The 72,089-nt window shown below is 39.8% G+C and overlaps 5 protein-coding genes and 1 pseudogene across 5 annotated transcripts; all 6 read left to right on the top strand.

Moving 5' to 3' along the window:
• The first annotated feature begins 10,910 nt into the window (after nucleotides 1-10,910).
• On the top strand, nucleotides 10,911-11,852 carry LOC115457068 (olfactory receptor 1019-like). Its single transcript, XM_030186492.1, has one exon. It carries the CDS (start codon nucleotides 10,911-10,913, stop codon nucleotides 11,850-11,852), a length of 942 nt encoding a protein of 313 aa, XP_030042352.1.
• A 13,779-nt stretch (nucleotides 11,853-25,631) lies between these two features.
• LOC115457067 (olfactory receptor 1019-like) lies at nucleotides 25,632-26,573 on the top strand. The gene has a single exon (XM_030186491.1). It carries the CDS (start codon nucleotides 25,632-25,634, stop codon nucleotides 26,571-26,573), a length of 942 nt encoding a protein of 313 aa, XP_030042351.1.
• Nucleotides 26,574-38,183: 11,610 nt separating this feature from the next.
• LOC115457066 (olfactory receptor 1019-like) lies at nucleotides 38,184-39,125 on the top strand. The gene has a single exon (XM_030186490.1). It carries the CDS (start codon nucleotides 38,184-38,186, stop codon nucleotides 39,123-39,125), a length of 942 nt encoding a protein of 313 aa, XP_030042350.1.
• Nucleotides 39,126-50,629: 11,504 nt separating this feature from the next.
• LOC115457639 (olfactory receptor 1019-like) lies at nucleotides 50,630-51,214 on the top strand. Its single transcript, XM_030187151.1, has one exon. It carries the CDS (start codon nucleotides 50,639-50,641, stop codon nucleotides 51,212-51,214), a length of 576 nt encoding a protein of 191 aa, XP_030043011.1. The 5' UTR covers nucleotides 50,630-50,638.
• A 9,621-nt stretch (nucleotides 51,215-60,835) lies between these two features.
• LOC115457743 (olfactory receptor 472-like) lies at nucleotides 60,836-61,459 on the top strand. Its single transcript, XM_030187319.1, has one exon. The coding sequence runs from the start codon at nucleotides 60,884-60,886 to the stop codon at nucleotides 61,457-61,459; it is 576 nt and encodes a 191-aa protein (XP_030043179.1). The 5' UTR covers nucleotides 60,836-60,883.
• Nucleotides 61,460-71,296: 9,837 nt separating this feature from the next.
• LOC115457736 lies at nucleotides 71,297-71,871 on the top strand (annotated as a pseudogene).
• Nucleotides 71,872-72,089: the final 218 nt, after the last annotated feature.

Genomic DNA, 72,089 nt, shown 5'->3' with positions numbered 1-72,089 from the left:
TTAAACGAATTTTGAACATGCGCTTTGTCTGACCAATATATCTATAGCCACAAGGGCATGTAATCATATATATCACTCCTTTTGAGGTGCAGTCTGTAAAGTTCTTCAACGGAATCCAACAATTACCAGTAGGATCCCAAAATTGATCAACTTCCTCCATGACGTCACACATAACACACTTTTTACATTTAAAGTGACCCACAAGATCAGGCTTTCTATTAGTCCAAATATCTGAATGGCATAAAATATCAGCCAAATTGGCCTTTCTCGAATAAGTCACCATGCATTTTTGTTCAGCAAACATGTTATGTGTAGTTAAGATGTTCCAATGTTTATAGATAATATTTGAAATTTTCGGGGACAAAGATGTATATTGTATAATACAAGGAGTGTTGCGTTTTTCTACTTTTTGTTGTTTCGATTCCAACAAATATTCTCTATGATTAAATAGAGTAGTATACCATGCCATACTTTGTATTGTTACTTGAATATTTTTACTGCTGTAATTGCCTATTGCTCATGTTTGATCTATTCTTACTGTACACCGTCTTGACTGAATTCCTTCAAAAGGCGGTAAATAAATCCTAATAAATAAATAAATTGGTTGCTAGCACTCAGTTATTGAAGGTTCAGAGTTCATTATCCAATTTATTTTTGTGTGCATCTTGGAATCGCACCCAAACTATGGTGTACTAAGTTGGGCACCATATATAGAATCCAGGAATTTGCACATTGTTTACACTTCTTAATAAAAATGTGCCCTCATTAAATGTCGTGCCCTATTATTACGAAACAACATTTCATCGCAAATGATAGCCATCCCTACCATTTGATTTATTTATTTAGACATTTATACCCCACATTATCCTAAACATACTTGAGTTCAATATGGCTTACCATATGACCATTTCTGTCCCCGCCCGGGATTTCCTTTTTCCGGGCGGTGGTAAAAGAAGGGCCTCGGTCCACAGCAAATCCATGTGTCGATACTACCACAGGGCTCCTTCTACCCCTACTTGGTAAAATGGGCGCTTTATATGCTAAAATTAACCAGGCAGCAGTGTGAATATCGGCCAGTGTCCGGTTAGCCTCCAGGTGATTGCTGATACTTACTCAATGTGGGGATTTGCCAAGTTCCAGAACTGAATATCCAGGGACATTTCAGCCCATGGCTGTGAGAAGCTCAGAAGCCACTTACCACTTTGAGCCGAATATTGGGTGGACCATGTATTACCCATGGAAATGCTTTTAAAATGTTCTCTCCATCTATAAAAATGCTCTCTTCATAAAACCTGATCTACATGAAGAAATGAGCTTTTATAAAAGTATCCCCGGGATTCTATATATGGTACATTGAGGCACATGTATGGATTTGTGTGTGCTTCTAATCTACGCATGCCCTTCAATTGTTTAATGTGCCAGTTAATCATGATAATTGGCCAGTAATGACAAATTATCAAACTAATTGGCCATAATTGTCATTTACGCGTGTGCTTTATTAAGCGTATTCTGTAAAGCGGCACATGTAAATTCCAACACGTGCAGCCAAATAGGGGGCATAGTCATGGGAGGAATGTGGGTGTGCCGGGCCTATCAATCACATCTACTTGTGCAGTGACAGAATTTGGGCCAATGTGCATAGATTAAAAAGCACGTATTTACACCAGCTTTTCACTGGCATCAATGGATGCACCTAAATTTAAGTGTGTCCACTCGGCTCTAGCGTATTCTATATACCTCATCTGAATTTAGGCACGTCTTAGAAAATACGCCTTGGCGCCTCTATCTAGGCACCATAGGCAGTTGGTAGCCCAACTGTTTGGGGAGGCTAAATGGGGTGGGGCCAGGGGCGGAGTTTACATTGTCTGACAACACACAGGAAAAAAAAGTAAAAATAAAATAGTCACAATACCTTTTATTAAATTTAGATATTAGATATGTATCATATTTCAAAGAATAAAGTGGTTGGTCAAAGCATATACTAACCACAATCGCTCAACTGCAAAACATCAAGGTCAGGTATACATATAAAGTAGCGCATATAAATTTATCTTGTTGGGCAGACTGGATGAATCGTACAAAGTGTATAAAACTAACGTTCTGATTTTGCAGTGGTCATATTAATCCAGAAACAAGCTGTATTTAGAACAAAATTAATTTGTATGTCACCCTTATAACTGCTGTGAAATTGTAAGATCCAGATGTACTGAGCCCAGTATGGATATGAAATCACTGAAACACAAGACAATACATTCATTATTTGATTATTAATGAATTGCATCACAATTAGTTAATGTTCCCATATCTTTGATAGGTACGAAGTAAAATGATTCCATTGTCTTCCGCCAGGGTCGCTTTACTCATACTACCCCTATCCTCAAGTCGCTTCACTGGCCCCCTATCTGTTTTCGCATCCTGTTCAAACTTCTTCTACTAACCTATAAATGTACTCACTCTGCTGCTCCCCAGTATCTCTCCAAACTCATCCTTCCCTACACCCCTTCCCGTGCACTCCGCTCCATGGATAAATCCTTCTTATCTGTTCCCTTCTCCACTACTGCCAACTCTAGACTTCGTGCCTTCTGTCTCGCTGCACCCTACGCCTGGAATAAACTTCCTGAGCCCCCTACGTCTTGCCCCATCCTTGGCCACCTTTAAATCTAGACTGAAAGCCCACCTCTTTAGCATTGCTTTTGACTCGTAACCACTTGTATCCACTCGCCTCCACCTACCCTCCTCTCCTCTTTCCTCTACACATTAATTGATTTGTTTGCTTTATATTTTGTCTACTAGATTGTAAGCTCTTTGAGCAGGGACTGTCTTTCTTCTATGTTTGTGCAGCGCTGCGTATGCCTTGTAACGCTATAGAAATGCTAAATAGTAGTAGTAGTAGCAAAAATGTATGGGATAAAAATAGGTTTTATAGTATTCAAACCCACCTTACATCTGGTCTGTCGCAGACTCAAAATTCTTTTTCTGTGCCAGTTTTATACTGAATTTTATGCACATCTACTTTTTTTCTGTTGATGAATGATGCTCTGTTATGGACATTTCATTCCACTGACAGCCCTCCTCTCTCCGTTCCCGTGCCCCTGCCCCCTCCCCCGGCGCGTGTTTAACTGTTTTACTTACTGGCAGCGAGTAGCGACGGCAGTGATGAAGAAGAAAACACTGCGGGCTCCTCCAGCTTCTCCCTTCCCTTCCCTCACACAGTGTCCCGCCCTCGCGGAAACGGTAAATACGTCATCGCAGAAGGCGGGACACGTGTGAGGGAAGGGAAGGGAGAAGCTGGAGGAGCCCGCAGTGTTTTCTTCTTCATCACTGCCGTCGCTACTCGCTGCCAGTAAGTAAAGCAGTTAAACACGCGCCGGGGGTGGGGGGGAGAACGGAGAGAGGAGGGCTGTCATCGGGAAGCTCAGCTGAGGGTGGGAAGGATCGGAGGAAACTTCCGAGAGCTGCTTGGCTGCAGTGCCAGGCAGCCCCGCGGTTTGGGGGGTGGGTGGGGTAGCAGCAAGGGGAAGGTTACAGTTGGGCTAGGGAGGCTTAGCCTGCCCAAGCCTCTTATACAGGGCGCCTATGCTAGGCACCATGTAAAAAATCTAGCCCTATGTACCCAGGCCTTCTCCCTCCCTTTCTGCTCTGTTCTTCTGCTTTCAATTCTGTCTGCTATGTTTTTAGGCCTGTTTGGTTTCTAAGGGTAGGATTCCTCTTTCCTGTCATATGATTTATTTATTGCATTTGTATCCCACATTTTCCCACCTATTTGCAGGCTCAATGTGGCTTACAATGTTCTTTCATGGCATTCGCCATTCCAGATTAAAAGATACAATTGGTATTACATAAAGAACATGGATAACATAATAGAATTAAGCTATCAGGTATATAAAGAAAACATTCAGAATATCAGGAAAGTATTTTCTAGCTCCTTTCCCCTCTTTGCCGATTTTAGATTGCAAACTGCTTTGATCTGCAAGCTAGCAAAAGTGGTATAGAAAATGTAAATAAATAAACAAACATACCCGATCTACATGCAGGAGGTCTAGACATATATTTTATAAATTTTTAGGTACACACCCATTTACACCTTTTTTTCCCCGACCAGGCATAAATTTATGCTACAGCATTGTGGGCAATGATTCTGGGAAACTATTATCTAAAAGACCACAGGCACTTCTGTTGACTTTATAAACTAGACTTAAACAGTTCTCTTTTGTTATTTCTTCTTATAAAATCAAGCTCATACCATCTTCAACTTTTTTTTACCTGATCAAATGCAAAAGGTCATCAAAACCTCATTAGCAAGAAAAACAAATTAGACAAACTTTTAACAATGAAAATATTCTTTGAATTCTTCATTCCCAAACCATCATGTCCCAGAAGCTTTGACTATATTTATAATCTAGTTTATTCCAAATCCAGACATTATTAATGAAGAAGCAACTGTGTGCCATAACTGAACATCGCAAGTCAGTTCACACTTTTTCTTTGCTTATTTTTCTGTTCTTAAAGCCATGCACTTGGATTTTATTTAGTTCCACAGCTCAAGCTAAGATGAAATTCACTACCGTGCTTGTCTCATTGATGATGAATGGAACATGCAGTAGATGGACAACGGAGGAGTAGCCTAATGGTTAGTACAATAGGCTTTGAGTCTAACAACCTGGATTCAATTCCCCCTGTAGCTCCTTGTAATCTTGGACAATTTCCTTAACCCTCCATTACCCTGGTTACAAAAGCTCAGATTTTAAGCTCTCTGGGGGCAGAGAAAGTACCTGTATAGAACTCGTACAACACTGTGTAAATCTAGTAGCACTATAGAAATGGTTATTAGTAGTAGTAGTTTTTCACCCAATCTGTGCCTACTCAGCTTCAATATACTTTGATTTTTTCTTTTTTTATCAAAGACCTCAGCATGGGCAGAAGCGACCTGTTTGTTTTCAGTGTCACTTAAACATGCGCCATATCGTCACCGGTCTTTCTATTTATTTATTTTTTCTTTTTTTTTATTTGCGTAAGTTTCATACGCTTTTTTCTTTTCTTCTATCTTATACTTTAAATTGCAACCTTCAAGTTAATATTTTACAGAGATGTATTAACTTGTCCATGATGTTTTTGGCTATAGGAGGGTTTTTTTCATCCGACATAGCACATGTTTCGCCGTCGTGCAGCTTTCTCATGGATAACCCCCTCTTTGATTGCTCTTACTGACTCGCCGACTGTTCTAACTTTACTCCGATCCAAAATTAGAACAGTCGGCAAGTCACAAAGATCTGAAATTATAAACATGCTTTATCTCAGACCAGTATTGGGTGGATTATAATCATTACAGGATTTGCTCAGTATGAAATGCAACGGTTTATATTTCTTGACCAAATCCATGATTCTGATTTCAAAATTATTCTTTAACCATAACATAAAATACATTTCCCCTATCTAAGAGTACTTTGTTCTTTGTCAGAAAGCAAAATGAAGATCGAAATAAGCGATTGAAATTCTGGAACCGTTTGGTAAAGCAGATTTAAAATGTAGTCATCTAGAACATGGTTTTTCAAATGTGATTCTCTCTGCCCATCTTCATGTCAGAAGAATCATCCCTTCAAGCTATTGTCTACTTAACTGAGTCATTTCAACATGTGTTAAGTTAACATCAAAATCTGACATGTTGAATATTTGACAAGATCTATCTCAGGTTTTTCTAACTCTGCATACGTTAAAATCTAGAAATTTTCTTTTTATTTCAGAAATCAGACCACCTGATCATTAATTTATACAGCAACGATACAGGAATCAGTCTAAAGAGAACTTCCAGCTCATGAGTAAGTACTGTGAATGTTGTGAAATGAACTTAAAATGGGAATTTCAGCTGATGATTTTGAGTGAGATTTCCTGTGCTTAGTTTCTTATTTTTTTATTTATGCAATTAAAAGTAATAAATCAAGCAATTGTACTTATATATAAAATAGAAGTCCAGATATTTACACATATACCCAAAAAGAAAATAAAAGAGCTGAATTACTATGTAGTCCACAATATAGGGTTAATTTTTCTGGACTGATTTACAGACCATTTGAGTTAGCATGTAGGCATAGAACTGGAAGTTGAGAACCAAGGAACCCCGAATTTAAATCCTACTATGCTCCTTGCGATCTGGGGCAAGTCACTTAGGAGGGAAGTTATCAACATGGGCTACAGTTATGATGTGTAATGTTACTCTTAAGTAGGAATCATTGCCTATGTTGATAACTTCAACATTTTGGGGTTTTTTGCCTTGGGTTTCATCTTAGATGGCAAGCCTGCTTATTTTCAAAGGAGATGGCTGGCCTTCTCTTAAACCCAGTCACATTGGTATAATCGAAATCCAATTTTGGCCGGCTTCAACTGCTTTCCATTGCAGGGCCGGCCAAAGTTAAAGGGGGTATGTCGGCAGGGTACAGAAGGCGGTGTGGGGGCGTGGTTAAGAGATGGCCGGCTTCGGCCGATAATGGAAAAAAGAAGGCTGGCTCTGATGAGCACTTCGCCGGCTTTACTTGGTCCATTTATTTTTAAGACCAAGCCTAAAAAGTGCCTCAACTGACCAGATGACCACCAGAGGAAATCGGGGATCAACTCCCCTTACTCCCCCAGTGGTCAACAAAGCCCTCCCACCCCAAAAAATATTTTAAACATTTTTGTGCCAGCCTCTATGCCAGCCTCAAATGTCATACCCAGCTCCCTGACAGCACTATGCAGGTCCCTGGAGCTGTTTTTAGTGGGTGCAGTGTACTTTAGGCAGGCAGACCCAGGCCAATCCCCCCCTACCGGTTCCACTTGTGGTGGTAAATGGGAGCCCTCCAAAACCCACCACAAACTCACTGTACCCACAACTAGGCGCCCCCTTTCACCCATAAGGGCTATGGTAGTGGTGCACAATTGTGGGGAGTGGGTTGGGGGGGGGGTTGAGGGGTTCAGCACACAAGGTAAAGGAGCTATGCACCTGAGACTTTTTTATGAAGTCCAGTGCAGTGCCTCTTAGGGTGCCTGGTTGGTGTCCTGACATGTCAGGGGGACCAGTGCACTAGGAATGCTGGCTCCTCCCATGACCAAAGGGCTTGGATTTGGTCATTTTTGAGGTGGACATCCTCGGTTTCTATTATCGGCGATAACCGAGGCCAGCCATCTCTAAGGTCGGCGATCTCAACATTTAGGTTGACCTAAATGTTGAGATTTGGGCGGCCCCGACCATATTATCTAAACGAAAGATGGATGCCCATCTTGTTTCGATAATATGGGATGCCCCGCCCCTTCGCCGGGACGTCCTTAGAGATGGGCGCCCAGTTCGATTATGCCCTCTATATGATTTATTTTAAAATTTTCCTACATAAATGGTGCTTTATTCCACTTTTTAAACGTTTTTTTCTTTCAAAAAAAGGGTACCATTGCCTGCCACACTTAGGGGCGTCCACTCTCATCTATCACTGACATAAGCAGGCATGCATAAATTTAGGCATACCAATGCTGACTTCTGCTATCATTCCATAACAGACTCTTGATGCCAAGGTTTCGTTATAGAATTGGCAATGAGCATGCGGCGTTAACCTGCTTGCTTATTTATTGCATTTGTATCCCACATTTTCCCACCTTTTTGCGGGTTTAGTGTGGCTTACAATATATTATGAATTATGGAAATACAATTTGTTACAACTCGGTTATGGATTACATTGTGATGAGTTATGCGAGACATAGTCAAAGTATCGTTAAGGAATATAGTAATGGAAAAGAGCATTGAAACAATGGAAGGAAATAACGGAAACAAAAGGGGCAATATATAATAACTAGCCGTTGAGCCCTTAAAAACGGGCTGGTATTGAGGTTTTCCTCCCCCCGCGGTCACCACCGCTCCCCTTCCCCCCCGCGAGGTCGTCGTCGCCGCCGCCGCCACCCCTCCACCCGGCCCGGGCCCTCTCTTCCCTTCTGAACTTACACATCCATTCGCCGAACGCAGCAACGCACATCAGCTGAGCTGCCCCTTCCTTCTCTGCCTGTGTGTGTCCCACCCTCGCTGACGTTATGTCACAGGAGGGCGGGACCACAGGCAAAGAAGGAAGGGCTCACTGCAGCTCAGCTGATGTGCGTTGCTGCGTTCGGCGAATGGATGTGTAAGTTCAGAAGGGAAGAGAGGGCCCGGGCCGGGTGGAGGGATGGCGGCGGCGACTCCGAGTGGGGGGGGGGGGGAGCGGTAGCAACCTCGGCGGCGCAGTTTCCCCTCTCTGTCCCGCCCCCCCCCTGTCATCACGTATTGATGCGGGGGCGGGACAGAGAGGGAAGTCTCTACTGCGCATTTGCGAGTGAGTACGGTCACTCGCCGTTTATATGTTTGATAGGAAAACCTTTGGTATACATTTTCTGTCAGTAAAGGTATGAGTGTGGTGAGATTACGGGGGATGAGAATTTAGAAGTGGCTGTATTGATGCATTACTGAACAGTGAGTGTGGGCTTTATGTGTTTTGGTTCTTTCCGTAAATTTTCTCAAAAAGATGGGTCTTCAATAGTTTGCGGAAGGTGGCTTGCTCGTAGATCGTTTTCAGGTTGCGCGGCAGTGTATTCTAGAACTGCGTGCTCATGTAAGAAATGGTTGACGCGTGTAGCACCTTGTATTTCAAGCCCTTGCAATTAGGGAAGTGTAGGTTGAGGAAAGTTCGGGATGATCTTTTAGCGTTTCTGGGTGGTAAGTCTATTAAATCAGACATGTAGGCTGGGGCTTCACCGTGAATGATTTTGTGGACTAATGTGCAGACTTTAAAAGTAATGCATTCCTTGAGTGGGAGCCAGTGTAGCTTCTCTCGTAAGGGTTTTGCACTTTCATATTTTGGTTTTCCGAAGATGAGTCTGGCTGCTGTATTCTGGGCTGTTTGAAGTTTCTTCAGTATTTGCTCTTTGCAACCTGCGTATAGTGAGTTGCAGTAGTCCAGATGGCTGAGTACGAGGGATTGCACTAAGCTGTGAAAGACGGATCTTGGGAAGAATGGTCTTATTCTTTTCAGTTTCCACATGCAGTAGAACATCTTTTTGGTTGTGTTGTTTGCATGAGTTTCGAGTGTTAGGTGGCGGTCGATAGTGACTCCAAGGATTTTTAAAGTTTCTGAGATTGGAAGGTTTAGTTTTGGTGTGTTTATAGCGGTGAATTCATTCGTGTTGTTCTGGGAAGTGAGTATCAGGCATTGAGTTTTTTCTGCATTTAGTTTCAAGCGAAATGCATCTGCCCAGGTGTTCATGATGTGTAGACTTTGGTTGATTTCATTGAAGATTTCTTTATTGTCTTGTTTGAAAGGGATGTATATTGTTACATCATCGGCGTATATATATGGGTTGAGGTTATGGTTTGATAAGAGTTTTGCCAGGGGGATCATCATTAGGTTGAAAATAGTTGGTGAGAGGGGTGATCCTTGTGGTACTCCACATTCAGGTGACCATGCAGCTGACGTGGTTGAATTCGATGTGACTTGATATGACCGCTGGGTTAGGAACCCCTTGAACCAGTTTAGGACATTTCCTCCAATGCCAAAATATTCAAGTGTGTGTAATAGGATTTTGTGGTCTATCATGTCAAAGGCACTTGACATATCAAATTGTAGGAGGAGTATATTGTTGCCAGTTGCAATCATTTGTTTAAATTTAGTCATAAGGTAATTAATACTGTTTCTGTGCTGTGATTCGACCGGAATCCTGATTGGGCATCATGCAGTATTGAGTGTTTGTTTAGATAGTTTGTGAGTTGTTTCGTTACCATTCCTTCGGTTATTTTGGTTATTAGTGGTATGGATGCTACTGGTCTGTAATTGGTTATTTTGCTTGCGCTTTTCTTTGTATCTTTGGGTATTGGGGAGAGTAAAAGTTTTCCTTTTTCTTTAGGGAAAAATCCGTTTTGTAGCATGAAGTTTACGTGGTTAGTTAGGTCTATTATGAATTGTTGAGGAGCTGATTTCATGAGGTTGTTTGGGCATATGTCTAGTTTGCAGTGGGATTTGGCAAATCTTTTAAGTGTTTCAGAGATGAGGTCTTCTGATAGTAGTTCAAATTTGGTTCAAATTCTGTCTGCTGGGTATGTTCCGTCTTCTGGGTCTAGACAATCTAGGAGTGTGGCGTATTCAATTGGGCTGGCGGGTATTTTAAGACGTAGTTGTATAATTTTCTCCTTGAAGTATTTCGCAAGGTTGTCAACATCTGGTGTGTCTTTGCTGTTGTTTGTAACTGGTGTGGTGTCTAACAGTTTGTTCACAAGGTAGAAGAGTTTATGTTTGTAGTTTGGTCCTATTATTGTTTTGTAATGTAGTCTTTTAGTCTGTTTTATGGTATATTTGTATTTCCTCCAGAGTAGTTTCCAGGCATTTAGTGTTTGTTCCAGACGCTTTCTAGTTTCCTGACTTGTGTTTTAAGTTTTTTCACCTCAAATCTCTTGCCAACTATAGTTGATATGGTTAAGAAGAGGTAGAAACACAGGTACAAATTAAATGGATGTTAGAAAGTAGATGATTTTAAACCAATTGCCACTACACCAATAGACTTTGAAGTAAACTAGATGAGTGTTTTCCTTTGTTTAAACCTCTGATAGCTACATGTACCTTATAAGAACATAAGAATAGCCATACTGGTTCGGACCAATGGTCCATCTAGCCCAGTATCCTGCTTCCAACAGTGGTCAATCCAGGTAACAAGAATCTGGCAGAATCCCAAATAGTAGGAACATTCTAACCTCAAAGAGTAACAACATTCCAGAATCCCAAAGAATAGCAAGATTCCATGCAGAATCTCAAAGAGTAGCAAGATTGTACCTGGCAGAAACTCAAAGAATAGCATCATGGGATCCCATGTATATTGCAATATAGGTATTATTCATTCAGCTGCAAATTTTCTCTATTTTTATAAAACAGATCATGAACACGGAAACCAGAAAGGGAGAGAATAAGACATCAGCCACAGGATTCATCATTCTGGGATTCTTTAACCAAACTCAACACCGTGTCTTCATTTACACAATAGTTGTACCAGCCTACGTCATCTCTATGCTGGGAAATATTGGCTTCTTAATATTAATGTTCTCTGACCACCATCTCCACAAACCCATGTACTTCTTCCTCAGCAACTTGTCCTTTCTAGATATTTGGAACACCACAGTCACGGTCTCTACGTTGCTACAAAGCCTTTTAAAAGGGAAGACCTTTATTTCATTTCCTTCATGTATGACACAGCTTTACCTGTTCATAACTGCTTTAAGTACAGAATTCTGGCTTCTCACAGTCATGGCCTATGATCGTTTTGCAGCAATATGTAAACCTCTACATTACCCACTCCTCATGAACAAAAAGAATTGTGTTTTACTTGCAGCTTCTTCCTGGATAATCAGCATTGTTGATACGATTGCTGCAGTAGATGTTATATCCCATTACTCTTTCTGTGGCTCCAATGAGATTAACCATTTTTTCTGTGACCCTAATGCACTGCTAAAACTCTCCTGCAGTGATACTCAGAACTTTGAAATACTAGCACTTTCTGAAGGGGTTTTTTTGGCCATTGCCCCGTTTCTATTAACCCTGTTATCCTACGTATTTATCATTGTAGCCATCCTGAACATCTGTTCTTCTGAAGGGAAAAACAAAGCCTTCTCTACCTGCTCCTCCCACTTAACCATTGTTCTTATTTTCTATGGCACTGTAACAGTCGTCTACATGAGCCCAAGCTCAATGTTTTCACCTGAAGAAGAAAAAATGTTTGCCCTTCTGTACACGGTGTTCATTCCCATGCTAAACCCCTTAATTTATAGCATGAGAAATAAAGAAGTAAAAAATGCCCTGAGAAATCTCATCTTTAGAAAATAACATTAAAGGAAAGAAGATATTATCACTGTCGTCTGAAAATTCAACAGCAATTAAGTATTTTTTCTTTTCATGGCTATTCCTGTTACTCAGTAAAAACAGTTACAAAGTTTATAAAATTCTAGGTTTTCTTTGTATCATTTCTTGTTTCTCTGTCTGTTAGTTTGTTTGGTGGTTGTTTTTGTTATTTTAATCATTGAGCAAGATGAGGGCAGATCAATACTAGGGATGGACAGCCAGAACATTTTCAGGTCATTCATTTGTTTTTAGGTCCAGAATGTGAGTGTGAAGTCTTCTTAAAGAGTGCATACTATGTACGAGTATACACTCATTCCTGGTAGCACGTGCATGAGTGAATCATCATGTCAGTGCAAATCATCTTGCAGGTGTGCGCCATTGGGAAAGAGCTTACATGCTTTGGAGGGAATTCAATAAACGGTTCTGAAAATTGGCGCCAAAAAGTTCAGCGTTAAGTGCTATAGTGTAATAGACACACACTTTATATAGAATAGTGTTTAACATGGATCCTGCTCCAAGATCTGGGTGTCAGACTTACACCTGCTGAAATCTGGTGTAACTATCAGCGCCAATGTTAGGCATAGTTAGGCAGTATTCTGTAATTCCGCATGCAACTTTTCAGAATGTCCCCAACATACCCATGGTCATGCCCCCTTTTGAGATACGTACCATGGGAGTTAGACAACATACCTTATAGAATAGTGTACTTCCAGATGTGCATGCAAATTTTATTGTGTGCCAAGGTATATCAAATCAGTCACCTTACTTTCAAATTCTTCCTACTTTCTTACTCATCTATGTTACAACTTTGCCTTACCCTTCACTACCAATTATAATGTTCTATTACGTATTGTGTTGTCATTGCAAGTAGTATACCATATTCTATAACAACCTATTCCCAAGGACTATCGTATCTGGTGAATCAGACCTCCAATGCTGAAGTGTATTTATATATCAAAATGACCTCAATACCTCCACCCCTGGTCTAACACCAATTGGTGAAACAGAACCTTTATGTAAAGGATACCAGGGATTCTGTGGGGTTATTTCTTATCATAGGTCATAATTTTAATTAAAGTTAAAATACTTAATTTATTACTTAATCAAAAAACTTGTTTGTTTGCATTGGCTGACCTGAATCAGCACATACTCTTACATCTTACATAAAAGTATCTTAATCACAATGTTTACACGGAGTCTCATTATCTCTATACCTTCAATTTTTGTTATTCCTATCTATCCACCTTTTCCTTCTGTCTCATGAAAGGTTACACTTAACTGAATTGTGTTTAATCTTCTCCAGCCGGCTGGTGCCTATTCATGAGTCCTTGAAGTTTGTGGTAGTGCTTTCTCCGGTATGCAGATCCTTCGTCGCTCCGTTCTTATTTATCTTTCATTGTGTCTTTCATCTTAATTTTCCAACTCTGTTGACAAGAACGTCTTGTTTCGCGATAATAATCGCTGCTTCAGGAACTTCTTTACTTGTATTTTTTACTTTCAATTCTGATGTTACCGTGCACAAAATGGCCGCGGTTTTTTATATGACGCCCATTGAGTCCTCCTCCAATCCCTTTGTTTCATTCATTTAAAGGGGCCGCTAGTAGAATTCCTTCCATTCTACATTCTTATTTAGTCCTCTGGGCATATGACAGTATGCATCCTAAACATCTGATAGGGAGTTTACCTTTTTCGCAATTCATACGATATAGAAGAATATGTGATTCCACTCAGAAATATGTGGAAAAATCAGAGATTTTGAAGAGTAAATTTCAAGAAAGAGGTTACCCCAACAAAGAAATAAAACGGGCTCAAAAAAGAGCAAGGTTTAATGACAGAGAATGGTTATTACAACCTAGAGAAAAGACAGAGGAGCCACAAATTAATTGTATATTGAAATATACAAAAGAATCAGATAAGATAACAAAAATATTAAAAAAACATTGGGGCATACTGCAAACACAGAATGAATTTAAAGACAAAAGATTGATGGTTTCATACAAGAGGAACACGAATCTGCAAGACACTCTTTGTAGATCAGACGTATGGACAAAAGGACAGACTATTACAGGCATCCAAAAGAAATGTGATAGATGTAGTATTTGTCCAAATATTTTAGAAGGATCCATTCTAGAATGGGAACATGGACAACAAATGATCACAGTGAGAGGCCAAGCGACTTGTGAGACAGAGAATGTAGTATACGCAAGTAGATGTCCATGCAGTAAGATCTATATAGGACATACTTCAAGAAAATTCAAAACACGCATAATAGAACATAAACATGGAATAGTGCATAAGAAATTAGAAGCACCTATGGCACAGCACTGTGCAGAGAAGGGTCATTCTTTTGAGCAAATGCAATTTATTGTGTTGGAAGTGATCAGTAAGGGTAAGAGAGGGGGGGATATTAAACAACAACTTTGGCAGCGGGAACAACGGCTGATTTATCAGTTTAAAACAACTATGCCCAGAGGACTAAATAAGAATGTAGAATGGAAGGCATTCTACTAGCGGCCCCTTTAAATGAATGAAACAAAGGGATTGGAGGAGGACTCAATGGGCGTCATATAAAAAACCGCGGCCATTTTGTGCACGGTAACATCAGAATTGAAAGTAAAAAATACAAGTAAAGAAGTTCCTGAAGCAGCGATTATTATCGCGAAACAAGACGTTCTTGTCAACAGAGTTGGAAAATTAAGATGAAAGACACAATGAAAGATAAATAAGAACGGAGCGACGAAGGATCTGCATACCGGAGAAAGCACTACCACAAACTTCAAGGACTCATGAATAGGCACCAGCCGGCTGGAGAAGATTAAACACAATTCAGTTAAGTGTAACCTTTCATGAGACAGAAGGAAAAGGTGGATAGATAGGAATAACAAAAATTGAAGGTATAGAGATAATGAGACTCCGTGTAAACATTGTGATTAAGATACTTTTATGTAAGATGTAAGAGTATGTGCTGATTCAGGTCAGCCAATGCAAACAAACAAGTTTTTTGATTAAGTAATAAATTAAGTATTTTAACTTTAATTAAAATTATGACCTATGATAAGAAATAACCCCACAGAATCCCTGGTATCCTTTACATAAAGGTTCTGTTTCACCAATTGGTGTTAGACCAGGGGTGGAGGTATTGAGGTCATTTTGATATATAAATACACTTCAGCATTGGAGGTCTGATTCACCAGATACGATAGTCCTTGGGAATAGGTTGTTATAGAATATAGTAAACCAAGGTACCCAATTATAGGAAAAATAGAGAAGTAGTATACCATGCCATACTTTGTATTGTTACTTGAATATTTTTACTGCTGTAATTGCCTATTGCTCATGTTTTATCTATTCTTACTGTACACCGCCTTGAGTGAATTCCTTCAAAAAGGCGGTAAATAAATCCTAATAAATAAATAAATTGGTTGCTAGCACTCAGTTATTGAAGGTTCAGCGTTCATTATCCAATTTAGTTCTATGTGCATCTTGGAATCGCACCCAAACTATGGTGTACTAAGTTGGGCACCATATGTAGAATCCAGGAATTTGCACATTGTTTACACTTCTTAATAAAAATGTGCCCTCATTACATGCCATGCCCTATTATTAGGAAACAACATTTCATCGCAAATGATAGCCATCCCTACCATTTGATTTATTTATTTTGATATTTATACCCCACATTATCCTAAACATACTTGAGTTCAATATGGCTTACCATATGACCAATTCTGTCCCCGCCCGGGATTTTCTTTTTTCGGGCGGTGGTAAAAGAAGGGCCTCGGTCCACAGCAAACCCATGTGTTGATACTACCACAGGGCTCCTTCTACCCCTACTTGGTAAAATGGTGCTTTATATGCTAAAATTAACCAGGCAGCAGTGTGAATATCGTTCAGTGTCCGGTTAGCCTCCAGGTGATTGCTGATACTTACTCAATGCGGGGATCTGCCAAGCTCCAGAACTGAATTTCCAGGGACATTTCAGCCCGTGGCTGTGAGAAGCTCAGAAGCCACTTACCACTTTGAGCCGAATATTGGGCGGACCATGTATTACCCATGGAAATGCTTTTAAAATGTTCTCTCCATCTATAAAAATGCTCTCTTCATAAAGCCTGATCTAAATGAAGAAATGAGCTTTTATAAAAGTATCCCCGGGATTCTATATATGGTACATTGAGGCACATGTATGGATTTGTGTGTGCTTCTAATCTACACATACCCTTCAATTGTTTAACGTACCAGTTAATCATGATAATTGGCCAGTAATGACAAATTATCAAAACTAATTGGCCATAATTGTCATTTACGCGTGTGCTTTACTAAGCGTATTCTGTAAAGCGGCACATGCAAATTCTAATATGTGCAGCCAAATAGGGAGCATAGTCATGGGAGGACTGTGGTTGTGCTGGGCCTATCAATCACATCTACGTGTGCGGTGACAGAATTTGGGCCAGTGTGCATAGATTAAAAAGCACGTATTTACACCAGCTTTTCACTTGCATAAATGGATGCACCTAAATTTAAGTGTGTCCACTCGGCTCTAGCGTATTCTATATACCTCATCTGAATTTAGGCACGTGTTAGAGAATACTCCTTGGCGTCTCTATCAGGCACGCCTTGATTCTAGGCACCATAGGCGGTCGGTAGTCCAACTGTTTGGGGAGGCTAAATGGGGTGGGGCCAGGGGCGGAGCTTACATTGTCTGACAACACACAGAAAAAAAAGTAAAAATAAAATAGTCACAATTAATACCTTTTATTAAATTTAGATATTAGATATGTATCATATTTCAAAGAATAAAGTGGTTGCTCAAAGCATATACTAACCACAATCATTCAACTGCAAAACATCAAGATCAGGTATACATATAAAGTAGCACACATGAGTTTATCTTGTTGGGCAGACTGGATGAATCGTACAAAGTGTATAAAACTAACGTTCTGATTTTGCAGTGGTCATATTAATCCAGAAACAAGCTGTATTTAGAACAAAATTAATTTGTATGTCACCCTTAGAACTTTAATTTTAGTGGATCCTGCTGTGAAATTGTAAGATCCAGATGTACTGAGCCCAGTATGGATATGAAATCACTGAAACACAAGACAATACATTCATTATTTGATTATTAATGAATTGTATCACAATTAGTTAATGTTCCCATATCTTTGATAGGTACGAAGTAAAATGATTCCATTGTCTTCCGCCAGGGTCGCTTTACTCATACTACCCCTGTCCTCAAGTCGCTTCACTGGCCCCCTATCTGTTTTCGCATCCTGTTCAAACTTCTTCTACTAACCTATAAATGTACTCACTCTGCTGCTCCCCAGTATCTCTCCAAACTCATCCTTCCCTACACCCCTTCCCGTGCGCTCCGCTCCATGGATAAATCCTTCTTATCTGTTCCCTTCTCCACTACTGCCAACTCTAGACTTCGTGCCTTCTGTCTCGCTGCACCCTATGCCTGGAATAAACTTCCTGAGCCACTACGTCTTGCCCCATCCTTGGCCACCTTTAAATCTAGACTGAAAGCCCACCTCTTTAACATTGCTTTTGACTCGTAAGCACTTGTATCCACACGCCTCCACCTACCCTCCTCTCCTCTTTCTTCTACACATTAATTGATTTGTTTGCTTTATTTTTTGTCTACTAGATTGTAAGCTCTTTGAGCAGGGACTGTCTTTTTTCTATGTTTGTGCAGCGCTGCGTACGCCTTGTAACGCTATAGAAATGCTAAATAGTAGTAGTAGTAGCAAAAATGTATGGGATAAAAATAGGTTTTATAGTATTCAAACCCACTTTACATCTGGTCTCTCGCAGACTCAAAATTCTTTTTCTGTGCCAGTTTTATACTGAATTTTATGCACATCTACCTTTTTTCTGTTGATGAATGATGCTCTGTTATGGACATTTCATTCCACTGACAGCCCTCCTCTCTCCGTTCCCGTGCCCCTGCCCCCCCCTCCCCCGGCGCGTGTTTAACTGTTTTACTTACTGGCAGCAAGTGGTGATGGCAGTGATGAAGAAGAAAGCACTGCGGGCTCCTCCAGCTTCTCCCTTCTCTTCCCTCACACAGTGTCCCGCCCTCGCGGAAACGGGAAATACGTCATCGCAGAAGGCGAGGCACGTGTGAGGGAAGGGAGAAGCTGGAGGAGCCCGCAGTGTTTTCTTCTTCATCACTGCCGTCGCCACTCGCTGCCAGTAAGTAAAGCAGTTAAACACGCGCCGGGGGGGGGGGGGGAATGGAGAGAGGAGGGCTGTCATCGGGAACCTCAGCTGAGGGTGGGAAGGATCGGAGGAGACTTCCGAGAGCTGCTTGGCTGCAGTGCCAGGCAGCCCAGCGTTTGGGGGGCAGGCGGGGTAGCAGCAAGGGGAAGGTTGGGCTAGGGAGGCTTAGCCTGCCCAAGTCTCTTATACAGGGCGCCTATGCTAGGCACCATGTAAAAAATCTAGCCCTATGTACCCAGGCCTTCTCCCTCCCTTTCTGCTCTGTTCTTCTGCTTTCAATTCTGTCTGCTATGTTTTTAGGCCTGTTTGGTTTCTAAGGGTAGGATTCCTCTTTCCTGTCATATGATTTATTTATTGCATTTGTATCCCATATTTTCCCACCTATTTGCAGGCTCAATGTGGCTTACAATGTTCCGTCATGGTATTCGCCATTCCAGATTAAAAGATACAATTGGTATTACATAAAGAACATGGATAACATAATAGAATTAAGCAATCAGGTTTATAAAGAAAACATTCAGAATATCAGGTAAGTATTATCTAGCTCCTTTCCCCTCTTTGCCGATTTTAGATTGCAAACTGCTTTGATCTGCAAGCTAGCAAAAGTGGTATAGAAAATGTAAATAAATAAATAAATAAACATACCCGATCTACATGGAGGAGGTCTAGACATATATTTTATAAATTTTTCGGTACACACCCATTTACACCTTTTTTTCCCCGACCAGGCATAAATTTATGCTACAACATTTTGTGCCGTGGGCAATGATTCTAGGCTACCATTATCTAAAAGACCACAGGCACTTCTGTTGACTTTATAAACTAGACTTAAACAGTTCTCTTTTGTTATTTCTTCTTATAAAATCAAGCTCATACCATCTTCAACTTTTTTTTTACCTGATCAAATGCAAAGGGTCATCAAAACCTCATTAGCAAGAAAAACAAATTAGACAAACTTTTAAGCAAACAATGAAAATATTCATTGAATTCTTCATTCCCAAACCATCATGTCCCAGAAGCTTTGACTATATTTATAATCTAGTTTATTCCAAATCCAGACATTATTAATGAAGAAGCAACTGTGTGCCATAACTGAACATCGCAAGTCAGTTCACACTTTTTCTTTGCTTATTTTTCTGTTCTTAAAGCCATGCACTTGGATTTTATTTAGTTCCACAGCTCAAGCTAAGATGAAATTCACTACCGTGCTTGTCTCATTGATGATGAATGGAACATGCAGTAGATGGACAACGGAGGAGTAGCCTAATGGTTAGTACAATAGGCTTTGAGTCTAACAACCTGGATTCAATTCCCCCTGTAGCTCCTTGTAATCTTGGACAATTTCCTTAACCCTCCATTACCCTGGTTACAAAAGCTCAGATTTTAAGCTCTCTGGGGGCAGAGAAAGTACCTGTATAGAACTCGTACAACACTGTGTAAATCTAGTAGCACTATAGAAATGGTTATTAGTAGTAGTAGTTTTTCACCCAATCTGTGCCTACTCAGCTTCAATATACTTTGATTTTTTCTTTTTTATCAAAGACCTCAGCATGGGCAGAAGCGACCTGTTTGTTTTCAGTGTCACTTAAACATGCGCCATATCGTCACCGGTCTTTCTATTTATTTATTTTTTCTTTTTTTTATTTGCGTAAGTTTCATACGCTTTTTTCTTTTCTTCTATCTTATACTTTAAATTGCAACCTTCAAGTTAATATTTTACAGAGATGTATTAACTTGTCCATGATGTTTTTGGCTATAGGAGGGTTTTTTCATCCGACATAGCACATGTTTCGCCGTCGTGCAGCTTTCTCATGGATAACCCCCTCTTTGATTGCTCTTACTGACTCGCCGACTGTTCTAACTTTACTCCGATCCAAAATTAGAACAGTCGGCAAGTCACAAAGATCTGAAATTATAAACATGCTTTATCTCAGACCAGTATTGGGTGGATTATAATCATTACAGGATTTGCTCAGTATGAAATGCAACGGTTTATATTTCTTGACCAAATCCATGATTCTGATTTCAAAATTATTCTTTAACCATAACATAAAATACATTTCCCCTATCTAAGAGTACTTTGTTCTTTGTCAGAAAGCAAAATGAAGATCGAAATAAGCGATTGAAATTCTGGAACCTTTTGGTAAAACAGATTTAAAATGTAGTCATCTAGAACATGGTTTTTCAAATGTGATTCTCTCTGCCCATCTTCATGTCAGAAGAATCATCCCTTCAAGCTATTGTCTACTTAACTGAGTCATTTCAACATGTGTTAAGTTAACATCAAAATCTGACATGTTGAATATTTGACAAGATCTATCTCAGGTTTTTCTAACTCTGCATACGTTAAAATCTAGAAATTTTCTTTTTATTTCAGAAATCAGACCACCTGATCATAACTTTCTACAGCAACGATACAGGAATCAGTCTAAAGAGAACTTCCAGCTCATGAGTAAGTACTGTGAATGTTGTGAAATGAACTTAAAATGGGAATTTCAGCTGATGATTTTGAGTGAGATTTCCTGTGCAAAGTTTCTTATTTTTTTATTTATGCAATTAAAAGTAATAAATCAAGCAATTGTACTTATATATAAAATAGAAGTCCAGATATTTACACATATACCCAAAAAGAAAATAAAAGAGCTGAATTACTATGTAGTCCACAATATAGGGTTAATTTTTCTGGACTGATTTACAGACCATTTGAGTTAGCATGTAGGCATAGAACTGGAAGTTGAGAACCAAGGAACCCCGAATTTAAATCCTACTATGCTCCTTGCGATCTGGGGCAAGTCACTTAGGAGGGAAGTTATCAACATGGGCTACAGTTATGATGTGTAATGTTACTCTTAAGTAGGAATCATTGCCTATGTTGATAACTTCAACATTTTGGGGTTTTTTGCCTTGGGTTTCATCTTAGATGGCAAGCCTGCTTATTTTCAAAGGAGATGGCCGGCCTTCTCTTAAACCCAGTCACATTGGTATAATCGAAATCCAATTTTGGCCGGCTTCAACTGCTTTCCATTGCAGGGCCGGCCAAAGTTAAAGGGGGTATGTCGGCAGGGTACAGAAGGCGGTGTGGGGGCGTGGTTAAGAGATGGCCGGCTTCGGCCGATAATGGAAAAAAGAAGGCTGGCTCTGATGAGCACTTCGCCGGCTTTACTTGGTCCATTTATTTTTAGGACCAAGCCTAAAAAGTGCCTCAACTGACCAGATGACCACCAGAGGGAATCGGGGATCACCTCCCCTTACTCCCCCAGTGGTCAACAAAGCCCTCCCACCCCAAAAAATATTTTAAACATTTTTGTGCCAGCCTCTATGCCAGCCTCAAATGTCATACCCAGCTCCCTGACAGCACTATGCAGGTCCCTGGAACTGTTTTTAGTGGGTGCAGTGTACTTTAGGCAGGCAGACCCAGGCCAATCCCCCCCTACCGGTTCCACTTGTGGTGGTAAATGGGAGCCCTCCAAAACCCACCACAAACTCACTGTACCCACAACTAGGCGCCCCCTTTCACCCATAAGGGCTATGGTAGTGGTGCACAATTGTGGGGAGTGGGTTGGGGGGGGGTTGAGGGGTTCAGCACACAAGGTAAAGGAGCTATGCACCTGAGACTTTTTTATGAAGTCCAGTGCAGTGCCTCTTAGGGTGCCTGGTTGGTGTCCTGACATGTCAGGGGGACCAGTGCACTAGGAATGCTGGCTCCTCCCATGACCAAAGGGCTTGGATTTGGTCATTTTTGAGGTGGACATCCTCGGTTTCTATTATCGGCGATAACCGAGGCCAGCCATCTCTAAGGTCGGCGATCTCAACATTTAGGTTGACCTAAATGTTGAGATTTGGGCGGCCCCGACCATATTATCTAAACGAAAGATGGATGCCCATCTTGTTTCGATAATATGGGATGCCCCGCCCCTTCGCCGGGACGTCCTTAGAGATGGGCGCCCAGTTCGATTATGCCCTCTATATGATTTATTTTAAAATTTTCCTACATAAATGGTGCTTTATTCCACTTTTTAAACGTTTTTTTCTTTCAAAAAAAGGGTACCATTGCCTGCCACACTTAGGGGCGTCCACTCTCATCTATCACTGACATAAGCAGGCATGCATAAATTTAGGCATACCAATGCTGACTTCTGCTATCATTCCATAACAGACTCTTGATGCCAAGGTTTCGTTATAGAATTGGCAATGAGCATGCGGCGTTAACCTGCTTGCTTATTTATTGCATTTGTATCCCACATTTTCCCACCTTTTTGCGGGTTTAGTGTGGCTTACAATATATTATGAATTATGGAAATACAATTTGTTACAACTCGGTTATGGATTACATTGTGATGAGTTATGCGAGACATAGTCAAAGTATCGTTAAGGAATATAGTAATGGAAAAGAGCATTGAAACAATGGAAGGAAATAACGGAAACAAAAGGGGCAATATATAATAACTAGCCGTTGAGCCCTTAAAAACGGGCTGGTATTGAGGTTTTCCTCCCCCCGCGGTCACCACCGCTCCCCTTCCCCCCCGCGAGGTCGTCGTCGCCGCCGCCGCCACCCCTCCACCCGGCCCGGGCCCTCTCTTCCCTTCTGAACTTACACATCCATTCGCCGAACGCAGCAATGCACATCAGCTGAGCTGCCCCTTCCTTCTCTGCCTGTGTGTGTCCCACCCTCGCTGACGTTATGTCACAGGAGGGCGGGACCACAGGCAAAGAAGGAAGGGCTCACTGCAGCTCAGCTGATGTGCGTTGCTGCGTTCGGCGAATGGATGTGTAAGTTCAGAAGGGAAGAGAGGGCCCGGGCCGGGTGGAGGGGTGGCGGCGGCGACTCCGAGTGGGGGGGGGGGAGCGGTAGCAACCTCGGCGGCGCAGTTTCCCCTCTCTGTCCCGCCCCCCCCTGTCATCACGTATTGATGCGGGGGCGGGACAGAGAGGGAAGTCTCTACTGCGCATTTGCGAGTGAGTACGGTCACTCGCCGTTTATATGTTTGATAGGAAAACCTTTGGTATACATTTTCTGTCAGTAAAGGTATGAGTGTGGTGAGATTACGGGGGATGAGAATTTAGAAGTGGCTGTATTGATGCATTACTGAACAGTGAGTGTGGGCTTTATGTGTTTTGGTTCTTTCCGTAAATTTTCTCAAAAAGATGGGTCTTCAATAGTTTGCGGAAGGTGGCTTGCTCGTAGATCGTTTTCAGGTTGCGCGGCAGTGTATTCTAGAACTGCGTGCTCATGTAAGAAAAGGTTGACGCGTGTAGCACCTTGTATTTCAAGCCCTTGCAATTAGGGAAGTGGAGGTTGAGGAAAGTTCGGGATGATCTTTTAGCGTTTCTGGGTGGTAAGTCTATTAAATCAGACATGTAGGCTGGGGCTTCACCGTGAATGATTTTGTGGACTAATGTGCAGACTTTAAAAGTAATGCATTCCTTGAGTGGGAGCCAGTGTAGCTTCTCTCGTAAGGGTTTTGCACTTTCATATTTTGGTTTTCCGAAGATGAGTCTGGCTGCTGTATTCTGGGCTGTTTGAAGTTTCTTCAGTATTTGCTCTTTGCAACCTGCGTATAGTGAGTTGCAGTAGTCCAGATGGCTGAGTACGAGGGATTGCACTAAGCTGTGAAAGACGGATCTTGGGAAGAATGGTCTTATTCTTTTCAGTTTCCACATGCAGTAGAACATCTTTTTGGTTGTGTTGTTTGCATGAGTTTCGAGTGTTAGGTGGCGGTCGATAGTGACTCCAAGGATTTTTAAAGTTTCTGAGATTGGAAGGTTTAGTTTTGGTGTGTTTATAGCGGTGAATTCATTCGTGTTGTTCTGGGAAGTGAGTATCAGGCATTGAGTTTTTTCTGCATTTAGTTTCAAGCGAAATGCATCTGCCCAGGTGTTCATGATGTGTAGACTTTGGTTGATTTCATTGAAGATTTCTTTATTGTCTTGTTTGAAAGGGATGTATATTGTTACATCATCGGCGTATATATATGGGTTGAGGTTATGGTTTGATAAGAGTTTTGCCAGGGGGATCATCATTAGGTTGAAAATAGTTGGTGAGAGGGGTGATCCTTGTGGTACTCCACATTCAGGTGACCATGCAGCTGACGTGGTTGAATTCGATGTGACTTGATATGACCGCTGGGTTAGGAACCCCTTGAACCAGTTTAGGACATTTCCTCCAATGCCAAAATATTCAAGTGTGTGTAATAGGATTTTGTGGTCTATCATGTCAAAGGCACTTGACATATCAAATTGTAGGAGGAGTATATTGTTGCCAGTTGCAATCATTTGTTTAAATTTAGTCATAAGGTAATTAATACTGTTTCTGTGCTGTGATTCGACCGGAATCCTGATTGGGCATCATGCAGTATTGAGTGTTTGTTTAGATAGTTTGTGAGTTGTTTCGTTACCATTCCTTCGGTTATTTTGGTTATTAGTGGTATGGATGCTACTGGTCTGTAATTGGTTATTTTGCTTGCGCTTTTCTTTGTATCTTTGGGTATTGGGGAGAGTAAAAGTTTTCCTTTTTCTTTAGGGAAAAATCCGTTTTGTAGCATGAAGTTTACGTGGTTAGTTAGGTCTATTATGAATTGTTGAGGAGCTGATTTCATGAGGTTGTTTGGGCATATGTCTAGTTTGCAGTGGGATTTGGCAAATCTTTTAAGTGTTTCAGAGATGAGGTCTTCTGATAGTAGTTCAAATTTGGTTCAAATTCTGTCTGCTGGGTATGTTCCGTCTTCTGGGTCTAGACAATCTAGGAGTGTGGCGTATTCAATTGGGCTGGCGGGTATTTTAAGACGTAGTTGTATAATTTTCTCCTTGAAGTATTTCGCAAGGTTGTCAACATCTGGTGTGTCTTTGCTGTTGTTTGTAACTGGTGTGGTGTCTAACAGTTTGTTCACAAGGTAGAAGAGTTTATGTTTGTAGTTTGGTCCTATTATTGTTTTGTAATGTAGTCTTTTAGTCTGTTTTATGGTATATTTGTATTTCCTCCAGAGTAGTTTCCAGGCATTTAGTGTTTGTTCCAGACGCTTTCTAGTTTCCTGACTTGTGTTTTAAGTTTTTTCACCTCAAATCTCTTGCCAACTATAGTTGATATGGTTAAGAAGAGGTAGAAACACAGGTACAAATTAAATGGATGTTAGAAAGTAGATGATTTTAAACCAATTGCCACTACACCAATAGACTTTGAAGTAAACTAGATGAGTGTTTTCCTTTGTTTAAACCTCTGATAGCTACATGTACCTTATAAGAACATAAGAATAGCCATACTGGTTCGGACCAATGGTCCATCTAGCCCAGTATCCTGCTTCCAACAGTGGTCAATCCAGGTAACAAGAATCTGGCAGAATCCCAAATAGTAGGAACATTCTAACCTCAAAGAGTAACAACATTCCAGAATCCCAAAGAATAGCAAGATTCCATGCAGAATCTCAAAGAGTAGCAAGATTGTACCTGGCAGAAACTCAAAGAATAGCATCATGGGATCCCATGTATATTGCAATATAGGTATTATTCATTCAGCTGCAAATTTTCTCTATTTTTATAAAACAGATCATGAACACGGAAACCAGAAAGGGAGAGAATAAGACATCAGCCACAGGATTCATCATTCTGGGATTCTTTAACCAAACTCAACACCGTGTCTTCATTTACACAATAGTTGTACCAGCCTACGTCATCTCTATGCTGGGAAATATTGGCTTCTTAATATTAATGTTCTCTGACCACCATCTCCACAAACCCATGTACTTCTTCCTCAGCAACTTGTCCTTTCTAGATATTTGGAACACCACAGTCACGGTCTCTACGTTGCTACAAAGCCTTTTAAAAGGGAAGACCTTTATTTCATTTCCTTCATGTATGACACAGCTTTACCTGTTCATAACTGCTTTAAGTACAGAATTCTGGCTTCTCACAGTCATGGCCTATGATCGTTTTGCAGCAATATGTAAACCTCTACATTACCCACTCCTCATGAACAAAAAGAATTGTGTTTTACTTGCAGCTTCTTCCTGGATAATCAGCATTGTTGATACGATTGCTGCAGTAGATGTTATATCCCATTACTCTTTCTGTGGCTCCAATGAGATTAACCATTTTTTCTGTGACCCTAATGCACTGCTAAAACTCTCCTGCAGTGATACTCAGAACTTTGAAATACTAGCACTTTCTGAAGGGGTTTTTTTGGCCATTGCCCCGTTTCTATTAACCCTGTTATCCTACGTATTTATCATTGTAGCCATCCTGAACATCTGTTCTTCTGAAGGGAAAAACAAAGCCTTCTCTACCTGCTCCTCCCACTTAACCATTGTTCTTATTTTCTATGGCACTGTAACAGTCGTCTACATGAGCCCAAGCTCAATGTTTTCACCTGAAGAAGAAAAAATGTTTGCCCTTCTGTACACGGTGTTCATTCCCATGCTAAACCCCTTAATTTATAGCATGAGAAATAAAGAAGTAAAAAATGCCCTGAGAAATCTCATCTTTAGAAAATAACATTAAAGGAAAGAAGATATTATCACTGTCGTCTGAAAATTCAACAGCAATTAAGTATTTTTTCTTTTCATGGCTATTCCTGTTACTCAGTAAAAACAGTTACAAAGTTTATAAAATTCTAGGTTTTCTTTGTATCATTTCTTGTTTCTCTGTCTGTTAGTTTGTTTGGTGGTTGTTTTTGTTATTTTAATCATTGAGCAAGATGAGGGCAGATCAATACTAGGGATGGACAGCCAGAACATTTTCAGGTCATTCATTTGTTTTTAGGTCCAGAATGTGAGTGTGAAGTCTTCTTAAAGAGTGCATACTATGTACGAGTATACACTCATTCCTGGTAGCACGTGCATGAGTGAATCATCATGTCAGTGCAAATCATCTTGCAGGTGTGCGCCATTGGGAAAGAGCTTACATGCTTTGGAGGGAATTCAATAAACGGTTCTGAAAATTGGCGCCAAAAAGTTCAGCGTTAAGTGCTATAGTGTAATAGACACACACTTTATATAGAATAGTGTTTAACATGGATCCTGCTCCAAGATCTGGGTGTCAGACTTACACCTGCTGAAATCTGGTGTAACTATCAGCGCCAATGTTAGGCATAGTTAGGCAGTATTCTGTAATTCCGCATGCAACTTTTCAGAATGTCCCCAACATACCCATGGTCATGCCCCCTTTTGAGATACGTACCATGGGAGTTAGACAACATACCTTATAGAATAGTGTACTTCCAGATGTGCATGCAAATTTTATTGTGTGCCAAGGTATATCAAATCAGTCACCTTACTTTCAAATTCTTCCTACTTTCTTACTCATCTATGTTACAACTTTGCCTTACCCTTCACTACCAATTATAATGTTCTATTACGTATTGTGTTGTCATTGCAAGTAGTATACCATATTCTATAACAACCTATTCCCAAGGACTATCGTATCTGGTGAATCAGACCTCCAATGCTGAAGTGTATTTATATATCAAAATGACCTCAATACCTCCACCCCTGGTCTAACACCAATTGGTGAAACAGAACCTTTATGTAAAGGATACCAGGGATTCTGTGGGGTTATTTCTTATCATAGGTCATAATTTTAATTAAAGTTAAAATACTTAATTTATTACTTAATCAAAAAACTTGTTTGTTTGCATTGGCTGACCTGAATCAGCACATACTCTTACATCTTACATAAAAGTATCTTAATCACAATGTTTACACGGAGTCTCATTATCTCTATACCTTCAATTTTTGTTATTCCTATCTATCCACCTTTTCCTTCTGTCTCATGAAAGGTTACACTTAACTGAATTGTGTTTAATCTTCTCCAGCCGGCTGGTGCCTATTCATGAGTCCTTGAAGTTTGTGGTAGTGCTTTCTCCGGTATGCAGATCCTTCGTCGCTCCGTTCTTATTTATCTTTCATTGTGTCTTTCATCTTAATTTTCCAACTCTGTTGACAAGAACGTCTTGTTTCGCGATAATAATCGCTGCTTCAGGAACTTCTTTACTTGTATTTTTTACTTTCAATTCTGATGTTACCGTGCACAAAATGGCCGCGGTTTTTTATATGACGCCCATTGAGTCCTCCTCCAATCCCTTTGTTTCATTCATTTAAAGGGGCCGCTAGTAGAATTCCTTCCATTCTACATTCTTATTTAGTCCTCTGGGCATATGACAGTATGCATCCTAAACATCTGATAGGGAGTTTACCTTTTTCGCAATTCATACGATATAGAAGAATATGTGATTCCACTCAGAAATATGTGGAAAAATCAGAGATTTTGAAGAGTAAATTTCAAGAAAGAGGTTACCCCAACAAAGAAATAAAACGGGCTCAAAAAAGAGCAAGGTTTAATGACAGAGAATGGTTATTACAACCTAGAGAAAAGACAGAGGAGCCACAAATTAATTGTATATTTCAATATACAAAGAATCAGATAAGATAACAAAAATATTAAAAAAACATTGGGGCATACTGCAAACACAGAATGAATTTAAAGACAAAAGATTGATGGTTTCATACAAGAGGAACACGAATCTGCAAGACACTCTTTGTAGATCAGACGTATGGACAAAAGGACAGACAATTACAGGCATCCAAAAGAAATGTGATAGATGTAGTATTTGTCCAAATATTTTAGAAGGATCCATTCTAGAATGGGAACATGGACAACAAATGATCACAGTGAGAGGCCAAGCGACTTGTGAGACAGAGAATGTAGTATACGCAAGTAGATGTCCATGCAGTAAGATCTATATAGGACATACTTCAAGAAAATTCAAAACACGCATAATAGAACATAAACATGGAATAGTGCATAAGAAATTAGAAGCACCTATGGCACAGCACTGTGCAGAGAAGGGTCATTCTTTTGAGCAAATGCAATTTATTGTGTTGGAAGTGATCAGTAAGGGTAAGAGAGGGGGGGATATTAAACAACAACTTTGGCAGCGGGAACAACGGCTGATTTATCAGTTTAAAACAACTATGCCCAGAGGACTAAATAAGAATGTAGAATGGAAGGCATTCTACTAGCGGCCCCTTTAAATGAATGAAACAAAGGGATTGGAGAAGGACTCAATGGGCGTCATATAAAAAACCGCGGCCATTTTGTGCACGGTAACATCAGAATTGAAAGTAAAAAATACAAGTAAAGAAGTTCCTGAAGCAGCGATTATTATCGCGAAACAAGACGTTCTTGTCAACAGAGTTGGAAAATTAAGATGAAAGACACAATGAAAGATAAATAAGAACGGAGCGACGAAGGATCTGCATACCGGAGAAAGCACTACCACAAACTTCAAGGACTCATGAATAGGCACCAGCCGGCTGGAGAAGATTAAACACAATTCAGTTAAGTGTAACCTTTCATGAGACAGAAGGAAAAGGTGGATAGATAGGAATAACAAAAATTGAAGGTATAGAGATAATGAGACTCCGTGTAAACATTGTGATTAAGATACTTTTATGTAAGATGTAAGAGTATGTGCTGATTCAGGTCAGCCAATGCAAACAAACAAGTTTTTTGATTAAGTAATAAATTAAGTATTTTAACTTTAATTAAAATTATGACCTATGATAAGAAATAACCCCACAGAATCCCTGGTATCCTTTACATAAAGGTTCTGTTTCACCAATTGGTGTTAGACCAGGGGTGGAGGTATTGAGGTCATTTTGATATATAAATACACTTCAGCATTGGAGGTCTGATTCACCAGATACGATAGTCCTTGGGAATAGGTTGTTATAGAATATAGTAAACCAAGGTACCCAATTATAGGAAAAATAGAGAAGTAGTATACCATGCCATACTTTGTATTGTTACTTGAATATTTTTACTGCTGTAATTGCCTATTGCTCATGTTTTATCTATTCTTACTGTACACCGCCTTGAGTGAATTCCTTCAAAAAGGCGGTAAATAAATCCTAATAAATAAATAAATTGGTTGCTAGCACTCAGTTATTGAAGGTTCAGCGTTCATTATCCAATTTAGTTCTATGTGCATCTTGGAATCGCACCCAAACTATGGTGTACTAAGTTGGGCACCATATGTAGAATCCAGGAATTTGCACATTGTTTACACTTCTTAATAAAAATGTGCCCTCATTACATGCCATGCCCTATTATTAGGAAACAACATTTCATCGCAAATGATAGCCATCCCTACCATTTGATTTATTTATTTTGATATTTATACCCCACATTATCCTAAACATACTTGAGTTCAATATGGCTTACCATATGACCAATTCTGTCCCCGCCCGGGATTTTCTTTTTTCGGGCGGTGGTAAAAGAAGGGCCTCGGTCCACAGCAAACCCATGTGTTGATACTACCACAGGGCTCCTTCTACCCCTACTTGGTAAAATGGTGCTTTATATGCTAAAATTAACCAGGCAGCAGTGTGAATATCGTTCAGTGTCCGGTTAGCCTCCAGGTGATTGCTGATACTTACTCAATGCGGGGATCTGCCAAGCTCCAGAACTGAATTTCCAGGGACATTTCAGCCCGTGGCTGTGAGAAGCTCAGAAGCCACTTACCACTTTGAGCCGAATATTGGGCGGACCATGTATTACCCATGGAAATGCTTTTAAAATGTTCTCTCCATCTATAAAAATGCTCTCTTCATAAAGCCTGATCTAAATGAAGAAATGAGCTTTTATAAAAGTATCCCCGGGATTCTATATATGGTACATTGAGGCACATGTATGGATTTGTGTGTGCTTCTAATCTACACATACCCTTCAATTGTTTAACGTACCAGTTAATCATGATAATTGGCCAGTAATGACAAATTATCAAAACTAATTGGCCATAATTGTCATTTACGCGTGTGCTTTACTAAGCGTATTCTGTAAAGCGGCACATGCAAATTCTAATATGTGCAGCCAAATAGGGAGCATAGTCATGGGAGGACTGTGGTTGTGCTGGGCCTATCAATCACATCTACGTGTGCGGTGACAGAATTTGGGCCAGTGTGCATAGATTAAAAAGCACGTATTTACACCAGCTTTTCACTTGCATAAATGGATGCACCTAAATTTAAGTGTGTCCACTCGGCTCTAGCGTATTCTATATACCTCATCTGAATTTAGGCACGTGTTAGAGAATACTCCTTGGCGTCTCTATCAGGCACGCCTTGATTCTAGGCACCATAGGCGGTCGGTAGTCCAACTGTTTGGGGAGGCTAAATGGGGTGGGGCCAGGGGCGGAGCTTACATTGTCTGACAACACACAGAAAAAAAAGTAAAAATAAAATAGTCACAATTAATACCTTTTATTAAATTTAGATATTAGATATGTATCATATTTCAAAGAATAAAGTGGTTGCTCAAAGCATATACTAACCACAATCATTCAACTGCAAAACATCAAGATCAGGTATACATATAAAGTAGCACACATGAGTTTATCTTGTTGGGCAGACTGGATGAATCGTACAAAGTGTATAAAACTAACGTTCTGATTTTGCAGTGGTCATATTAATCCAGAAACAAGCTGTATTTAGAACAAAATTAATTTGTATGTCACCCTTAGAACTTTAATTTTAGTGGATCCTGCTGTGAAATTGTAAGATCCAGATGTACTGAGCCCAGTATGGATATGAAATCACTGAAACACAAGACAATACATTCATTATTTGATTATTAATGAATTGTATCACAATTAGTTAATGTTCCCATATCTTTGATAGGTACGAAGTAAAATGATTCCATTGTCTTCCGCCAGGGTCGCTTTACTCATACTACCCCTGTCCTCAAGTCGCTTCACTGGCCCCCTATCTGTTTTCGCATCCTGTTCAAACTTCTTCTACTAACCTATAAATGTACTCACTCTGCTGCTCCCCAGTATCTCTCCAAACTCATCCTTCCCTACACCCCTTCCCGTGCGCTCCGCTCCATGGATAAATCCTTCTTATCTGTTCCCTTCTCCACTACTGCCAACTCTAGACTTCGTGCCTTCTGTCTCGCTGCACCCTATGCCTGGAATAAACTTCCTGAGCCACTACGTCTTGCCCCATCCTTGGCCACCTTTAAATCTAGACTGAAAGCCCACCTCTTTAACATTGCTTTTGACTCGTAACCACTTGTATCCACTCGCCTCCACCTACCCTCCTCTCCTCTTTCTTCTACACATTAATTGATTTGTTTGCTTTATTTTTTGTCTACTAGATTGTAAGCTCTTTGAGCAGGGACTGTCTTTCTTCTATGTTTGTGCAGCGCTGCGTACGCCTTGTAACGCTATAGAAATGCTAAATAGTAGTAGTAGTAGCAAAAATGTATGGGATAAAAATAGGTTTTATAGTATTCAAACCCACTTTACATCTGGTCTCTCGCAGACTCAAAATTCTTTTTCTGTGCCAGTTTTATACTGAATTTTATGCACATCTACCTTTTTTCTGTTGATGAATGATGCTCTGTTATGGACATTTCATTCCACTGACAGCCCTCCTCTCTCCGTTCCCGTGCCCCTGCCCCCCCCTCCCCCGGCGCGTGTTTAACTGTTTTACTTACTGGCAGCAAGTGGTGATGGCAGTGATGAAGAAGAAAGCACTGCGGGCTCCTCCAGCTTCTCCCTTCTCTTCCCTCACACAGTGTCCCGCCCTCGCGGAAACGGGAAATACGTCATCGCAGAAGGCGAGGCACGTGTGAGGGAAGGGAGAAGCTGGAGGAGCCCGCAGTGTTTTCTTCTTCATCACTGCCGTCGCCACTCGCTGCCAGTAAGTAAAGCAGTTAAACACGCGCCGGGGGGGGGGGGGGAATGGAGAGAGGAGGGCTGTCATCAGGAACCTCAGCTGAGGGTGGGAAGGATCGGAGGAGACTTCCGAGAGCTGCTTGGCTGCAGTGCCAGGCAGCCCAGCGTTTGGGGGGCAGGCGGGGTAGCAGCAAGGGGAAGGTTGGGCTAGGGAGGCTTAGCCTGCCCAAGTCTCTTATACAGGGCGCCTATGCTAGGCACCATGTAAAAAATCTAGCCCTATGTACCCAGGCCTTCTCCCTCCCTTTCTGCTCTGTTCTTCTGCTTTCAATTCTGTCTGCTATGTTTTTAGGCCTGTTTGGTTTCTAAGGGTAGGATTCCTCTTTCCTGTCATATGATTTATTTATTGCATTTGTATCCCATATTTTCCCACCTATTTGCAGGCTCAATGTGGCTTACAATGTTCCGTCATGGTATTCGCCATTCCAGATTAAAAGATACAATTGGTATTACATAAAGAACATGGATAACATAATAGAATTAAGCAATCAGGTTTATAAAGAAAACATTCAGAATATCAGGTAAGTATTATCTAGCTCCTTTCCCCTCTTTGCCGATTTTAGATTGCAAACTGCTTTGATCTGCAAGCTAGCAAAAGTGGTATAGAAAATGTAAATAAATAAATAAATAAACATACCCGATCTACATGGAGGAGGTCTAGACATATATTTTATAAATTTTTCGGTACACACCCATTTACACCTTTTTTTCCCCGACCAGGCATAAATTTATGCTACAACATTTTGTGCCGTGGGCAATGATTCTAGGCTACCATTATCTAAAAGACCACAGGCACTTCTGTTGACTTTATAAACTAGACTTAAACAGTTCTCTTTTGTTATTTCTTCTTATAAAATCAAGCTCATACCATCTTCAACTTTTTTTTTACCTGATCAAATGCAAAGGGTCATCAAAACCTCATTAGCAAGAAAAACAAATTAGACAAACTTTTAAGCAAACAATGAAAATATTCATTGAATTCTTCATTCCCAAACCATCATGTCCCAGAAGCTTTGACTATATTTATAATCTAGTTTATTCCAAATCCAGACATTATTAATGAAGAAGCAACTGTGTGCCATAACTGAACATCGCAAGTCAGTTCACACTTTTTCTTTGCTTATTTTCTGTTCTTAAAGCCATGCACTTGGATTTTATTTAGTTCCACAGCTCAAGCTAAGATGAAATTCACTACCGTGCTTGTCTCATTGATGATGAATGGAACATGCAGTAGATGGACAACGGAGGAGTAGCCTAATGGTTAGTACAATAGGCTTTGAGTCTAACAACCTGGATTCAATTCCCCCTGTAGCTCCTTGTAATCTTGGACAATTTCCTTAACCCTCCATTACCCTGGTTACAAAAGCTCAGATTTTAAGCTCTCTGGGGGCAGAGAAAGTACCTGTATAGAACTCGTACAACACTGTGTAAATCTAGTAGCACTATAGAAATGGTTATTAGTAGTAGTAGTTTTTCACCCAATCTGTTCCTACTCAGCTTCAATATACTTTGATTTTTTCTTTTTTTATCAAAGACCTCAGCATGGGCAGAAGCGACCTGTTTGTTTTCAGTGTCACTTAAACATGCGCCATATCGTCACCGGTCTTTCTATTTATTTATTTTTTCTTTTTTTTTTATTTGCGTAAGTTTCATACGCTTTTTTCTTTTCTTCTATCTTATACTTTAAATTGCAACCTTCAAGTTAATATTTTACAGAGATGTATTAACTTGTCCATGATGTTTTTGGCTATAGGAGGGTTTTTTCATCTGACATAGCACATGTTTCGCCGTCGTGCAGCTTTCTCATGGATAACCCCCTCTTAGATTGCTCTTACTGACTCGCCGACTGTTCTAACTTTACTCCGATCCAAAATAAGAACAGTCGGCAAGTCACAAAGATCTGAAATTATAAACATGCTTTATCTCAGACCAGTATTGGGTGGATTATAATCATTACAGGATTGTGCTCAGTATGAAATGCAACGGTTTATATTTCTTGACCAAATCCATGATTCTGATTTCAAAATTATTCTTTAACCATAACATAAAATACATTTCCCCTATCTAAGAGTACTTTGTTCTTTGTCAGAAAGCAAAATGAAGATCGAAATAAGCGATTGAAATTCTGGAACCGTTTGGTAAAGCAGATTTAAAATGTAGTCATCTAGAACATGGTTTTTCAAATGTGATTCTCTCTGCCCATCTTCATGTCAGAAGAATCATCCCTTCAAGCTATTGTCTACTTAACTGAGTCATTTCAACATGTGTTAAGTTAACATCAAAATCTGACATGTTGAATATTTGACAAGATCTATCTCAGGTTTTTCTAACTCTGCAGGCATTAAAATCTAGAAATTTTCTTTTTATTTCAGAAATAAGACCACCTGATCATAACTTTCTACAGCAACGATACAGGAATCAGTCTAAAGAGAACTTCCAGCTCATGAGTAAGTACTGTTAATGTTGTGAAATGAACTGAAAATAGGAATTTCAGCTGATGATTTTGAGTGAGATTTCCTGTGCAAAGTTTCTTATTTTTTTATTTATGCAATTAAAAGTAATAAATCAAGCAATTGTACTTATATATAAAATAGAAGTCCAGATATTTACACATATACCTAAAAAGAAAATAGAAGAGCTGAATTATTATCTAGTCCACAATATAGGGTTAATTTTTCTTGACTGATTTACAGACCATTTGAGTTAGCATGTAGGCATAGAACTGGAAGTTGAGAACCAAGGAACCCCGAATTTAAATCCTACTATGCTCCTTGTGATCTGGGGCAAGTCACTTAGGAGGGAAGTTATCAACATGGGCTACAGTTATGATGTGTAATGTTACTCTTAAGTAGGAATCATTGCCCATGTTGATAACTTCAACATTTTGGGTTTTTTTGCCTTGGGTTTCATCTTAGATGGCAAGCCTGCTTATTTTCAAAGGAGATGGCCGGCCTTCTCTTAAACCCAGTCACATCAGTATAATCGAAATCCAATTTTGGCCTGCTTCAACTGCTTTCCATTGCAGGGCCGGCCAAAGTTAAAGGGGGTATGTCGGCAGGGTACAGAAGGCGGTGTGGGGACGTGGTTAAGAGATGGCCGGCTTCGGCCGATAATGGAAAAAAGAAGGCTGGCTCTGATGAGCACTTGGCCGGCTTTACTTGGTCCGTTTATTTTTAGGACCAAGCCTGAAAAAAGTGCCCCAACTGACCAGATGACCACCGGAGGGAATCGTGGATCACCTCCCCTTACTCCCCCAGTGGTCAACAAAGCCCTTACCCCAAAAAATATTTTAAACATTTTTGTGCCAGCCTATATGCCAGCCTCAAATGTCATACCCAGCTCCCTGACAGCACTATGTAGGTCCCTGGAGCTGTTTTTAGTGGGTGCAGTGTACTTCAGGCAGGCAGACCCATGCCCATCCCCCCTACCTTTTCCACCTGTGGTGGTAAATGGGAGCCCTCCAAAACCCACCACAAACTCACTGTACCAACAACTAGGCGCCCCCTTTCGCCCATAAGGGCTATGGTAGTGGTGCACAATTGTGGGGAGTGGGTTTGGGGAGGGGGTTGAGGGGTTCAGCACACAAGGTAAAGGAGCTATGCACCTGAGACTTTTTTATGAAGTCCAGTGCAGTGCCTCTTAGGGTGCCCGGTTGGTGTCCTGACATGTCAGGGGGACCAGTGCACTACGAATGCTGGTTCCTCCCATGACCAAAGGGCTTGGATATGGTCGTTTTTGAGATGGCCATCCTCGGTTTCTATTATCGGCGAAAACCGAGGCCAGCCATCTCTAAGGTCGGCGATCTCAACATTTAGGTTGACCTAAATGTTGAGATTTGGGCGGCCCCGACCATATTATCTAAACGAAAGATGGATGCCCATCTTGTTTCGATAATATGGGATGCCCCGCCCCTTCGCCGAGACGTCCTTAGAGATGGGCGCCCAGTTCGATTATGCCCTCTATATGATTTATTTAAAAATTTTTCCTACATAAATGGTGCTTTATTCCGCTTTTTAAACTTTTTTTTCTTTCAAAAAGAGGGTACCATTGCCTGCCACACTTAGGTGCGTCCACTCTCATCTGTCACTGACATAAGCGGGCATGCATAAATTTAGGCATACCAATGCTGACTTCTGCTATCATTCCATAACAGACTCTTGATGCCAAGGTTTCATTATAGAATTGGCAATGAGCATGCGGCGTTAACCTGCTCACATTTTGGTGCCCAGTTACACAACTGCCCTCAGTGTCGTTTTTGCCTAAAATGACAGGAAAGAAATCAAAATAATGCAGAATCTTTCCCTATAGGGTACACACGTGTGCTCTGTATACATATGTAAATAATGCATGCATGTGCACACTTTTGGAATACCTTCCAAAATAGCACACACTCTTTCCAAGCAGTATGCACGCTTCAGGAATACCATCCACACTCTTTCAGAGGAGTTTGCAGTCTTTCTAAAAGAGAGGGTACTGTTAGCAGTATTGTTACCAAAACAAATTTTAACAAAATCAATCTAAAAAGTCCAGTTATTTGTATGGAAACTGAACAAAATGAACATTTTTGGGTTGCACACCTCCACCATTCAGAAGACCAGAGTTCTCCTTTCCTTTCCCTGTTTCACATTTCCATGCCACATTAACTAAACAAGCACAGTTTTAAATCTTAGAAACTAAGGGCTCTGTTTATTAAGGTGTGCTAATATTTTTAGCATGCACTAACATTAGAGACACCCATATATTCCTATGGGTGTCTCTAGCACTGGCACATGCTAATTTTTAGCGTAACACCTTGGCTTGGTAAACAGGGCCCTCGGTTCAAAACTGTGTGTCTTCATTTTCTCCACACTTTCACCTCAAATCTCTTGCCTACTATAGTTGATATGGGTAAGAAGAGGTAGAAACACATGTGAAAATTAAATGGATGTTAGAAAGTAGATGATTTTAAACCAATTGCACTGCACCAATAGACTTTGAAGTAAACTAGATGAGTGTTTTCCTTTGTTTAAACCTCTGATAGCTACATGTACCTTATAAGAACATAAGAATAGCCATACTGGTTCAGACCAATGGTCCATCTAGCCCAGTATCCTGCTTCCAACAGTGGTCCATTCAGGTAACAAGAATCTGGCAGAATTCCAAATAGTAGGAAGATTCCATAACCTCAAAGAGTAACAAGATTCCAGAATCCCAAAGAATAGCAAGATTCCATGCAGAATCTCAAAGAGTAGCAAGATTGTACCTGGCAGAAACTCAAAGAATAGCATCATGGGATCCCATGTATATCCCATGTGTATTGCATGTATATTGCAATATAGGTATTTTTCATTCAGCTGCAAATTTTCTCTTTTTTTTTAAAACAGATCATGAACACGGAAACCAGAAAGGGAGACAATAAGACATCAGCCACAGGATTCATCATTCTGGGATTCTTTAACCAAACTCAACACCGTGTCTTCATTTACACAATAGTTGTACCAGCCTATGTCATCTCTATGCTGGGAAATATTGGCTTCTTAATATTAATGGTCTCTGATTATCATCTCCACAAACCCATGTACTTCTTCCTCAGCAACTTGTCCTTTCTAGATATTTGGAACACCACAGTCACGGTCTCTACGTTGCTACAAAGCCTTTTAAAGGGGAAGATCTTTATTTCATTTCCTTCATGTATGACACAGCTTTACCTATTCATAATTGCTTTAAGTACAGAATTCTGGCTTCTCACAGTCATGGCCTATGATCGTTTTGCAGCAATATGTAAACCTCTACATTACCCTCTCCTCATGAACAAAAAGAGTTGTGTTTTACTTGCAGCTTCTTCCTGGATAACCAGCATTGTTGGTACGATTGCTTTAATAGATGTTATATCCCATTACTCTTTCTGTGGCTCCAATGAGATTAACCATTTCTTCTGTGACCCCAATGCACTGCTAAAACTCTCCTGCAGTGATACTCAGAACTTTGAAATACTAGTACTTTCTGAAGGGGTTTTTATGGCCATTGCCCCGTTTCTATTAACCCTGTTATCCTACGTATTTATCATTGTAGCCATCCTGAACATCTGTTCTTCTGAAGGGAAAAACAAAGCCTTCTCTACCTGCTCCTCCCACTTAACCATTGTTTTTATTTTCTATGGCACTGTAACAGTCGTCTACATGAGCCCAAGCTCAATGTTTTCACCTGAAGAAGAAAAAATGTTTGCCCTTCTGTACACGGTGTTCATTCCCATGCTAAACCCCTTAATTTATAGCATGAGAAATAAAGAAGTAAAAAATGCCCTGAGAAATCTCATCTTTAGAAAATAACATTAAAGGAAAGAAGATATCACTGCCATCTGAAAATTCAACAGTAATTAAGTATTTTTCTTTTCTTGGTTATTCCTGTTACTCAGTAAAAACAGTTATAAAGTTCATAAAATTCTAGGTTTTCTTTGTATCATTTCCTGTTTTTCTTTTAATCATTGAGCAAGAAGGGGGCAGATAGATAGTAGGGATGGACAGCCAGAACATTTTCAGGTCATTCTTTTGTTTTTAGGTCCAGAATGTGAGTGTGAAGTCTTCTTAAAGAGTGCATACTATGTACGAGTGTGCACTCATTCCTGGTAGCACGTGCATGAGTTAATCATCATGTCAGTGCAAATCATCTTGCAGGTGTGCACCATTGGGAAAGAGCTTACACGCTTTGAAGGGAATTCAATAAACGGTTCTGAAAATTGGTGCCAAAAAGTTCAGCGCTAAGCGCTATAGTATAATAGACATACACTATATATAGATTAGCGTTTAATATGGATCCTGCTCCACGTTTTGGGTGTCAGACTTACGCCTGCTGAAATCTGTTGTAACTATCAGTGCCAATGCTAGGCATGGTTAGGCAATATTCTGTAATTCTGCATGCAACGTTTCAGAATGTCCCCAACATACCCATGGTCATGCCCCCTTTTGAGATACGCACCATGGGAGTTAGACACCATACCTTATAGAACAGTGTACTTCCAGATGTCCATGGAAATCTTATTCTGTGCCAAGGAATATCAAATCAGTCACCTTACTTTCAAATTCTTCCTACTTTCTTACTCATCTATATGTTACAACGTTGCCTTACCCTTCACTACCAATTATAATTTTCTATTACATATTGAGGGGCATTTTTGATCGGGGACACCCATCTCTAAGGGCGCCCATCTCTGAGAACGGTGCCGTGAAGGGGCGGGGCCAACCGTATTATCGAACGAGATAGGCATCCATCTTTTGTTTTGAAAATACGGTTGGGGGCGCTCAAATCTCGACCTAAGTGCTGAGATCTCCGGATTTAGAGATGAGCAACCTCGGTTTTCCCCCATAATAGAAACCGATGGCTCCCATCTGAAAAATGAATAAATCCAAGGCATTTGGACATGGGAGGAACCAGGATTCGTACTGCACTGGTCCCCTCACATGCCAGGGCACCCTAGGGGGCACTACAGTGGACTTTGCAAATTGATCCCAGGTGCATAGCTCCCTTACCTTGGGTGCTGAGCCCCCCAAACCCCACTCCCCACAACTATACACCACTACCATAGCGCTAAGGGGTGAAAGGGGACACCTACATGTGGGTACAGTGGGTTTGTGGTGGGTTTTGAAGGGCTCCCATTTTCTACCACAAGTGTAACAGGTATGGGGGGATGGGCCTGGGTCCGCCTGCCTGAAGTCCACTAAACCCACTAAAACTGCTCCAGGGACCTGTATACTGCTGTCATGGACCTGAGTATGGCATTTGATGCTGGCATAGAGGCTGGCAAAAACAGTTTTGAAAGTTGTTTTTTATTAGGGTGGGAGGGGGTTAGTGACCACTGGGGGAGTCAGGGGAGGTGATCCTCGATTCCCTCCGGTGGTCATCTGGTCAGTTCGGGCACTTTTTTGGGACTTGGACCTGAAAAAAAAGGGACCACATAAAGTGGACGCCCTTCTTTTTTCCATTATTGGGTGAGGGCACCCATAAGTACATAAGTACATAAGTAGTGCCATACTGGGAAAGACCAAAGGTCCATCTAGCCCAGCATCCTGTCACCGACAGTGGCCAATCCAGGTCAAGGGCACCTGGCACGCTCCCCAAACGTAAAAACATTCCAGACAAGTTATACCTAAAAATGCGGAATTTTTCCAAGTCCATTTAATAGCGGTCTATGGACTTGTCCTTTAGGAATCTATCTAACCCCTTTTTAAACTCCGTCAAGCTAACCGCCCGAACCACGTTCTCCGGCAACGAATTCCAGAGTCTAATTACACGTTGGGTGAAGAAAAATTTTCTCCGATTCGTTTTAAATTTACCACACTGTAGCTTCAACTCATGCCCTCTAGTCCTAGTATTTTTGGATAGCGTGAACAGTCGCTTCACATCCACCCGATCCATTCCACTCATTATTTTATACACTTCTATCATATCTCCCCTCAGCCGTCTCTTCTCCAAGCTGAAAAGCCCTAGCCTTCTCAGCCTCTCTTCGTAGGAAAGTCGTCCCATCCCCACTATCATTTTCGTCGCCCTTCGCTGTACCTTTTCCAATTCTACTATATCTTTTTTGAGATACGGAGACCAGTACTGAACACAATACTCCAGGTGCGGTCGTACCATGGAGCGATACAACGGCATTATAACATCCGCACACCTGGACTCCATACCCTTCCTAATAACACCCAACATTCTATTCGCTTTCCTAGCCGCAGCAGCACACTGAGCAGAAGGTTTCAGCGTATCATTGACGACGACACCCAGATCCCTTTCTTGATCCGTAACTCCTAACGCGGAACCTTGTAAGACGTAGCTATAATTCGGGTTCCTCTTACCCACATGCATCACTTTGCACTTGTCAACATTGAACTTCATCTGCCACTTGCACGCCCATTCTCCCAGTCTCGCAAGGTCCTCCTGTAATCGTTCACATTCCTCCTGCGACTTGACGACCCTGAATAATTTTGTGTCATCGGCGAATTTAATTACCTCACTAGTTATTCCCATCTCTAGGTCATTTATAAATACATTAAAAAGCAACGGACCCAGCACAGACCCCTGCGGGACCCCACTAACTACCCTCCTCCACTGAGAATACTGGCCACGCAATCCTACTCTCTGTTTCCTATCTTTCAACCAGTTCTTAATCCATAATAATACCCTACCTCCGATTCCATGACTCTGCAATTTCTTCAGGAGTCTTAACCACGCCCGAGCATGCCTCTGTCCCACCTTCGCTACCCTTCCGACACGCCCCTGGGAACTTTGTCCGTCCTGGTGACGGAAAGCAGTTGGGGATGCTTTGGATTATGCTGATTGGTGTCGAAAGATGGGCGCCTTTCTCTTTCAAAAATGAGCTGGATAGTGTTGTCATTGCAAGTAGTATACCATGCCATACTTTGTATTGTTACTTGAATATTTTTACTGCTCTAATTGCCTCTTGCTCATGTTTGATCTATTCTTACTGTACACCGCCTTGAGTGAATTCCTTCAAAAAGGCGGTAAATAAATAAATTGGTTGCTAGCACTCAGTTATTGAAGGTTCAGAGTTCATTATCCAATTTATTTTTGTGTTCATCTTGGAATCGCACCCAAATTTTGGTGTACAAAGTTGGCCACCATATATAGAATCCAGGAATTGGCACTTTGTTTACACTTCTTAATAAAAATGTGCCCTCATTAAATGTCGTGCCCTATTATTAGGAAACAACATTTCATCGCAAATGATAGCCATCCCTACCATTTTATTTATTTATTTTGATATTTATACCCCACATTATCCTAAACATACTTGAGTTCAATATGGTTTACCATATGACCATTTCTGTCCCCACCCGGGATTTCCTTTTTCCGGGCGGTGGTAAAAGAAGGGCCTTGGTCGCCAGCAAACCCATGTGCCGATACGACCTCAGGGCTCCTTTTACCCCTACTTGGTAAAATGGGCGCTTTATTTGCTAAAATTAACCAGTGTGAATATCGGCCAGTGTCCGGTTAGCCTCTAGGCGATTGCTGATAGTTACTCAATGTGGGGATCTGCCAAGCTCCAGAACTGAATATCCAGGGACATTTCAGCCCATGGCTGTGAGAAGCTCAGAAGCCACTTACCACTTTGAGCTGAATATTGGGCGGACCATGTATTACCATGGAAATGCTTTAAAAAAGTTCATCTATAAAAATGCTCTCTTCATAAAGCCTGATCTACATGAAGAAATGAGCTTTTATAAAAGTATCCCCGGGATTCTATATACGGTACATGAAGGCACATGTATGGATTTATGTGTGCTTCTAATCTACACACACCCTTCAATTGTTTAACATGCCAGTTAATCATGATAATTGGCCAGTCATGACAAATTATCAAAACTAATTGGCCATAATTGTCATTTACGCGTGTGCTTTACTAAGGTGGGCACCTTCGGTTTCCATTATCACTGAAAAACGATACCACCCAGCTCAAATCCGCACAAACCCGATGCATTTCCCCGGCACAAACCGTATTATCGAAAAAAAGATGGGCGCCCATTTTTTTCGAAAATACGGTATGTCCCGTCTCTTCACGTACACATTTTTGGACATAGACGCCCATGGAGATGGGCGTTCACGTTTGATTATGGTCAATCTATTAAACCTTCCGACCAGAAACATGTCAACATCTTCACGATCATACCTTAACCTGCACCTTCCCAATGGCAAAGGACTAAAGTACAAAACCTACCATGCATCTAACTTCCCCTACCTGGGATCCCAACTCTGGAATGCTCTACCCAGATACATTCAGTCAATTAGTGAATATCTTCCCTTTAGGAAACTATTGAAAACCCATCTATTCAAACAGGTTTACCCAAATGACTTGACCTACCGTAAGCAAACATAAGTAACCCATCTATTTACCAATTCAACTAATCAATAATAACTCAAAAATATCTCCAACCAACCTTCTTACCCTCCATGCTCTTCCAACCTCTCCTTTATCGCTCCACCTCCTTGCCTATCCCTATCCTTTCTCTCACACCTCTTCTATCTCATTTACTCCTTGTTCATTTGTCCTATCACACACCTCCTTTGTTGATTCTGATACTACAGATTGTATTCTCTTGTTACTATGTAAGCCGCATTGAGCCTGCGATGAGCGGGAAAGCGCGGGGTACAAATGCAATAAATAAATAATATTCCACTCAATACTTTCATTCCAGCCTTTAGGGCTAATGGTCTGTAGTGTGAAAATCCACCGTTGTTCCCAACGGGTCAAAAATGTGGCCCGATCGGTCACCGTGGGGGATTCTGGAACATGGTCTATGATGAACCACCGTAGATCTGTAAACTTATGTTTAAGTTGTAAACAGTGAGCTACTAGAGGGGCAGTAACAGTTTGCGTTGTAAATCGACTTTTATGTTCTGTTAATCGAATTTTCATTCGTCTAATAGTGCATCCTACATAGTATAAATTACAGGGACACACTATTATATACACCACAAAAGATGACAAACAAGTTGTATTGTATCTTAATTTGTAAGTCTTCTGTGTAAGCACATAGGTCTATTCTTTTAAGGTTATAGTCTGAGCACAGAACTGACATTCTCCACAAGATTGGTGTACTGCTTCTTGTTCAGAAAATTGACTAACATGAGTCACAGTGGTATGTACCAAATTATCCCTCAAGTTGCGTCCACGAGAATATGCAATACAAAGTGGCTGCGTGAAAATTAGATGAAAAGTAAGAACCTGCCACTTGAGGGGCTAAAGTTGAAAATCCCAACACACAGACCAATTTATTCATTTGTTCTTTTGGTTTGTCCAAGAGTAATAATGGTCGTGGGCATGCCATGCTCTCTTATAAGCCTGCCGAATGTAGGGTATGGAATACCCCCCGTTCTTTAAGTTTGGCCGACAGCTGGACAGACTGTTGTTTAAATGCACTGTCTGTAGAGTATATTCTACGTAAATGTAGAAATTGTCCAATGGGTAAGGACCATTTTAATCTGTGAGGATGATGACTTGTAAATAATAACAAGGTATTACGATCTGTCGATTTTTGGTATACAGAGGTGTGTAATTTACCATCTTTCTTCAAACTTCAGGTGTCTAAAAAAGCAATTTGTCTCACATTTTTTATCATTGTAAATTTTAGGCATGAATCCCTGCCGTTTATCCACCTCAAACATTGAGATAAACAATCCTCCGTGGCTATCCAAATGAAAAAAACAAACATCGTCGATGAAACGGTGCCAATGGACGATATCAGTAAACCACCGGGACTTGATGTGTCTCTTCAAAATGACTTGCATAAAAGGTTCGCCACACTGGGAGCAGCCGCTGTGCCCATTGCCACTCCTTTTATTTGGAGGAACAATTGTGAATCAAACATGAAATAATTGCTTTTTAACACTAATTGTGCCAAAGCTAACAAAAAAGCAGATGGTATCCTTTCTTCTGTAGATCTTGTACTTATTGTATGTTCCACAATGGACAGGGCTGATTCCTGGGGAATGTTTGAACATAACAATTCTATATCCAAGGTGACTAACCATGCTTCTGGAGGCACGTGATTAATCTCTGCCAATTGTCTTAAAAATGGGCAGATTGTTATGGTCTTTATGGATTTTAGGCACAGTGTAAAATGCTGGCGTTCTCACTTGCACTGGTTTCAAAAAGCGAGATTCTGCTTTTGTTAAATAGCCAACACTCAATGCTTCATCCACTATAGTCGCAGTAGAAATCTGTAATGCCTTGCATGGATCCTCGGGTAAAAGTTGATAATATTTAGTGTCCAATATCTGGCGTTGTACTTCTATGATATAGGACTCTTTATCCTGAACCACAATAAAGCCTCCCTTGTCGGTATGACGAATGATAATGCTAGAGTCCTCCGGCAATTCTTTTAATGCCTTACGTTCCAATCGAGAAAAATTAACAAATCGTCTACTATGATTCCTTCTGATTGATTCCCGACCTTCCAAATTTTCTAAATCCGTCAACCAGTGAAGTAATTTCAGGAGAGGGCTGATATGGGCATAATGACTTTGGCGAAATATTAGTTGTGCGGCAGAGTTTTGAACAGATTGAAGAGGAGCGAAATGGCTGAGTGGAAGACCTGAGAGAAGCAAGTTGCAGTAGTCTAAGCGAGAGGTGATGAGAGTCTGAATAAGGGTTCTGATAACATGTTCAGAAAGGAAAAGGTGAATTCTGGTGATGTTATAAAGGAAGAAACGACAGATTTTAGCAATCTGTTGAATATGGGCAGAGAAGGAGAGGGAGGAGTCGAAGATGACCCCAAGGTTGCGAGCAGACGAAACAGGAAGAATGAGCATGTTGTCAACAGAAATAGAGAATGGAGGAAAGGGAGAGGTTGGTTTAGGAGGGAAGATAAGGAGTTCAGTTTTGGACATGTTGAGTTTCAGGTGGCGGTGAAACATCCAGGTAGCAATGTCAGAGAGGCAGGCAGATACCTTGGACTGGATTTCTGCCGAGATTACTGGTGTGGAGAGGTAGATCTGGGAGTCATCAGCGTAAAGGTGATACTGAATCCACCTAGATTTTTGACGAAATATAGACATGTCCCCCGTGTGATCTTTTTGTGTTGAAAAATATAACTTGACTTGCAAGCTACGAATAATACGTGCCAAATCTATACATGTAGAGAAAGCATTGTGTCGTACCGTCAGTATAAATGATAATCCGCGTTCCAGTACTTGTATTTGTGTCGAAGTGAACTGTTTGTTGGAAATGTTTATAACATTTGACGTCGAAGGTGACTGGATCTGGTTACTGGTCCTTGTCCACCTAAAAATGTAGTCGCAACTGTAGGTGTGGTCATACTGTGTTGGACAGGTTGATAAGCGCCCTGAATTGTGTTAGAACTTATATGTGGAATTGAAACTGGAGCTGATGTACCCTGAAAAGATTGCACAAATGATGTTGAAGGAACATGTGCATGTTGATAATGTTGAGGATAATAATAGTATTGTTGCTGGTCGTGATTACCTCTGCGACGGCCACCCCGGCCACGATATCTTCCCCCTCTTCCTCTGCATCGGCCATGCATATACTGGCCGCTATCAGATCTATCATCGGAACTAGAAAAACCTTCTGGAATGATATTTTGTTGAACGTCCTGCGGAGGAATCTGTTTCACGTGAAACCAGTTATAAACAGGACCCATCGCATAATCTTGTTGGTCACGCTGAAATGTTTAAAGTTTGGTTTGACGCAAGGCATGGTAATATTGGTCTAAAGATGATAATTCCAAACTTATTTGTTCTTCTGGTTTAAATGTCATATCAGGTGTTGAAGATAACATTTGTAATTGGGTAATAACCCCATCTATGTTAATATGTAATTCTTTCACCATATCCTGGGTGGTTTCTACAACCAACAACATCAAATCTCTGGAGCAACGATTTAATATAGCTGCCCATCATTCCAAAAATGCTGAATTATCCTGAAATATTTTAGGTTCCTTTTGAATTCGCAATCCTCTAGGGATCATCTGATGTTTAATATATTCAATGAGTTGTTGTTCATGTAGTTCCAGTCTTATCATATTGTGTGTTTATTGAACATAAAGATAAGTGCTGTTTGATATATTTTTGAGAATCTTGCCATTGGTGAAAACTGGTGCTGGCTTATATAAACTATTACATTTAAGGCTGGTTTCCACAAAGAGGCTGGTTTAGAAGGCACTTAGAAAGTGGGGTGAATATACCAGTCGGTTAGCACTTATATGGTGTTTTAAATACACATAAAAGGAGTAACCCGATGAAAGAAGGGCTACACCACTACGCAGCAGTGCAACTGAGTGCCAAGTATAGTGGCAATACCTGAGGGTACTCCAAACAAAACAAAAAATACATATACACATAATATGGCAATATTTTTGAATACATCAGTATGATTTTGATTTAGGTATTATAGATCCTGGTTTTAGAAGTACATTATATTCTATTTATTTACCAGAGATTTGTGGATATTTTTCGTTTTGACTTTATAAACTAGGCTTAAACAGTTCTCTTTTGTTATTTCTTCTTATAAAATCAAGCTCATACCATCTTCAACTTTTTACCTGATCAAATGCAAAGGGTCATCAAAACCTCATTATACAAGAAAAACAAATTAGACAAACGTTTAAGCAATGAAAATAATCTTTGAGTTCCTGTGATGACCTTCGTTCCCAAAGCATCATGTCCCAGAAGCTTTGACTATCTTTATAACCTGATTTATTCCAAATCCAGACATTATTAATGAAGAGGTAACTGTGTGCCATAACTGAACATCACAAGTCAGTTCACAGTTTTTTGCTTATTTGTTTTTTCTTCTTAAAGCCATGCACTTGGATTTCATTTAGTTCCACAGCTCAAGCTAAGATGAAATTCACTACCGTGCTTGTCTCATTGATGAGGAAAGGAACATGCAGTATGTGGAGAATGGAGGAGTAGCCTAATGGTTAGTGCAATAGACTTTGAGCCTAAACAACCTGGGTTCAATTCCCACTGAGGCTCCTTGTAATCTTGGACAAGTCCCTTAAGCCTCCATTACCCTGGTTACAAAAGCTCAGGTTTTAAGCTCTCTGGGGGAAGAGAAAGTACCTGCATATAACTCGTACAGCACTGTGTAAATCTAGTAGAACTATAGAAATGGTTACTAGTAGTAGTATTTTTTCACCCAAACTGTGCCTTCTCAGCTTCATTATAGTTTATGTGCGGTACATTTTTTTTCTTTTTTATCAAAGACCTCAGCATGGGCAGAAACGACCTGTTTGTTTTCAGTGTCACTTAAACATACGCCATATCGTCACCGGTCTTTCTATTTATTTTTTTTTTGTTAATTTTTATTTGCATAAGTTTCATACGCTTTTTTCTTTTCTTCTATCTTATAGTTTAAATTGCAACCTTCAAGTTAATATTTTACAGAGATGTATTTAGCTTGTCCATGATGTTGTTGGCTATAGGAGGGTTTTTTCTTCCGACATGGCACATGTTACACCGTCGTGCGGCTTTCTCAAGGATAACCCCCACTTAGATTGCTCTTACTGGCTCGCTGACTGTTCTAACTTTACACCTATCCAAAATTAGAACAGTCGGCAAGTCACAAAGATCTGAAGTTATAGGCATGCTTTATCTCAGACCAGTATTGGGTGGATTACAAATCATTACAGGATTTGCTAAGTATGAAATGCAACGGTTTATATTTCTTGACCAAATCCATGATTCTGATTTCAAAATTATTCTTTAACCATAACATAAAATACATTTCCCTATCTAAGAGTACTTTGTTCTTTGTCAGAAAGCAAAATGACCATCAAAATAAGCGATTGAAATTCTGGAACCTTTTGGTAAAACAGATTAAAAATGTATCCATCTGGACCATGGTTTTTGAAATGTGATTCTTTCTGCCCATCTTCTTATCAGAGAAGAATCGTCCCTTCAAGTTATTGTCTGCTTAACTGAATCATTAACATCAAAATCTGACTTTTTGAATATATGACAAGATTTATCTCAGGTTTTTCTAACTCTGCAGACAATGAAATATGGAAAATGTCTTATTATTTCAGAAACCAGACCACCTGCTCATAACTTTCTACAGCAACGATATAGGAATCAGTCTATAGAGTTCTTCCAGCTCATGAGTAAGTACTGTTAATATTGTGAAATGAGCCAAAAATGGGAATCTCAGCTGATGATTTTGAAAGAGATTTCAGTGCAAAGTTTATTAATTTTCATTTATGCAATTCACAGTCATAAATTAAGCAAATACACTTATATATAAAGTAGAAATCCAGACATTTACACATATACCCCAAAATTACATAAAACAACTGAATTAATATCTAGTCCACAATATAGGGTTAATTTTACTAGAGGAAAATGTTTGAGTGTGGAAGTCTGATTCATGCAACATTTATTCTGTTTATATCTTAAGTGTAATAGCTCGGCTTAGTAATCAGGGCCCTTGGTTCAAAAACTGTGTGTCTTCATTTTCACCTTGAATCTCTTTCCAGCTATATTTGGTATGGATAAGAAGAGGTAGAAACACATGTGAAAATTAAAAGCATGTTGGAAAGCAGATGATTAAAAAAAAAAATTGCCACTGCACCAATAGACTTTGAAGGAAACTAGATGAGCGATTTGCTTTGCTTAAACCTCTGATAGCTGCATGTACCTTTTAAGAACTTAAGAATAGCCATACTGGGTCAGACCAATGGTCCATCTAGCGCAGTATCCTACTTTCAACAGTGGTCAATCCAGGTAGCAAGAACCTGGCAGAATCCCAAATAGCAGCAACATTCTAGAACCCCAAAAAGTAACAAGATTCTAGAATCCAGAAGAATAGCGAGATTCCGTGCAGAATCTCAAAGAGTAGCAACATTGGAGCCCATGTATATCTCATGAATATTGAATGTATATTTCAAAATAGGCATTATTCATTCATCTGCAATATTTCTTTTTTTTTTTGTATATATAACAACAGTTCATGAACACGGAAACCATAAAGGGAGAGAATAAGACATCAGCCACAGGATTCATCATTCTGGGATTCTTTAACCAAACTCAACACCGTGCCTTCATTTACGCAATAGTTGTACCAGCCTATGTCATCTCTATGCTGGGAAATATTGGGTTCTTAATATTAATGGTCTCTGACCATCATCTCCACAAACCCATGTATTTCTTCCTCAGCAACTTGTCCTTTGTAGATATTTGGAACACCACAGTCACTGTCTCTACGTTGCTACAAAGCCTATTAAAAGAGAAAACCTTTATTTCATTTTCTTCATGTATGACACAGCTGTACCTGTTCACAATTGCTGTAAGTACAGAATTCTGGCTTCTCACTGCCATGGCCTATGATCGTTTTGCAGCAATATGTAAACCCCTTCATTACCCACTCCTCATGAACAAAAAGAATTGCGTTTTACTTGCAGCTTCTTCCTGGATAACCGGCATTGTTGATACAATTGCTGTTGTAGATCTTATATCCCATTACTCTTTCTGTGGCTCCAATGAGATTAACCATTTCTTCTGTGACCCCAATGCACTGTTAAAACTGTCCTGCAGTGATATTAAGAACTTTGAAATAATAGTACTTACTGAAGGAGTTTTTATGGGTGTTGCCCCATTTCTATTAACCCTGTTATCCTACATATTTATCATTCTCGCCATCCTGAAAATCCGTTCTTCTGAAGGGAGAAACAAAGCCTTCTCTACCTGCTCCTCTCACTTAACCATTGTTCTTATTTTCTATGGCACTGCAACAGTTGTCTACATGAGCCCAAGCTCAATGTTTACACCAGAGCAAGATAAAATGTTTGCCCTTCTGTACACGGTAATTATTCCCATGCTAAATCCTTTAATTTATAGCATGAGAAATAAAGAAGTAAAAAATGCCCTGAGAAATCTCATCTTTAGAAAATAACATTAAAGGAAAGAAGACATTATCATTGTCATCTGAAAATTCAACAGCAATTAAGTATTTTTTCTTGGTTATTCCTGTTACTCAATAAAAACCATTATAAAGTTCATAAAATTCTAAGTTTTCTTTGTATCATTTCCTGCTTTTCTTTGATTCATTGAGCAAGAAGGGGGCAGATAGATACTAGAGATAGACAGCCAGAACATTTTCAGGTCATTCTTTTGTTTTTAGGTCCAGAATGAATGCTATTGTGAGTTTGAAGTCTTCTTAAAGAGTACATACTATGTATGAGTGTGCACTCATTCCTGGTAGCACGTGCATGAGTGAACCATCATGCCAGTGCAAATCATCTTGCATGTGTGCACCATTGGGAAAGAGCTTACTCGCTTTGGAGGGAATTCAATAAATGGTTCTGAACCTTGGCACCAAAAGATTCAGTGCTAAGCGCTATAGTATAATAGACATACACTTTATATAGAATAGTGTTTAACATGGATCCTGCTCCAAGTTCTGGGTGTCAGACTTACGCCTGCTGAAATCTGGAGTAACTATCAGCGCCAATGTTAGGCATGGTTAGGCAATATTCTGTAATTCTGCACGCAACTTTTCAGAATGTCCCCAACATACCCATGGTCATGCCCCCTTTTGAGATACGCACCATGGGAGTTAGACAACATACCTTATAGAACAGTGTACTTCCAGATGTGCATGCAAATTTTATTGTGTGCCAAGGAATATCAGATCAGTCACCTTACTTTCAAATTCTTCCTACTTTCTTACTCATCTATGTTACAACTTTGCCTTACCTTTCACTACCAATTATAATGTTCTGTTACGTATTGTGTTGTCATTGCAAGTAGTATACCATGCCATACTTTGTATTGTTACTTGAATATTTTTACTGCTGTAATTGCCTATTGCTCATGTTTGATCTATTCTTACTGTACACCGCCTTGACTGAATTCCTTCAAAAAGGCGCTAAATAAATCCTAATAAATAAATTGGTTGCTAGCACTCAGTTATTGAAGGTTCAGAGTTCATGATCCAATTTATTTTTGTGTGCATCTTGGAATCACACCCAAATTTTGGTGTACAAAGTTGGGCACCATATATAGAATCCAGGAATTTGCACTTTATTCACACTTCTTAACAAAAATGTGCCCTCATTGCATGTCGTGCACACTCTTTAAGAGTATGACCTATTATTAGCAAACAACATTTCATTGCAAATGATAGCCATCCCCACCATTTGATTTATTTATTTTGACATTTATACCCCACATTATACTAAACATACTTGAGTTCAATATGGCTTACCATATGACCATTTCTTTCCCTGCCCAGGATTTCCTTTTTCTGGGTGGTGGTAAAAGAAGGGCCTCCGTGCGTGGCAAACCCATGTGCCAATACTACCAGATGGCTCCTTTTACCCCTACTTGGTAGAATGGGCGCTTTATATGCTAAAATTAACTAGGCACCAGTGTGAATATCGGCCAGTGTCCGGTTAGCCTCCAGGTAATTGCTGATAGTTACTCAATGTGGGGATGTGCGCAAGCCCCAGAACTGAATATCCAGGGACATTTCAGCCCATGGCTATGAGAAGCTCAGAAGCCACTTACCACTTTGAGCCGAATATTGATCTACATGAAGATTCTATATATGACACATGGAGGCATACAACGAAATTCAAACAAACTATTGATACCGGCAAGAATATATTACTTCTACAATTCGACATGTCAAGCGCCTTCGACATGGTTGATCACGAAATCCTACTACACATCCTTGAATACTTCGGCATCGGAGGCAATGTTCTTAATTGGTTTAAAGGATTCCTAACCACACGCTCATATCAAGTGACATCAAACTCGATTACATCAGCCACATGGACACCTGAATGTGGAGTTCCACTGGGATCTCCCCTCTCACCGACTATATTCAACCTAATGATGCCACCTCTGGCCAAACTGCTATCTAACCAAAACCTCAACCCATACATTTACGCTGATGATGTAACGATCTACATCCCATTCAATCAAGACCTAAAAGAAATTTTCAAAGACATCAACCAAAGCCTACACATCAGGCACTCTTGGGCAGATGCCTTTCAGTTAAAACTCAACACAGAAAAAACCCAATGCCTAGTACTTACATCTCAACACAACACGAGCAAATTCACCACCATCAACACACCAAAATTAAACCTACCCGTCTCGGAGACCTTGAAAATTCTTGGTGTTACCATTGATCAGCACCTAACACTTGAGAATCACGCAAAAAACACAGCCAAAAAGATGTTCCAATCAATGTGGAAATTAAAAAGAGTAAGACCATTCTTCCTGAGGACCGTCTTCCGTAATTTGGTACAATCATCAGTACTCAGTCATCTAGATTACTGCAACTCACTCTACGCTGGCTGCAAAGATCAAATACTCAAAAAACTCCAAACAGCCCAGAACACAGCAGCCAGACTCATATTTGGAAAATCAAAATACAAGAGTGCAAAACCTTTACAAGAGAAGCTACACTGGCTCCCACTCAAAGAATGCATCACGTTCAAAGTATGTACCCTAGTACATAAGATCATCCATGGCGATGCCCCAGCCTATATGTCAGACTTGATAGACCTACCACCCAGGAATGATATAACATCTTCTCGCACATTCCTTAATCTTCATTTCCTCAACTGTAAAGGTCTAAAGTACAAATAAATGCACACATCAACCTTTTCTTATACGAGCGCACAGTTCTTGAACGCATTGCCACGTAACCTGAAAGCGGTCTATGAACTGACCAACTTCCAGAAACTACTAAAGACCCATCTCTTCGACAAGACCTATCACAAAGACCAAGTCATGTGAAACTCCTACATATACCCTGAATGTAAATTAATGCCTTCTGTTATCACTATTATGTATTCTATTACCATTCAACCCAAATCCTCTGTAACACCAAATGTCTACTCTCTTCTCATTTCCACTATCTATGATGTATTGTAAGCCACATTGAGCCTGCAAAGAGGTGGGAAAATGTGGGATACAAATGCAATAAATAAATAAATAAATAAAAATAAATAAATAAATGTATGGATTTGTGTGTGCTTCTAATCTACGCATGCCCTTAAATTGTTTAATGTGCCAGTTAATCATGATAATTGGCCAGTAATGACAAGTTATCAAAACTAATTGGCCATAGTTGTAATTTACGCGTGTGCTTTACTAAGCGGATTCTGTAAAGCGGCAAATGTAAATTCCAACATGTGTAGCCAAATAGGGGGCATAGTCATGGGAGGACACTTGCAACGACTGCAGGAACAGAACTTGTCGTTGCAAGCGTTTATTTGTTTCTAGTGTTAACACATTTCGAAAGGTGACAGCTTCGCATTCCAGCAGAGCTGGGGCTCCCTGTTTTCATCCGGAGTATATTATTTGACACCTGATGTAGGCGCTTGTATGCATCGAAACACGGCCCGTGTCAGGTACCTTTTTTTACTTTTACCATTAAAGACTGTTGGATTTAAGTCTCCAGTGGTGAATCGTCTTTGGTCAGCCTCTCCTTTTTCCTGCCGGGCCTATCAACCACATCTACATGTGTGGTGATAGAATTTGGGCCACGTATTTACACCAGCTTTTCACTGGCATAAATGGATGCACCTAAATTTAAGTGTCTCCACTTGGCCCTAGTGTATTCTATATACCTCATCTGAATTCAAGCACGTCTTATAGAATACGTCTTGGTGTCTCTATCAGGCACGCCTAGGTTCTAGGCACCATGTAAAAAATCTAGCCCTATGTACCCAAGCCTTCACCCTCCCTTTCTGCTCTTCTGCTTTCACTTCTGTCTGCTACGTTATTAGGCCTGTTTGTTTTCTAAGGGTAGGATTCCTCTTTCCTGTCATATTATCTAGCTCCTTTCCCCTCTTTGCCGATTTTAGATTGTAAACTGCTTTGATCTGCAGGCTAGCAAAAGTGGTACAGAAAATGTAAATAAATAAATATACTCAATCTACATGCAGGAGGTCTAGACATATATTTTATAAAATATTTAATCACCCATTAACACCTTTTTTTCTGACCAGGTATAAATTTATGCTACAGCATTGTGTGCAGTGGGCAATGATTCTGGGAAACTATTATCTAAAAGAACACAGGCACTTCTGTTGACTTTATAAACTAGACTTAAACAGTTCTCTTTTGTTATTTCTTCTTATAAAATCAAGCTCATACCATCTTAAACTTTTTACCTGATCAAATGCAAAGGGTCATGAAAACCTCATTAACAAGAAAAACAAATTAGACAAACTTTCAGGCCAACAATGAAAATATTCTTAGAGTTCTTCTGTCTGTGGTGACCCTCGTTCCCAAACCATCATGTCCCAGAAGCTTTGACTATCTTTATAATCTGGTTTATTCCAAATCCAGACATTATTAATGAAGAAGCAGCAGGTGTGTGCCATAACTGAACATCACAAGTCAGTTCACAGTTTTTTGCTTATTTGTTTTTTGTTCTTAAAGCCACGCACTTGGATTTCATTTAGTTCCACAGTTCAAGCTCTACGAATGAAATTCACTACCGTTCTTGTCTCATTGATGATGAATGCAACATGCAGTACGTGGAGAATGGAGGAGTAGCCTAATGGTTAGTACAATAGGCTTTGAACCTAAACAACCTGGGTTCAATTCCCACTGTCGCTCCTTATAATCTTGGACAATTCCCTTAACCCTCCATTACCCTGGTTACAAAAGCTCAGATTTTAAGCTCTCTGGGGGCAGAGAAAGTACCTGCATATCACTCGTACAGTACTGTGTACATCTAGTAGCACTATAGAAATGGTTATTAGTAGTAGTAGTTTTTCACCCAAAATGTTCCTACTAAGCTTCAATATACTTTATGTGCAGTACAATTTTTTCTTTTTTATCAAAGACCTCAGCATGGGCAAAATCGACCTCTTTGTTTTCAGTGTCACTTAAACATACCTCATATCGTCACTGGTCTTTCTATTTTTTAATGTATTATTTTTTTATTTGCGTAAGTTTCATACGCTTTTTTCTTTTCTTCTATCTTATAGTTTAAACTGCAACCTTCAAGTTTATATTTTACAGAGATGTACTTAGCTTGTCCATGAAGTTGTTGGCTACAGGAGGTTTTTTTTCATCCGACGTGGCACATGTTTCGCCGTCGTGTGGCTTTCTCATGGATAACCTCCTCTTTGATTGCTCTTACTGACTCGCCGACTGTTCTAACTTTACGCCGATCCAAAATTAGAACAGTCAGCAAGTCACAAAGGCATGAAATTATAATGCAATGCTATATCTCAGACCAGTATTGGGTGGATTACAAATCATTACAGGATTTGCTAAGTATGAAATGTAATGGTTTATATTTCTTGATCAAATCCATGATTCTGATTTCAAAATTATTTTTTACCATAACATAAAATGCATTTCCCCTATCTAAGAGTACATTGTCAGAAAGCAATATGAAGATCGAAATAAGCGATTGAAATTCTGGAACCTTTTGGTAAAACAGATTAAAAATGTAGTCATCTGGACCGTGGTTTTTGAAATGTGATTCTCTCTGCCCATCTTCATGTCAGAAGAATCATCCCTTCAAGTTATTGTCTGCTTAACTGAGTCATTTCAACATGTGTTAACATCAAAATCTGACTTGTTGAATATTTGACAAGATCTATCTCAGGTTTTTCTAACTCTGCATACATTCAAATCTAGAAATGTTCTTTTTATTTCAGAAATAAGACCACCTGATCATAACTTTCTACACCAACGATACAGGAATCAGTCTGTAGAGAACTTCCAGCTCATGTGTAAGTACTGTTAATGTTGTGAAATGAACCAAATCAATCAATGGTACTTATATATAAAATAGAAGTCCAGATATTTACACATATACCCTCTCTAGTCCACAATATAGGGTTAATTTTACTAGAGGAAAATATTTGAGTGTGGAAGTCTGTTCTTGCAACATTTATTCTGTTTATAGCTTAATTTTCTTGACTGATTTACAGACCCATTGAGTTAGCATGTAGACATAGACTAGTTGTTAGAACTGGAAGTTCAGAACCAAGGAGGAATCCCAAATTTAAATCCTACTACTGCTCCTTGTGATCTGGGGCAAGTCACTTAGGAGGGAAGTTATCAACATGGGCTACCGTTATGATGTGTAATGTTACTCTTAAGCAGGACTCATTGCCCATGTTGATAACTTCAACATTTCGTCCTCTTTTGCCTTGGATATCAACTTAGATGGCAAGGTCTCCAGGGTCAGATAAATACCTACTCTACTCGAATATAATTGTCTTTGCCCTACTACTAAACATTTTGAGCTAAATCCAATCCAAATGGAGCACAAACACCTTATTGATAACTTTGACTAAACTGGTTAGGATTGACATCTGCAGTTCATGATGTGGAAATATTTGTCAGTGCCAGGAGACGAAAGTCACCAAATTCCTAAAATTTCACATGAGTATCATTATAGAAACCAATAGACCAAGAAAGGAAGAAGAAAGGAAAAGGAAAGCAACCATTTTCTACTCTTAGGAGTCATATTCAGTTGAACTAAGAAGTGATTCATTTAGTTGAGTTTACTCACATTTAAACTATATTACTGAGTCCATAGTCTTGCAATTAAGAGTATAAAAATTCAAGTGATAGCTTATGTCAAGAGATTGTATATTTGGGGTGAGAAGAAAAATATGGTTCTTGACAGTTTAAATGGGGTATTAAATGTATATAACCCAACTAAGAAAGTGGGGATTGTTTCAATATTTGTGGTGCACAGTAATTATGTACCTATGGTATTTCACATGCTTAATTTATTTATTTTTTACATTTGTATCCCACATTTCCCCACCTATTTGCAGGCTCAATGTGGCTTACATAATACCGTAGAGGCGTTCGCCATCTCCGGTACAGAAACAAGTACAAACAGTTATAGTGGTCGGAGGTTCACGTGTTATAGACACGTTGGGGATTCATAGAGAGGAAGAGTTATGCAATGTCTGTTTCAGGCTTTGGTTTCATTGTGTTGCAAGGTTTAGGCATCTAGGTTGGGTCGACGGGGTATGCCTTTTTGAACAGGTTAGTTTTTAGTGATTTCCGGAAGTTTAGGTGGTCGTACGTTGTTTTCACGGCTTTTGGTAGTGCGTTCCACAGTTGTGTGCTCATGTAGGAGAAGCTGGATGCATATGTTAGTTTGTATTTGAATCCTTTGCAGCTTGGGTAGTGGAGATTTAGGTATGTTCGCCCTGATCTGATTCTTGTTGGTAGGTCTAAGAGGTCTGTCATGTAGCCCAGGGCTTCACCATAGATGATTTTATGGATCAGGGTGGATATTTTGAAAGCAATACATTCTTTTATTGGTATCCAGTGTAGTTTTTCTCAGAGGGGTTTGGGGCTTTCGAATCGCGTTTTCCCAAATATTAGCCTGGCTGCTGTGTTTTGAGTGGTTTGAAGTTTCTTTATGAGTTGTTCTTTGCATCCCGCATATAGTCCATTGCAGTACTCTACATGGCTTAGTACCATTGTTTGTATCAAATTGCGGAATATTTCTCTCAGGAAGAATGGTCTCACACATTTGAGTTTCCATATTGAGTGGAACATTTTCTTTGTTGTGGAGTTAACTTGGCCCTCAAGTGTGAGGTTGCGGTCGATAGTAATGCCGAGTATATTCAGGCTGTCTGAAATAGAGAGAGTGTGGTCTGGGGTGCTTATGTTTGTGGGTTTTTACATATATTTTCTCTTGTCTATTTTCGTTCATATCAGAGGCATTGTGCTATGAATGAATGGTAAACACTTACTAATTTTCATATTTAATAAGATATTATGGACCCCTTTTACAAACTATGGGCATCTACATGCTAAGACTACTAGCACACCTTTTTAAAAGACCCCACATATGAATTATTATATGATTTATTTAAAATGTTTTCTACATAAATGCTGCTTTATTCCACTTTTTAAACGTTTTTCTCTTGCAAAAAAAGGTGTGTCCACTCTCATCTGTCAATGACATAAGCGGGCATACCTAAGTGTAGACATGCCAATGCTGACTTCTGCTAGCATTCAATAACAGACACTTGTTGTCAAGGTGCCGTTATAGAATTGGCAATCAGTGTGCGGCATTAACCTGCTTACATTTTGGTGCCCAGTTACACAACTGCCCTCAGTGTCATGTTTGCCTAAAATGACAGGAAAGAAATCAAAATAATACAGAATCTTTCCCTATAGGGTGCACAAGTGTGCTCTGTATACATATGTAAATAATGCATGCATGTTCACACTTTTTGAAAACCTTCCAAAATAGCACACACTCTTTCCCAGCAGTATGCACTCTTCATGAATAACATGCACACTCTTTCAGAGGAGTTTGCAGTCTTTCTAAAAGAGAGGGTACTGTTAGCAGTATTGTTACCAAAACAAATTTTAACAAAATCAATCTTAAAAATCCAGTTATTTGTATGGAAACTGAACAAAATTAACATTTTTGGGTTGCACACCCCCACCATTCAGAAAACCAGAGTTCTCCTTTCCTTTCCCTGTTTCCCATTTCCATGCACCATTAATTAAATGAGCACAGTCTTAAATCTTACAAACTAAGGACCCTGTTTATTAAGGTGTGCTAATATTTTTAGCATACACTAACACTAGAGACACCCATATATTCCCATGGGTGTCTCTAGCACTGGCACATGCTAATTTTTAGCATAACAGCTTTTCTTGGTAAACAGGGCCCTCAGTTCAAAACTATGTGTCTTCATTTTCTCCCCACTTTCATCTCGAATCTCTTGCCAACTATAGTTGATATGGGTAAGAAGAGGTAGAAACACATGTGAAAATTAAATGGATGTTGGAAAGTAGATGATTTTAAACCAATTGCCACTGCACCAATAGACTTTGAAGTAAACTAGATGAGTGTTTTCCTTTGTTTAAACCTCTGATAGCTACATGTACTTTGTAAGAATAGCCATACTGGTTCAGACCAATGGTCCATCTAGCCCAGTATCCTGTCAATCCAGGTAACAAGAACCTGGCACAATCCCAAATAGTAGGAACATTCTATAACCTCAAAGAGTAACAACATTCCAGAATCCCAAAGAATAGCAAGATTTCAGAACCAAAAAGAGTAACAAAATTCCAGAATCCTGAAGAACAGCAAGATTTCATGCAGAATCTCAAAGAGTAGCATTAAGGGATCCCATGTATATCCCATGTGTATTGCATGTATATTGCAATATAGGTATTAATCAATCAGCTGCAAATTTTGTCTTTTTTTATATAACAGATCATGAACACGGAAACCATAAAGGGAGAGAATATGACATCAGCCACAGGATTCATCATTCTGGGATTCTTTAACCAAACTCAACACCGTGTCTTCATTTACGCTATAGTTGTACCAGCCTACGTCATCTCTATGCTGGGAAATATTGGGTTCTTAATATTAATGTTCTCTGACCATCATCTCCACAAACCCATGTACTTCTTCCTCAGCAACTTGTCCTTTGTAGATATTTGGAACACCACAGTCACTGTCTCTACGTTGCTACAAAGCCTTTTAAAGGGGAAGACCTTTATTTCATTTTCTTCATGTATGACACAGCTTTACCTATTCTTAATTGCTTTAGGTACAGAATTCTGGCTTCTCGCAGTCATGGCTTATGATCGTTTTGCAGCAATATGTAAACCTCTACATTACCCACTCCTCATGAACAAAAGGAATTGCACTTTACTTGCAGCTTCTTCCTGGATAACCGGCATTGTTGATACGATTGCTTTAGTAGATGTTATATCCCATTTCTCTTTCTGTGGCTCCAATGAGATTAACCATTTCTTCTGTGACCCCAATGCACTGCTAAAACTCTCCTGCAGTGATATTAAGAACTTTGAAATACTTTCACTTTCTGAAGGAGTTTTCATGGCTGTAATCCCTTTTCTATTAACCCTGTTATCCTACATATTTATCATTGTAGCCATCCTTAAAATCCATTCTTCTGAAGGGAGAAAGAAGGCCTACTCTACTTGCTCCTCCCACTTAACCATTGTTCTTATTTTCTATGGCACTGTAACAGTCGTCTATATGAGCCCAAGCTCAATGTTTACACCAGAGCAAGATAAAATGTTTGCCCTTCTGTACACGGTAATTATTCCCATGCTAAACCCCTTAATTTATAGCATGAGAAATAAAGAAGTAAAAAATGCCCTGAGAAAACTCATCTTTAGAAAATAAGATAAAAGGAAAGAAGACGTTATCACTGTCGTCTGAAAATTCAACAGCAATTAAGTATTTTTCTTTTCATGGCTATTCCTGTTACTCAGTAAAAACAGATATAAAGTTTATAAAATTCTAGGTTTTCTTTGTATCATTTCCTGTTTTTCTTTTAATCATTGAGGAAGAAGGGGGCAGATAGATACTAGGGATGGATAGACAGAACAGGTCATTCATTTGTTTTTAGGTCCAGCATGAATGCTATTGTGAGTGTGAAGTCTTCTTAAAGAGTGCATACTATGTACGAGTGTGCACTCATTCCTGGTAGCACGTGCATGAGTGAACCATCATGCCAGTGCGAATCATCTTGCATGTGTGCACCATTGGGAAAGAGCTTACACGTCTTGGAGGGAATTCAATAAACGGTTCTGAAACTTGGCGCCAAAAAATTCAGTGCTAAGCGCTATAGTACAATAGACATACACTTTATATACAATAGTGTTTAACACGGATCCTGCTCCAAGTTCTGGGTGTCAGACTTACGCCTGCTGAAATCTGGTGTAACTATCAGCACCAATGTTAGGCATGGTTAGGCAGTATTCTGTAATTTTGCATGCAACTTTTCAGAATGTCCCCAACATACCCATGGTCATGCCCCCTTTTTGAGATACGCACCATGGGAGTTAGACACCATACCTTATAGAATAGTGTACTTCCAGATGTGCATGCAAATTTTATTGTGTGCCAAGGAATGTCAAATCAGTCACCTTAGTTTCAAATTCTTCCTACTTTTCTCATCTATATGTTACAACTTTGCCTTACCCTTCACTACCAATTATAATGTTCTAGTATATATTGTGTTGTCATTGCAAGCAGTATACCATGCCATACTTTGTATTGTTACTTGAATATTTTTACTGCTGTAATTGCCTATTGCTCATGTTTTATCTATTCTTACTGTACACTGCCTTGAGTGAATTCCTTCAAAAAGGCGGTAAATAAATCCTAATAAATAAATAAATTGGTTGCTAGCACTCAGTTATTGAAGGTTCAGAGTTCATTATCCAATTTAGTTCTGTGTGCATCTTGGAATCGCACCCAAGTTTGGTGTACAAAGTTGGGCACCATTTATAGAATCCATAGAATCCATGAATTTGCACATTGTTTACACTTCTTAATAAAAATGTGCCCTCATTAAATGTCGTGCATACTCTTTAAGAGCATGCCCTATTATTAGCAAACAACATTTCATTGCAAATGATAGCCATTCCTACCATTTGATTTATTTATTTTGACATTTATACCCCACATTATCCTAAACATACTTGAGTTCAATATGGCTTACCATAAGACCATTTCTGTCCCCGCACGGGATTTCCTTTTTCTGGGTGGTGGTAAAAGAAGGGCCTCGGTGCGTGGCAAACCCATGTGCCGATACTACCACAGGGCTCCTTTTACCCCTACTTGGTAGAATGGGCGCTTTATATGCTAAAATTAACCAGGCACCAGTGTGAATATCGGCCAGTGTCCGGTTAGCCTCCAGGTGATTGCTGATACTTACTCAATGTGGGGATCTGCCAAGCTCCAGAACTGAATATCCAGAGACATTTCAGCCTATGGCTGTGAGAAGCTCAGAAGCCACTTAACAATTTGAGCCAAATATTGGGCAGACCATGAGGGGCATAATCGAACGCCCATCTCCATGGGCGTCTGTGTCCAAAACGGGTAGGTGAAGAGGCGGGACAAATCATATTATCGAAAAAGATGGGCATCTATCTTTCGTTTCGAAAAATACGGTTTGGACGGACCAAATGCCACGGATTTGGTCCCATCTGAGATGGGTGGGTTTTTTTTGTTAGCGATAATGGAAACTAAAAACGCCCAGCTCAGAAAACGTCCCAATCCAAGCCATTTGGTCATGGGAGGACAAATGTACAATGCTACCATAGCTCTTAGGGGTGAAGGGGGCAACTACATGTGGGTATAGTGGGTTTTAGAGGCCTCCCATTTACCACCACAAGTGTTATAGGTGGGGGGGGGGGGGTGGGCCTGGGTCTGCTGGCTGAAGTGCACTGCAGTACCCACTAAAGGTGCTCCAGGGACATGACTTGTAGCTGGTGTATAACCTTGGCAGAGCAGTTCACACGGGAAGACTAATCTCACTGAAAACATCCTTTATTTGAATAAGCACGTTTACTCACAGTTAACTGCAGATCAGAGTTTGTGCCCCACTGGCAACGAGTCTCACTGGTACTGAGATAAGCAATAGGTCCGAGCTGGCAGAATGGTGTACAATGCCCTCTTCATCAACATTCAAGGTAAGAACTAAGTGCTTTAACGTGGCTAACACATGAAAGGGATCTAAAACTGTCTTACACAAATGGCCACTACCTCATGGACTACCAGAAACAAAACAGGGCACACTCTGACCCAGTAAGCAGAGGGAAAAGCACCATGGGAGTAGAGCCTACCAACTACCAACTACCAACATCGTGAGCATTTAACACAAACTAGTGGAATCACGGAGCCCAATACCCTACACCCACCATAATGCATTGCTGATGTGACTCTGCAGTGCCCTTAACAGAAAAGGTGTCACAGTCACCCGAGACCCACATCAGAACCAGAGAAAGGCTGTCAGAGGATAGAACACATTCTACTGTCATGGAGGTGGGTACAGCATTTGAGGCTGGCATACAGGCTGGGAAAAAAGTTTGTAAAGTGGGTTTTTTTTGGTGGGAGGGGGTTAGTGACCACTGGGGGAGTCAGGGGAGGTGATCCCCGATTCCCTCCGGTGGTCATCTGGTCAGTTGGGGCACTTTTTTGGGACTTGGACCTGAAAAACAAGGGTCGAAATAAAGCGGACCAAATTCTCGTCAAAAACGCCCTTCTTGTTTCGCTTATCAGCTAAAGACGCCCATCTTTCCTCGGATGATAACCACACCCCAGTCCCGCCTTCGCCACGCCTTAGTGATCTTTGTTCATCTCCGTGACGGACTATAGTTGAGAACGCCAAAAATCGGTTTTCTATTATACCGATTTGGGCGCCCACGGGAAACGGACGCCCATCTCCCAATTTGGGTCGAAATATAGACTTTAAAAAAGTTCTCTCCATCTATAAAAATGCTCTCTTCATAAAGCCTGATCTACATGAGATTCTATATATATGACACATGGAGGCATATTTTCAAAGCACTTTGGGAGGCTAAGTTCCATAGGTTTCTATGGAACTTTGGGAGGCTAAGTGCTTTGAAAATAAGCCTCATGGGGGCATATGTATGGATTTGTGTGTGCTTCTAATCTACGCATACCCTTCAATTGTTTAATGTGCCAGTTAATAATGATAATTGGCCAGTAATGACAAATTATCAAAACTAATTGGCCATAATTGTAATTTACGCATGTGCTTTACTAAGCGTATTCTGTAAAGCGGCACATGTAAATTCCAACATGTGCAGCCAAATAGGGGGCATAGTCATGGGAGGAGACTTGCAACGACTGCAGGAACAGAACTTGCAAGTGTTTATCCATTTGTTTCTAGTGTTAACACGTTTCGAAAGGTGACAGCTTTGCATTCCAGCAGAGCTGGGGCTCCGTGGTTTCATCCAGAGTATATTATTTGACCCCTGATGTAGGCGGTTGTATGCATCGAAACACGGCCCGTGCCGGGTCCCTTTTTTACTTTATCAATAAAGACTGTTGGATTTAAGTCTCAGTGGCAAATCGTCTTTGGTCAGCCTCTGCTTTTTCCTGCCGGGCCTATCAATCACATCTACGTGTGTGGTGACAGAATTTGAGCCAGTGTGCATACATTAAAGAGCACGTATTTACACCAGCTTTCACTGGCATGAATGGATGCACATAAATTTAAGTGTGTTCCACTCGGCCCCTAGCGTATTCTATATACCTCATCTGAATTTAGGCACGTCTTAGAGAATACGCCTTGGCATCTCTATCAGGTACGCCTAGATTCTAGGCACCATGTAAAAAATCTAGCCCTCTGTACCCAGGCCTTCTCCCTCCCTTTCTGCTCTGTTCTTCTGCTTTCACTCTGTCTGCTACGTTATTAGGCCTGTTTGGTTGCTAAGGGTAGGATTCCTCTTTCCTGTCATATTATCTAGCTCCTTTGCCCTCTTTGCCAATTTTAGATTGTAAACTGCTTTGATCTGCAAGCTAACAAAGTGGTATAGAAAATGTAAATAAATAAATATACTCAATCTACATGCAGGAAGTCTAGACATATATTTTATAAATATTTAGCTAATCACCCATTAACACCTTATTTCTGACCAGGTATAAATTTATGCTACAGCATTATGTGCAGTGGGCAATGATTCTGGGAAACTATTATCTAAAAGAACACAGGTACTTCTGTTGACTTTATAAACTAGACTTAACAGTTCTCTTTTGTTATTTCTCCTTACAAAATCAAGATCATACCATCTTAAACTTTTTTTTACTTGATCAAATGCAAAGGCTCATCAAAACCTCATTAACAAGAAAAATAAATTAGACAAACTTTCAGGCCAACAATGAAAATATTCTTTGAGTTCTTGTATCCGTGATGACCCTGGTTCCCAAACCTCCATGTCCCAGAAGCTTTGACTATCTTTATAATCTGGTTTATTCCAAATCCAGACATTATTAATGAAGAAGCAACTCCTTGCCATAACTGAACATCACAAGTCAGTTCACAGTTTTTTGTTTTTAAAGCCATGCACTTGGATTTCACTTAGTTCCACAGCTCAAGCTCTAAGAATGCTAAAATGAAATTCACTAAGTCCCTTAAGCCTCCATTACCCTGGTTACAAAAGCTCAGATTTTAAGCTCTCTGGGGGCAGAGAAAGTACCTGCATAGAACTCGTACAACACTGTGTAAATCTAGTAGAACTATAGAAATGGTTACTAGTAGTAGTATTTTTTCACCCAAACTGTGCCTTCCGAGCTTCAATATACTTTATGTGCGCTACAATTTTTTTCTTTTTATCAAAGACCTCAGCATGGGCAGAAGCGACCTGTTTGTTTTCAGTGTCACTTAAACATACGCCATATCGTCACCGGTCTTTCTATTTCTTATTTTTTGTTAATTTTTATTTGCATAAGTTTCATACGCTTTTTTCTTTTCTTTTCTTCTATCTTATAGTTTAAATTGCAACCTTCAAGTTAATATTTTACAGAGATGTATTTAGCTTGTCCGTGATGTTGTTGGCTATAGGAGGGTTTTTTTCTTCCGACATGGCACATGTTACACCTTCGTGCGGCTTTCTCAAGGATAACCCCCTCTTAGATTGCTCTTACGACTCGCCAACTATTCTAACTTTACGCCTATCCAAAATTAGAACAGTCGGCAAGTCACAACGATCTGAAATTATAAACATGCTTTATCTCAGACCAGTATTGGGTGGATTATAATCATTACAGGATTGTGCTCAGTATGAAATACAACGTTTGTATTTCTTGACCAAATCCATGATTCTGATTTCAAAATTATTCTTTAACCATAACATAAAATGCATTTCCCCTATCTAAGAGTACTTTGTTCTTTGTCAGAAAGCAAAATGAAGATCGAAATAAGCGATTGAAATTCTGGAACCGTTTGGTAAAACAGATTTAAAATGTAGTCATCTAGAACATGGTTTTTCAAATGTGATTCTCTCTGCCCATCTTCATGTCAGAAGAATCATCCCTTCAAGTTATTGTCTGCTTAACTGAGTCATTTCAACATGTGTTAACACGAAAATCTGACTTGTTGAATATTTGACAAGATCTATCTCAGGTTTTTCTAACTCTGCAGGCATTAAAATCTAGAAATGTTCTTTTTGTTTCAGAAATCAGACCACCTGATCATAACTTTCTACAGCAACGATACAGGAATCAGTCTAAAGAGAACTTTCAGCTCATGAGTAAGTACTGTTAATGTTGTGAAATGAACCAAAAATAGGAATTTCAGCTGATGATTTTGAGTGAGATTTCCTGTGCAAAGTTTCTTATTTTTTTTATTTATACAATTAAAAGTAATAAATCAAGCAATTGTACTTATATATAAAATAGAAGTCCAGATATTACACATATACCCAAAAATAAAATAGAAGAGCTGAATTACTATCTAGTCCACAATATAGGGTTAATTTACTAGAGGAAAATGTTTAAGTGTGGAAGTCTGGTTCATGCAACATTTATTCTGTTTATATCTTAAGTTTTTTGACTGATTTACAGACCCATTGAGTTATCATGTAGGCATAGACTAGTTGTTAGAACTGGAAGTTGAGAACCAAGGAACCCCAAATTTAAATCCTACTACTGATCATTGTGATCTGGGGCAAGGCACTTAGGAGGGAAGTTATCAACATGGGCTACCGTTATGATGTGTAATGTTACTCTTAAATAGGACGCATTGCCTATGTTGATAACGTCAACATTTTGCTCTCTTTTGCCTTGGGTATCAACTTAGATGGCAAGGTCTCCAGGGTCAGAGAAATACCTACTCTACTCGAATATAATTGTCTTTGACCTACTACATTTTGAGCTAAATCCATCCCAAATGGAGCACAAACACCTTATTGATAACTTTGAATAAATGGTTAGGATTGACATCTGCAGTTCATGATGTGGAAATATTTGTCAGTGCCAGGAGACGAAAGTCACCAAATTCCTAAAATTTCACATGAGTATCATTATAGAAACCAGTAGCCCAAGAAAGGAAGAAGAAAGGAAAAGGAAAGCAACTATTTTCTACTCTTAGGAGTCATATTCAGTTTAACTAAGAGGTGATTAATTTAGTTGAGTTTACTCACATTTAAACTATATTACTGAGTCCATAGACTTGCAATTAAGAGTAAAAAAACATACAAGTGATAGTTCATGCCAAGAGACTGCATATTTGGGGTGGGAAGAAAAATATGGTTCTTGACAGTTTAAATGGGGTATTAAATGTATATAACCCAACTGAGAAAGTGGGGATTGGTTCAATATTTGTGATGCACAGTAATTATGTACCTATGGTATTTCACATGCTTAATTTATTTTATTTGTTACATCTGTATCCCACATTTTCCCACCTATTTGTAGGCTCAATGTGGCTTACATAATACCGTAGAGGTGTTCGCCATCTCTGGTAGAGAACAAGTACAAACAGTTATAGTGGTCGGAGGTTCACGTGTTATAGACACGTTGGGGATTCGTAGAGAGGAAGAGTTATGCAATGTCTGTTTCAGGCTTTGGTTTCATTGTGTTGCAAGTTTTAGGCATCTAGGTTGGGTCGACGTGATATGCCTTTTGAACGGGTTAGTGTTTAGTGATTTCCAGAAGTTTAGGTGGTCGTATGTTGTTTTCACGGCTTTTGGTAGTGTGTTCCACAGTTATGTGCTGATGTAGGAGAAGCTGGATGCATATGTTAGTTTGTATTTGAGTCCTTTGCAGCTTGGGTAGTGGAGATTTAGGTATGTTCGCCCTGATCTGATTGTGTTTCTTGTTGGTATGTCTAAGAGGTCTGTCATGTAGCCCAGGGCTTCACCATAGATGATTTTATGGATCAGGGTGGATATTTTGAAAGCAATACATTCTTTTATTGGTATCCAGTGTAGTTTTTCTCAGAGGGGTTTGGGGCTTTCGAATCGCGTTTTCCAAATATTAGCCTGGCTGCTGTGTTTTGAGTGGTTTGAAGTTTCTTTATGAGTTGTTCTTTGCATCCCGCATATAGTCCATTGCAGTACTCTACATGGCTTAGTACCATTGTTTGTATCAAATTGCGGAATATTTCTCTCAGGAAGAATGGTCTCACACATTTGAGTTTCCATATTGAGTGGAACATTTTCTTTGTTGTGGAGTTAACTTGGCCCTCAAGTGTGAGGTTGCGGTCGATAGTAATGCCGAGTATATTCAGGCTGTCTGAAATAGAGAGAGTGTGGTCTGGGGTGCTTATGTTTGTGGGTTTTTACATATATTTTCTCTTGTCTATTTTCGTTCATATCAGAGGCATTGTGCTATGAATGAATGGTAAACACTTACTAATTTTCATATTTAATAAGATATTATGGACCCCTTTTACAAACTATGGGCATCTACATGCTAAGACTACTAGCACACCTTTTTAAAAGACCCACATATGAATTATTATATGATTTATTTTAAAATGTTTTCTACATAAATGCTGCTTTATTCCACTTTTTAAACGTTTTTCTCTTGCAAAAAAAGGTGTGTCCACTCTCATCTGTCAATGACATAAGCGGGCATACCTAAGTGTAGACATGCCAATGCTGACTTCTGCTAGCATTCAATAACAGACACTTGTTGTCAAGGTGCCGTTATAGAATTGGCAATCAGTGTGCGGCATTAACCTGCTTACATTTTGGTGCCCAGTTACACAACTGCCCTCAGTGTCATGTTTGCCTAAAATGACAGGAAAGAAATCAAAATAATACAGAATCTTTCCCTATAGGGTGCACAAGTGTGCTCTGTATACATATGTAAATAATGCATGCATGTTCACACTTTTTGAAAACCTTCCAAAATAGCACACACTCTTTCCCAGCAGTATGCACTCTTCATGAATAACATGCACACTCTTTCAGAGGAGTTTGCAGTCTTTCTAAAAGAGAGGGTACTGTTAGCAGTATTGTTACCAAAACAAATTTTAACAAAATCAATCTTAAAAATCCAGTTATTTGTATGGAAACTGAACAAAATTAACATTTTTGGGTTGCACACCCCCACCATTCAGAAAACCAGAGTTCTCCTTTCCTTTCCCTGTTTCCCATTTCCATGCACCATTAATTAAATGAGCACAGTCTTAAATCTTACAAACTAAGGACCCTGTTTATTAAGGTGTGCTAATATTTTAGCATACACTAACACTAGAGACACCCATATATTCCCATGGGTGTCTCTAGCACTGGCACATGCTAATTTTAGCATAACAGCTTTTCTTGGTAAACAGGGCCCTCAGTTCAAAACTATGTGTCTTCATTTTCTCCCCACTTTCATCTCGAATCTCTTGCCAACTATAGTTGATATGGGTAAGAAGAGGTAGAAACACATGTGAAAATTAAATGGATGTTGGAAAGTAGATGATTTTAAACCAATTGCCACTGCACCAATAGACTTTGAAGTAAACTAGATGAGTGTTTTCCTTTGTTTAAACCTCTGATAGCTACATGTACTTTGTAAGAATAGCCATACTGGTTCAGACCAATGGTCCATCTAGCCCAGTATCCTGTCAATCCAGGTAACAAGAACCTGGCACAATCCCAAATAGTAGGAACATTCTATAACCTCAAAGAGTAACAACATTCCAGAATCCCAAAGAATAGCAAGATTTCAGAACCAAAAAGAGTAACAAAATTCCAGAATCCTGAAGAACAGCAAGATTTCATGCAGAATCTCAAAGAGTAGCATTAAGGGATCCCATGTATATCCCATGTGTATTGCATGTATATTGCAATATAGGTATTAATCAATCAGCTGCAAATTTTGTCTTTTTTTATATAACAGATCATGAACACGGAAACCATAAAGGGAGAGAATATGACATCAGCCACAGGATTCATCATTCTGGGATTCTTTAACCAAACTCAACACCGTGTCTTCATTTACGCTATAGTTGTACCAGCCTACGTCATCTCTATGCTGGGAAATATTGGGTTCTTAATATTAATGTTCTCTGACCATCATCTCCACAAACCCATGTACTTCTTCCTCAGCAACTTGTCCTTTGTAGATATTTGGAACACCACAGTCACTGTCTCTACGTTGCTACAAAGCCTTTTAAAGGGGAAGACCTTTATTTCATTTTCTTCATGTATGACACAGCTTTACCTATTCTTAATTGCTTTAGGTACAGAATTCTGGCTTCTCGCAGTCATGGCTTATGATCGTTTTGCAGCAATATGTAAACCTCTACATTACCCACTCCTCATGAACAAAAGGAATTGCACTTTACTTGCAGCTTCTTCCTGGATAACCGGCATTGTTGATACGATTGCTTTAGTAGATGTTATATCCCATTTCTCTTTCTGTGGCTCCAATGAGATTAACCATTTCTTCTGTGACCCCAATGCACTGCTAAAACTCTCCTGCAGTGATATTAGAACTTTGAAATACTTTCACTTTCTGAAGGAGTTTTCATGGCTGTAATCCCTTTTCTATTAACCCTGTTATCCTACATATTTATCATTGTAGCCATCCTTAAAATCCATTCTTCTGAAGGGAGAAAGAAGGCCTACTCTACTTGCTCCTCCCACTTAACCATTGTTCTTATTTTCTATGGCACTGTAACAGTCGTCTATATGAGCCCAAGCTCAATGTTTACACCAGAGCAAGATAAAATGTTTGCCCTTCTGTACACGGTAATTATTCCCATGCTAAACCCCTTAATTTATAGCATGAGAAATAAAGAAGTAAAAAATGCCCTGAGAAAACTCATCTTTAGAAAATAAGATAAAAGGAAAGAAGACGTTATCACTGTCGTCTGAAAATTCAACAGCAATTAAGTATTTTTTCTTTCATGGCTATTCCTGTTACTCAGTAAAAACAGATATAAAGTTTATAAAATTCTAGGTTTTCTTTGTATCATTTCCTGTTTTTCTTTTAATCATTGAGGAAGAAGGGGGCAGATAGATACTAGGGATGGATAGACAGAACAGGTCATTCATTT

Source organism: Microcaecilia unicolor, chromosome 14 (assembly GCF_901765095.1).
Source record: "Microcaecilia unicolor chromosome 14, aMicUni1.1, whole genome shotgun sequence".
NCBI lineage: Eukaryota > Metazoa > Chordata > Amphibia > Gymnophiona > Siphonopidae > Microcaecilia > Microcaecilia unicolor.
Note: the sequence above shows the minus strand (reverse complement) of the source record. Positions and strands in the feature narration are given on the sequence as shown.

What these genes read in the sequence shown, in the direction of transcription:
- LOC115457067 (XM_030186491.1), top strand. Translation starts at nt 25,632, where the DNA reads ATGAACACGGAAACCAGAAAGGGAGAGAATAAGACATCAGCCACAGGA.
- LOC115457068 (XM_030186492.1), top strand. Translation starts at nt 10,911, where the DNA reads ATGAACACGGAAACCAGAAAGGGAGAGAATAAGACATCAGCCACAGGA.
- LOC115457639 (XM_030187151.1), top strand. Translation starts at nt 50,639, where the DNA reads ATGGCCTATGATCGTTTTGCAGCAATATGTAAACCCCTTCATTACCCA.
- LOC115457743 (XM_030187319.1), top strand. Translation starts at nt 60,884, where the DNA reads ATGGCTTATGATCGTTTTGCAGCAATATGTAAACCTCTACATTACCCA.
- LOC115457066 (XM_030186490.1), top strand. Translation starts at nt 38,184, where the DNA reads ATGAACACGGAAACCAGAAAGGGAGACAATAAGACATCAGCCACAGGA.